This window comes from Pteropus vampyrus, unplaced genomic scaffold, assembly GCF_000151845.1.
Source record: "Pteropus vampyrus isolate Shadow unplaced genomic scaffold, Pvam_2.0 Scaffold353, whole genome shotgun sequence".
Classification (NCBI taxonomy): Eukaryota; Metazoa; Chordata; class Mammalia; order Chiroptera; family Pteropodidae; genus Pteropus; species Pteropus vampyrus.
Genome location: NW_011889134.1, coordinates 1,093,230 through 1,165,318, shown reverse-complemented (window position 1 = coordinate 1,165,318; position 72,089 = coordinate 1,093,230). Strand labels below are relative to the sequence as shown.

General features: G+C 38.4%; 1 protein-coding gene across 1 annotated transcript; it reads left to right on the top strand.

The window, feature by feature from the left end:
• The first annotated feature begins 25,566 nt into the window (after window positions 1-25,566).
• On the top strand, window positions 25,567-68,830 carry GCLC (glutamate-cysteine ligase catalytic subunit). Its single transcript, XM_011379090.2, has 16 exons — window positions 25,567-26,200; window positions 47,731-47,843; window positions 48,435-48,617; window positions 52,419-52,532; window positions 53,999-54,057; window positions 54,172-54,305; window positions 58,835-58,909; window positions 59,356-59,472; window positions 60,126-60,264; window positions 60,711-60,823; window positions 61,314-61,406; window positions 61,719-61,823; window positions 65,693-65,774; window positions 65,854-65,957; window positions 66,033-66,153; window positions 67,218-68,830. Exons 1-16 carry the CDS (start codon window positions 26,051-26,053, stop codon window positions 67,427-67,429), a joined length of 1,914 nt encoding a protein of 637 aa, XP_011377392.1. The 5' UTR covers window positions 25,567-26,050; the 3' UTR covers window positions 67,430-68,830.
• The last annotated feature ends 3,259 nt before the right edge of the window (window positions 68,831-72,089 follow it).

Below are 72,089 nucleotides of genomic sequence, written 5' to 3'. Positions count from 1 at the left end.
TTAGTAAGTTTAATTTTCCGAGAGTTTTAATTTTAAAAGATTGTTTTCTTTAAGTCACTTTTAAAACCTAATAGTAAAAAAAAAAAACTAAACAAAATAATAAAACTTATTATCACAATTTTATAATTATAGGCACACAGATGAAAATTAGCATTTATTGAGCATCCTCTATTTGACAGACCTGTACATACTTTATCTCATTTAATCCTCAGTACATTGGAAGGTATTTATTGTTAGGTAGGAATTTTCCCCTATACTTTACAGAGCAGGAGACTGAGGCTGAAAGTAGTCAAGTAATTAAAGTATATTTATTCACATTATATCTGGGCTCCCATCCCTCGTTGGTCAATGATTACCTCATGGAGTGCCATACTCCTGCACTTCCAGTTTATGTATGTGTCACAATGTCTCAGTGAGTTCCTGAAGATATCCCACACAGCAAGAACAAAGAAGTAACAAGCTAGCCATAGATATGCAGTACAGCTGAGGCAAGGTATTGCTAGGTTATATCTTCGCATCTGGTTGCTGATGCTAGATGGGGCACAAGAGGTATCCCATAGACTCACTAACTACAAACACATCCATATAGTCCCTATATCTTGATTCTATCCCTCATATAGCTCTCAAATTGCATCACCATCTTCTATGGAGCTATTGACTGGACACAGTACCTAATAAACGTTTAAAAACATAGGAAAATAAGAATCTTTGGAGAAGATATTCCCATAACTCATCTTTTTTTTCTGAGTTCAAAATGTTAGTGATAGCTACACATGGAGACTTCCAAAAGTGGTCCTCTTGATTTTAATGTGTTTTTTTTTTTTTTTGAGAAAAAAGAAGAAAAAAGAAGCAGTAAAAGTAAGCACTTTTCAAAATTAAAAAACAAAAAAAACAAAAAACTATGAGCAATGAAGAGTCGCCAAACAGCTGAAAATGTGATCTTTTATGTTACAAAACTATAATTTTGCCGTGTACGCTTGACAGTTTGGGAGCAAAATATGCTAAGTGAATGTGGGGGTGAAAAATTCCAGCAGACTAGAAAAATATCTCTCAAGAATATGCGAGTAGTTAGAAAACAAAAATATGAGTTTCAACATAAGCAATTCAAAGCTAAAATTAGGGAGAGAAAAAAGTAAACTATGCTATTTATATGATTATTATCAGCTATAAAGTAGATATGGAGCTCTCAAAACAAAATGGAGAAATTATTCAGCTGTAGAAATTACTATATATGCAATTGGATAATATTTTTAAATAAAAGAGGTTCACGTACACACACTCACATTTCCATGCTCTCTGACCTTTTCAGATTAAGTCATTCAGAATAGGGGTCCCCAATCCTTAGGCCACGGACCTGTTAGGAACTTGATCACGCAGCCCGAGGTGAGCAGCAGGCTAGCAAATGAAGCTTCATTTGTATTTGCAGCCACTCCCCAGTGTTAGCATCACTGCCTCAGCTCCACCTCAGGGCATCAGGCATTAGATTCTCACAGGAGCACCAGTCTCTGGTGCCAAAAAGGTTGAGGACTTTTTTTTTTTTTTTTTTTACAGCTTCAGGACAGATACTATTTGGCAAAATGAAAATAATAATGGAGTCAACTGTTCGGCATTTAGGTTTCAAAAGGCAGGGCCTTGGCTCGTTTAGAGACACAGATTATTTAGAAACTAGTGATGTCTGAGGTTATCCTAGACTTACATCTCCAGCTGAACCACTAACTATTTGTAGCTGTCTGAACCAGGACACATTTCTGAGCAGACCCAGACCAGAACTACCCTTTGGAAAGTGTGCATTAGAGTTTTTTCCAACCCACAGAACTGTGGAAAATAATAAATGTTTATTGTTTTAAGTCATTATGTTTTGGCGTGTTGTTCTGTATAAAAGCTAACTGATATAATAGTATTTTTTCATGTCTTAAAACTGCAGCCCAGTGGATGCAGCAGTTATCTCTATGCTGTCTTTCTTGCCTACTACCCAACCTACTTTAATCAGGTTCCTGCTCTACCATGCCAATGAAATGCTTCTCATCAAGGTCACAGAGAACTCTACTGCTAAATCCAATGGACGTTTTTCAATTTCTATTTTAATCTCTTAGCAGCATCTGACACTGTTTTAACCAATCCTTTAAGCCCTTTTTGAAGTATGTTCCTCTCAAAGCTTCCACTACTCTACCTTATTCTAGTTTTCTCGTTAATGTACTATTGGCCAAGCAAGTCACATGACCAGCTTCACATTTATAGGGTAGAGAAATAGAATTTACCTCTTCATCGGAAGATCATAAGTCCACATTGCAAAAGGGCATGCATACAAGGATGAAATAATTTGTGGCTATTTTTGCCATCTATCACAACTGTCTTTTGCTTAATCTACAAAATATTTACTCTAAGAACTTCCTCCTAATTTAAGTTTAAAAGAATCATAAATATAATGAGTCATACATATACCATATATTCAAAACGAAGGTATTTTGCTGCTTCTTTTCTTTAGAGATGGTACTAAAGCACAATGGAGGAAGGGTATTCTGGGGCCTTTGAGCTCCTAACGGGTGGGGTCTTTGCCTGCCTCTTTTCTGTGTCTTCTGTGGTGTGGAAACCTTATTTAAATGAATGAATGGTTTGTTACCTAAATTTACTAACATCAAAACAGCAAGGAAAAATGCATAATGAGGGATGCCAATTCTCATCATTCTTGAATTTCCTGACATTCTAAGAATAAAAAGGAAAGAATTACATCAAATTAGAATAGACAATAATACACTGAGGCATATGTTTCTGTTTAATTTCATTGGTTTCTAGACTTTGAACTTCTTCAGAAATGTTGTTTATAAATGTTATTTTTTAAAAGGATTTTTTTTAAAAAAACAAGCTAGTGCATATTCTTTCAAAGTTCTACATATCAGAAAGGTATTTACTTGCAAAACACATTCATTATATGCTGATACTTGTCAGCCTTTCACTTAAAGAGCTAAAGGAAATGGAACTTGGGGAGGGCAGAAACCTGACCTTCAGAGAATGCATTCCATGTAGGGTTATTCAGATTCTGGGCTTGGTCAGAATCTTCTTTCACAATGGCAATTCTTCCTTCGTATCACCTGTGGGGTATCAAGTAACAGAATGCTTGTAAACAATCCTTATTCATCACATATGCATCTTTGGTATCAGTTGGTTTAGTACAATAATAAATTTAACTTTGTCGAAATATTGATTTGTTTCTGGTGATCTTTGGCTAGTGGGTTTTATAAGAAACAGTTCCTCAAACAAAAACAAACAAACAAAAAACATTGAAAATGGACTCTCTCCAAAGAGAAAGAAAATGTACCCTACCAAAATGATATAGGAGGAAGTATGCCAACAAGCCTTAAAATCATTCTTCTCTGGTCAAAATCATCATGGGCCTCAGCAGAAATCACTGGACCAAAGAAATTCAAGCTCATAGACAGTGGCTTTTACAGATGAATTTTGCTCTGACTCTTTTTCTTGTTCTCTTGTGTTGGTTCTCTATGGTGTGAAAAGAAAATTGGAAAGGAAGAGAAAAAATTCTCAGTGAACTTATAAAGGAGTTGATTCAGTCTGCAGTAGCAGTTTATTTTACTGTATTCAGATTGTCTCTCCATCATTTCTGTATCACATTCTCTTTCAAGTTCCTGAATCCCCAGATTTCCCTTCAACACTAATAAGAAGTGAGCTCCATTCTTAACCTCTGGCTTCCTTTACCTCCTTCCCATAACCTCCTGGACCATATCAGTTTTTCCCTCTCATACTGCTCAACTTGTTCCAGTCCAGTAAAGGGGCATCCATTAGCAGTCTCCTGAGAAGGACAGGCTGGCATTGGAAGCCTAGGCACAGCCTTCCAACCCACAACTCTTAGATGGTATTTAATTGCCATCACACACCCTCCCTGCCCCTCTTCTTCCCTTCGTGAACTGAAATGAAGATAGCAGAAGAAGAAGAAACGGCAATTACGGTCTTCCAATAGGACAAGGATGAGCTACAGAAGGCAGTGAGAATATGGTCTCTAGGTGGAACCTGAATGTTGGTGAAGACTTTAGTCTTACAGGAGGCACGAAAAAGAGGAGAAAGGCCAATACTGTGCTGCTGATGAACCCTCTGACTACCTCATGACCTTTTTCCTCAGAAGGTGGCTGCTGGGTCTTCTTCCATTTGTATCTCAAGTATGTAGGACTCTCAGAACAGGAATGCTCATGGCCATTCAATCCGGAACCAACTATCCATTTTAGAGGATCCAGTAAAAATTACCTGAATTTCTGGCATGTGGACAGTGCTAACTTAGATTTTTCCTATTTGTGTATTTATTTGATCCTTTTGATAGGAATTTGGGAATTTGGGAGATGGGGAACCAACAATGATGTCTTGCCAACAAGATTTGCAAAATACAAATTCACTGTTTTCACTTCATCGATCACCCATAATTCTAACATTTGCCATTACATTCGTGTGACTTCCTTTTAGCTCTGAGCTTTTTCAAATTCCTTGACACATTTGACACTGATCATTGTTCTTTATTTATTTATTTATTTATTTATTTATTTACTTACTTACTTACTTACTTACTTACTTGCTAACAAATGCTTATTGAGTATCTTTTACATGCCAGCACTAGTCTGGGTTGTTGGGATAGATACAGCCATGAACAATATAGATAAAAATATCCCTGCCCTCATAAAGTTTACATTCTTGCAAAATCCATTTGAATTCTTTTACATTTCAGTTCTCCCATTCTTTCTCCAACCTTGCTGACTGTCACTTTTTCCTTTTGAAAATGACCCCTTTATCTCTGAATCATATATCCTCCTTTGGCCAAATTCATCACCTTCTATAGTTTCGAATGTCACCTCTAAACACTCCAAACTCCTACTTCTCTTCTGGGATCCCAGATAGTCTTTCCAATTACCAAGAGAAAGAACCTAGAGTGTTCCCCTACTTCCTGGGGTGAAGGAAGTGGCTATGCTTTCACCATCCCACATTATTTTTCTTAAGTCTCACCAAGGAGGTTTGTTTTCCAGGATTCAGATGGAAAACTCTAAATTCATGTTTTATATAAACAGGGCATATACATTTATGTTTGTTCATATAGCATTCTGTTTATGCCTAAAGCCTGATAAAAATAATTATCTAACTGGATTCAACAAACATGTACTGAAAACCTACAATGAGCAAAACACCGTGTTTGATCTGGGGAGGCAAACGGTGGATTTAGCCTAAAGAGAGGGCAGACGAGTAGAAAGTAGTAAAGAATGAATGGATAATTTGACACCACTTTGAAACAAGGCCAAAGTGTGAACATAGAACATCATACTGATGCCATGATATCTAAGGTTCAAGAAGTATCCAAGCAAAAGACAAACAAGCACAGATTAAGAAGATGACTTTGGAGATGATGAAAGAGGGCCAAATTTGAGAATGGTTTGCAGACAAAAAGGAATGGGGTTTTTGGATTGTGGCTGTGAGGATTAACAGACTATCAGAAGTTAGTGTTCAGGAGATATGTTCCTTAAGAGGAACATTCATATCCTTTGTCAAAAAAAATGAGATAATGGTTGAGAATTTTTGATTTGAAGGGTTAAAGAGACCATAAACTTGATATATGGTGAGACTCTGTGACCAGTGAGATTTCTAGAAATTGAGATGCACCAAACAATTGTCATTGTCACATGCACCATGTTGCTGGTCTTTTTTTTTTTTTTCATGTAAAATATAAAAGATTATTCTTGGTTGGTAGAGTAGACTACCTAAGCCATTTCTTCATCTAACTTTTTAATATTTTAAAAAGCAGGGAATCATTATTATAAAAGAAATAGGGCTTATGAAAGGGTTAAGTATTTTTATTTAGATAGTAACATATTTGATATTTTTATGTAACATTTTCAAAATCTGAAGTACTTCATACTTGAATAAATTTCTGATATTTTTATTCATTTTCACTCAATTATTTTATAAGTCCAAAAACTACAATTTATCCCAATCTTTTAAAAAATTTACATTGTACCATTCCTAACATGTCAACCTTAGAGATTTCTTAAGTCAATTTAGCTTGATATTCCCCTTGAAGCTCAGGAGAGCACCACGCCCCATCCTACAAGAACAACTTATCTTTGTTCTCTGGCACTTTACTATTGTCAAAGCACTTTCACACACATTAAATAATTTCATCCTCACAATGGTCCTGTGAAGAAAGTAAAATGGCCATTCTGATCCCAATTTTACAAGTAAGGAAACTGAGGCTCTGACAAGCTAAGTAAATTGCCCTAAATCATGAGGCGAGTAAGTTGGAAAAGTCTTACTCTGAGTTTTCTGACTTCTAGTCTTTTGCTCTTTCCACTATCCTACTGTATCTTCTATCTTTCTGTGTCCCCACTTTCTGTACAGAGAGCCAGAATATGCCTGTTTCTATCAAAAAATAATTATTAGCTGTGGCTTAAACGTACCCTTCATGCTACTTTCATTTTCCATAAATGCCAGCCAAACTGTTCCCAAACCTTATGCATGCACGAACAGTATGAAAACAAAACCTTATGAGCCAGTGACACAGAGATACTAAAAAAAAAAAAAAAAGTCCAAAGTATATTCGTAGATAAATATGTCAACATTTCTCCTCTCTACATTCCTAGACTTTTTTCCTAATGGGAACTACAGTTCTGGGGAGAATAGAATTTCAGGATCATTGTTCATTGTTCTGTGCCTCATGAAAAGATGGAAAGACATTTCTCTTTCTACACATCTCTTAATGAAGGAGTGCAATAGATGGAAGCCATGTGTCCCTGCCTCCACATTCTCTGTTCTCTTTGCCCATCAAAACGTCAAAGGGTGTAAATATTTTTAAGATTCTTGACACATGTTACGGAATCATGTTGTCAATCATGCTTTGATAGGAAGCTGATTTCTCCAGTAAGGCACGTAACCTATTCTGAAGGCATCTGAAACTTTTTCACAGTAAAATGTGAATATCTGGGAGCCAAATGCTCAAACTTTAGTGAATGAATCGAGAGATGAGGAGATTAGTGGACAACAAAAATATAAGGGGAAAGAGGTGGCATAATCAGATAGCATTAACCTCAAAGGCATAGGAAATTTACACGAGGGTGGCCGAGTAAGCTGCAATGAGTTGGGAAGAAGACTGCAAACTGTCTTCGGGATTCCAACACCCAGGGAATATGGGGAAACTAGCAGCCTGCATTTGGGAAGCACTGTCCTCAGAAACAAGCCAAGCTTCAGGAAGGCAAGGAGATGAAGGGGAAAATGGTAAAAAGGCTGAAAGTATAGAAGAGATTGTTAATAATCACTTTGTGAAGAATTCTAGAGGAAGAACAGGAAGATGATAAAGGAAAGAGGGAGAGGGGTAGAGAGATTGGGTCAGAGGAGAGAAATCATGGGGAACTACTAGGAGTAAGGGAGGAGATAAATAGTTAGCGACTTACATTTTAGTGGTGACCAAGACCAATGGGCGTATCAACTTAAATAAAAATATCTTGATGAGACATCAATGTTGACAACTTGAACAGAAGTGGAACAGCAACTATATGAGTTCCTCTGGATGAAAGGTGGGAAATGAGTATATGGCAGTGGTTTTCAGCCTTAAGTGCACCTTCGAATGTCCTGAAGCATTTTATAAAATGCAGATATCAAGACCCCATTCCTAACCAATTAAATTAGAATCATTGGGAGTAGACCTGAACACTGGTAGTTTTTGACAACAGTGTTCTTCTTAAGATCCCCAGAAGCAGCCAGCATTGAGAACCTTTCATAAACTACAGGGGTTCTTAAAGTTAGCCAGAACTACCAGCTTCATTGTAACCTGGGAACTGGTTAGAAATGCAAATTCTCAGGCATTGCCCCAAACTTACTGGATCATAAATCTGGGATGGGGCCCCCGCAATCCATGTTTTAACATGCCCTCTGGGTGATTCTGATGCTTGCTAAAGCTTAAGAATCACTGGTATATGGAGTTGTGCTGGGAGTGGGGCTTCCTGCTATACAAAGGCTATGTCTATAAATATTGCTATGTCTATAAATACCCTTCATGGTCCACAGAAGTGTTGTTTCCATCAGCACTGTATGAGAATTCTCACTGCCAAAATCTTTTTACATGTGATTTTTGGCAACCTGATAGAGAAGGAAAAAAAATTGCCTTAAGAATGAACATTTTTCATATGCTTACAGTTAACATAAAATTTGCATATTACAGTTCAAACTCATTTCTTTGATTTTAGTCTAAAATAAAAATAGATACCAGCCAGTTGTTAGTGAGTGGAGGGGTAAACACAGCAAAGAATTGCAAGGGAGAGTTACAAAGGCTCCATCTAGCCTGCTTTATGAAGAATCATAGGGTAAAGATAGCATTTTAGTTAATAACTAAATATATGAATATATACAATAACATTTGTCCGTGGTCTCTATTTTTATAAAAAGAGAAAGGGAACCACTCTCAAAAAAAAAAAAAAAAACTGAGGGAAAGAAAACTAAGAAGAGTAAATTTCTCAAACTAAACAAGTTTAAATATTGGCTGTATATGAATAAAACACACACAGAAATGTGGTATATATTTCCTGAAAATGTTAGCTGTTAAGTGGAAGGGATTGTGTTTCTGTATTCTTTTAACTAGAACTTGGCATATTCGGGGTGGTCCATAAGTTTTAAATAATAACAATTTGCTTTCCAATCTGGCCTCATTTAGCTTCCTTTTTCCCTGTAACATCTCAACTTTCTCCCAGTGCTTAGTTGGCAATTCACTCCAAAAAGAAAGAAAGAGGGAGGGAGGAAGGGAGAGAGAGAGAAAGAAAGAGTAAACATAAGGAAGCTAAGAGTAATTGTATTTAGAAAAAAAGCAAAATAAAACAGCTTCTTCAAGGTTGGACTCACCTAACAAATAAGTCCTTTATACAGAAAAAAAAAATCTTCTCACTTCAACATACAGACCATTAATACGTATCTTTATTTCTGCTTACCTAGACTAGTAACTGTTTCCTTCCTCCTTTTAGAGCATTCTGCTGCAAGATTAACTTTCTTATAGCATAATTCAAAAGCTCTCAGTAGCCTATATCCCACTGCTACCCCATAAAGTACAAACAAGATGTTTACCAGGCACAGGTCACAGAGAATCAGCTCTGGGGAAACTGCAGAAGAGGGAAGAATGCGTTTATCTTAAAAACTGAGAAATCCTTGGAGAGACTGAAAGCCATCATAAACTTTGGGTGGAGAGGCATGCAAAGATGGAATAACAGGTAAGAGAGTGCTGTTAGGTTCTTCTCTGAGTCTCTTTCCGATTTCCTTTGGATCATCTGCCTGCTCCATAACCACTCTGAGTCAGAAGACAGCAACAATAGCCCACAAATGTGGGGGAGACTGACAAGCTGCCCTAAGCACTCGCTCCTCTGGTCCTCCTCACCAAGGCCATTTAAGGGATGATGGATCATGTATGAAATAATTGTCTTTTCCCTTTTAAAACTTGAGAGGAGGGAGCAGGAGAGAGGTAGATAGGGTAAAAGGGGTCAAACACGTGGTGATAGAAAGAAATCTAACTATGGGAAGTGACATTTAAAAAAATAAATAAAAATTTAAAAAAATAAAACTTTAGAGAGGAACCCCAATCAGAGGAATGCCTAGTGGAGGGGCAACAGCTGGGAGGTTGACTGCAATTCTGGTGTCTAGAACTCTCTGTCCTGGGGCTTATCTTCTAACCTCTTCTTAAAATCTCAGGAAGCAATAGACTAGGGCCTGAGGCTTGGTGCTCATCCTGGTACCTGAAAACTCAAGGGGAACATCAGCTCACAGCCTATAGTACCTGAGGTTAGAACCACTATAGTAGGAAAACCACAAACTAAACAACATATAGCATACTAAGCCAAAATATTGGAACAAATAGGTTAAGAGTTTGAAATAAACACAACCAATGTTGTCAAAAGACATTGGTAATATGAAGCAGGAAAAAGATTTTTAAAAAGAGTCAAATGGGAAGATTAAGTATTAAAAGAAAAACTTGAAAAAAAGTAAATTGGAGATTTAGGAAGCTCAATATAGCCAAAGGATAAATTGTAAAACTAAAAGAGCAGACTGAGGAAATCTCCCAGGAGGAAGAAAAAAGGATAAATAGATAAATATGGAAATAAAAAGTTAAGCAGCGTGGAGGATAAAAGTAGACATACTGATGACAAAATACCAAAAATAGGAATCCAAAAAGAGAAAAAAATAAAAAGAGGGAAAAATATTTAAGGAAATTATAAAAATAAATATTTCCAAATTAAAGGAAGATGAAAGAACTCAGATGGAAATAATTGGGTGCCAAATAAGAGGGATTAAGAACCCAGATACAGTATTGGGAAATTTAAGTGCATCAAAAAGAAAAAGAAAATTCTAAGAGCTTCCAGAGAAAAAGAGCATATCTCCTAGAGAAGTACAATAAGTAGATTGGGATCAGATTTCTTAACAGCAAAACTTGATCCAAATAGGATTTTCCAGATATCATTCTGTTATTGATTTCTAATTTTATTTCACTGTGGAATTTGTATGACTTGAATCCTTTTAAATTTATTGAGACATCTTATTCAGCAGACACTTCACCAAAGAAAATATATAGATGGCAAATAAGCACACAGAAAAGATGCTCAGCATGATTGGTCATTAGGGGAATGCATATTAAGCTAGAATGAAATACTTCCACACAGCAACCATACCAAGTGTTGCCAAGGAAGTAGAGGAACTGGAACTCTCATTTCTGCTAGTTGGAATGTGAAATCCTTTAACAACTTTGAAAAATAGTTTGGCAGTTTCTTAAAAAGTTAAACATACACTACCATATGACCCAGCCATTCCACTCCATCGTATTATTCAAGGAAAAAGAAAATGTATGTTCATACAAAGGCTTATACAGAAATGTTCATAGCAAATTTACTTGTAATAGCCCAAACTGGAAACAATCCAAACGTCCATTAATAGGTGAGTAGATAAACTGCAGTATATTCCTAAAAAGGAATACTACTCAACAATTAAAAAGAATGAACTACTAATACACTCAATAACATAAATGATCTTCAAAATAATTATGTAAAACAAGGCAAACAACAAAAGAGTACATACTATTTGATATATTCATATAAACTTCAGGAAAATGCATACTGTGATAAAAAGCAAATCAGTGGTTGCATGAAAATAGAGACAGGAAAAAATGGGCAGGAAGGGGTAGGAGAACAGGATAAAACTTTTTGTGGTGATGAATATGGTGATGTTTCACAAATGTTTACAACATATGCTAAAACATTAAAATGTACACTTTAAATAGGTGCAGTTTATTGTATGTCAGTCATATCTCCAAAAAAAGCTGCTAAGAATGAAAAAGGATACGGAAAATAAAATTTTTGTTTGAAAAAGATATATGACATATGAACCCAATTTTTTTAAATTAAATTTATTGAGATAACATTGGTTAATAACATTATGTAAGTCTCAGGGATACAACTTTTATAATATATCATCTGTATATTCCATTAAAAAAGAAATAAAGATAGAGAAAATAAATATATATATATATATATTTATAATAATCTGGAACAAAACTTCTAGATAGTATCAACAGAGTGGTAGAGAGGAGAAGCTAAAGGGATGGGAGATGGGGGATGTCAGTTGGAGTCCAGTCAAGAGGCGGAATCACAAAGCTATTGTTAACAGAGAGAATTTAACATAATTAAGGAACTATCAGCCAGGTTTTAAAGAACTGAAAAATCAAAAAGGGAAACATTGTCACCACGACTGCCCCTCTTTTCTCCAGTATGGCAGTTTGTTCTAGTAGCAATAGTTGATTCCAGTTTTCAGTGTTCACAGTGTTCCCACAGCCAGCCTCAACCCACCCTTTAGAGAGAGATGCCCACTCTTCAGAGGTCCCAGTCCAGCTCTACAGGGCTCCTCTTCCAAATGTATAGATTTTAATAATTTCAATCTCTTCTAATATTCTGCAGAAATATTGGGGGAAATAAGAACACCACTTATTTAAGAAATAATTAAGAAATTTTCACTACTTTTTAAGCAAGATAATAGCATTACAATTGTTTCTTTAAAAAAAAAAGTCCTTATCTTTTAAGGATTCATACTGAAATATTTACAGATGAAATGATATGATGTCTGTCATTTGCTTCAAAATGACTTGAGGGGAGGGACTGTTAAAATAGGCTGGGCTATAGATAAAACAAGATTAGACATGAATTGACAATTATTACAAATGGATAATACATAGTTAATTATAATATTCTACTTTTTTAATGCTTGAAATTGTCCACATAAAGAATATTTCAAAAGCATACACACAATTGTATTTATATAATAAAAACACATACAAAAGAGTACAAATATCAAGTGCATTGGTGGGAGTGGGAAGGGATCAGAAGTGGGAATAAAAGAAAATTAAAATGAATGAATGAGTAAATGAATGAAATCGAAGAGTCTTGCACAGATCAATGGCAAAACTATGCTATAACCCCTACGAAGTACTCGCTGACTAATGGAACTAGGAGAATGGAACATGACTGAGAAGCAGGAGATGACCAGATGTAACTAGACAAAGAGTTGCCATCTGTGGCGATGCCACCAGCACCAGAGGTGAGGAAGAGTACCAACACTCTCTGGAAATGCTACAGGTAATAGGGAAGGGATGGGGAAAAGAAAGATCACTGACCCCAATGTCCTCAGAACCAACAGCTGACTTTGGAGGAGAACTCTGGGCCCAGTGCCTTTGTTCCCTTATGGAGCTGGGAAAAAGCAGGTGTCAGAGGGATGTCTGGAGAGCCGGAAGTGGAGAGGCAGGGTGATGAACACCTGCATTTGAACTGGGATTCTGCCATTTCCTAGTTATGACTTTGAAAAATTCACTTAAATTTTCAAAAGTTTGCTTTTTTTCAACTGCTGAATGGAGATATTATTGCTCACCTCATATGGTTGTTGTGAGAATTGAATGAGAGGATGCTTAAGAGTTTGAACACAGAGACAGACACACGCTATGGCTTCAAGTAATGGAACTCAGCCTCCGTCATTATTCGATCCTGGCCTTGAATTAGATGAATCAGCCTCCTTGATCTTTTCCTGTCTTGTAGTAGGATCATCTACCCAATTTCTTCCCAAACAATGAGATAGCATATCTTAAATATGCAAAACTATAGTGTTTTTAAATTTTACCATAAGCCCTAATCAAAGAAATATTGTTCTGCTCCTGCTGTACCCTCATAGATTCAATTTGTGTATTGAGACACTCTGCAAGCTTTCTCATAAGATAAAGGATGCTCCTCTTACTCTCTGTGCTACCAGGACCTAAGCCCCAGTTGGAGACTACTTGAAATACCTCAGATATGGTTTTAGAAATAAGATGGTAAATGGGCCCTATTAATAATATCTATAAAGAATTTTCTTCTATAGAGAATTTTTTCAAGGCACTTTCATATATGTTATGTTGTTTAACCCTCACAAGAACTGTGAGATGGGGCCAGAATTATAATTATTTCCAGTTTTTTTCTTACTTTTTTCTTTAATTTTTTTCCCCCCAGAGCCCAGGCTAAGGTTAATTTATTGGCTCAAAGTCATATCAATGACACACTAATATTCGAAGGAATAAATGAGTGAGTTAATTAATGAGCTAGTAAGTAATCCAAGGGACTAATCCATGCTGTGTCTATTTTCTTCCTTTCCTTTCCCTTTCTCCCCTTCTTTCATTTTTTTTCTCTATTCTTTTTTTCCTCTCTCCCTCTTTCTGGTAACTTCTCATAATCTACACCAGTTTTTATGTCCTTCCTCTGAGACTCTGGAATGCAATACTAACGCAATTACTAAACGCAATTACTAAACTACGAGCCTCAGAGAAAACAAAACAGAATAGCCATTGTTTTTTTATTATTTCAACAGTGTTCTTTCTAAGTACAGTTAAATGAAATGCAGATTTCATTAATCATGCAACAACGTGTTACCTGAATTGAGTTGTTAACTGACTTTAAATGTTTTCAGGCTTACTTTGGCATTTCTTGTGCCTTTTAAATAAACTACCATATATAATTATCTGACTATAAAACAGCCCTAAAACTGTATAAACTAGACATAACTTGAAAACTATAACTTGGAAACCTCTACACATATCGTTTTACTTAAAATGTGATGACTCTGAATCTCCTTTTCACATCTAGAAAATACAAAAATGGATAAAAGAGAGAAAACTGTTGTTGAGGATTTCATCTTCAAGCAGAACTTATGTTGTTTTCTTATGAGGGGAAATAAAACAGGAATTATAAGCAACTCTGGATGTAATATAATTAATGTGGGTTAAATTAATTACTTCTTACAAATTTGACATCATAAATTGAACAAAATTTCTGGAAAACAAGACTATTTGTACTTTTTCTCTCTTGCTTTACATTCTAGCACACTGCCCTGTGCTAGGAACTTTATATCAATATGGTCTACTGCAGAATATTATAGTGTAATATTAGCAAAAGCATGCCATTGATTATTGTTTTCATCTCAAGTAAATTGTGAAAAAAAAATCTTAACCATATAATGAGTCAATTTAATCAACAGACTTAAAATATCAAATCAAATATTCTTTGACATTTTGACACATTTTGTCTTTCTAAATAAATCCTATCATAAATTTCTCAAAAACCCTTTAGGCTTTAGAAATTGTTTAAATATTATGTTTCTAAGGATCTGTAGACTTTTAACAGACACTAGGAATTATCAAAGTTACCTGAAGCAGCATTCCTCAACCTTTTGGCACCGAGAACCGGTACTCCTATGAGAATCTAATGCCTTCAATGACCTGAGGTGGAGCTGAGGGAGTGATGCTAGCATGGGGTAGCCACTGTAAATACAGATGAAGTTTCCTTCTGATCTCCCACTGCTCACCTCCTCCTGTGCTGCCCAGTTCCTAACAGGCCACGGACCTGTACCGATCCATGGCCCAGGGTTTGGGGACCCCTGACCTAAAGCATCTGTCTTTCAATAACCTTTCACACTGATTATCTCATTTTTAAGGAATTGAAGAAGGAAGCTATATGCCCAACCCGAAGGAAAAGGTGGAACGAATTCTCTCTCTACTTGAACAGACAGATTTTATCCCCAGCTGGAGCAAAGGAAAATTCTCTAGAGCTGGCAGATTTTTCAGCCTGTGAAATCACAGCATTGGTAACTAAATCATTAGCAAAACTAACCAGAAAGACAGTCTGGCACATGTAAATCATCATGATAACAATAGGCGCCCTCTATTACTTTCAAATTGGCATCTAAAATGATGGAGTTTATTTTCTTGTTTATTATCCATCTTCTCCCTCTAGCAGAAAAACTCCATGAGAACAGAAATGTTGTCCTTCCTATTCACCCAGTATCCCCAGCACCAAGAACAAGACCAGCACTCGTAAATACTTGTTAAATAATCAAGCCCAATTTTAATACAATTGGCAGAGAATTGCCTTAGTTATATAATCATGGAATGTTATACATTGTCCAAACTTCTAAAAGTTCTTTTTAGCCCAGATCAACATTGGTACTAATTTCACAGTCAGTTTATGGATATATTTAATCCATGTTATTAAACATTAAAAAACATCTGTACAAGAGTTTTTAGCCACTTGTCTTGCATAGTAGAAACAAGATAGTACCTAAATCTAACTCCAAGAATAATCTTACCTTCAAGGACACATTCTCACATTCAAGGTTTTAGCTTTTGGAAGCACCATTGCAATCTAATGACTCAGAAATCCTACTGAATTTTCCCACCACACTGAGCAGAAGTCCAGGATTGTCTGTGCCCCTGACCTTGCTGAGGGCAGTGCAAGCAACGATTAGTTCCTTCTATGTGAAAATGGTTCACAGTCTCTCACAATAGCTGTATTTGGTTCTCCCGCACAGAAAAAAAGGGCTTTGCTGTGTACTTTAGAGACAATTCTGGACAGAGAATTTTCATTTTCAATACCATGAATTTTAGTGAATGATATTACTAATATCATTCACTAAATCATTCACTAATATCATTTACTAAAAAGGAGTGGCCTGTTTTACACCCGTGGATTTACTCTAGTGATCATACTTAGTGAGGATTTTCCTTTAAAAAGAAATAATCTCTTGAGGGTCTTCTAGCTATAGTAAGTCCTACGCCTATTCTTCAGGTAATTGGTGTTCAACCTCTGCCTTTTGGTCTTTTTCGATTTCTTCCTCCATCAGCACATGACATAAGTATTATTCTAAAACCTCAAAATTATGGACAAAGAAATCAAAGGGTATAAAGAAAGAAATAGAAATGTATAAAAAACTTTAAAATGTCATCAAGTTCAAGAGTTTCTCTTTTAAAGACTTGAACCAGTAAAGATAACTATCTTATTTTGAAAGTCTCTACTAAATAGAAATTGCACCATCGTTCTTGGGGCAAGAAGATCCAGATATGCAGTCAAAAGACCTGGGTTTAAGTGCAGTTTTTATCATTCAACTTGTCTTTAGCTCAGTTTTCTCATCTCTAAAATGAGTTGGATTAAAATTCTACAAGAGTACATAATCCAGTTGTGAAAATGGGGCATATATATTAAGATATTATATTATATTACATTACATTACCTATAATATTAAGGTAGCTTACTTATTAAGACCTGCAGGTAGAAGGTCAGATACGGATACTGTCAGGAAAGACCTTGTGAGGAGGAGACGGGGCGAACTTGGGCAATTGAGCCTTCACCCCCATGAGAAGGAACACTGACTGCACCGCACACCACAAGTCAGCTCCTCTACCCAGAGAAGAAAGTCACTTCCTGGGCCAGGTTTCCTTTTTAATTTACTCTTAAAAGACAGTTGACTGAGAATATTTTTTAAAAGAGAATCAGGGGACAACTATCTACTAAACTTCAGCTCTCGAAGAACTGTGTTTGTGATGAAATACTCACTAATCAATATCCATTGCCAAGTGCTGGCAGGGTTGGAGCAATAATGATATGTTCTAACCCCAACTTGGGCTTGTACTAGTGGTGTGACTTTTGGGCAAAACAAGTAACCTCTCAGTCTCAGTTTGCTCCCCTGTAAAATCGCCCCACTGCACAGGTGTGTTATAAGAATAAAATGGGATCAAATATGTGGAAGCTACACCATCATATGCAAATACGAGTTATTAGTGTGCTCATTCTTTGAGTCCAGTTCTTAGAAAGCTTGGAGCATAGAGAGAAAATTGTGAAAGGGCAAATAACATTTATAAAACATATCGAGGCTATCTACTATAATTTTACACATAAGAAATAAAAATTGTTAAGAAAATTAAATAAAATTGTTGATGTGAAGCACAAGATGTGGTATTGGTATATGAGACATGTACATTCCCTCACCCCTTAATTCCACCTTTATTGTCAAAGCAGTCATAAGCCATAAAGGTGTGTTCAAAATTTAGGTATTACTGTTTATGTGGTTTTGTTTTGTTTTTAGTAATATGAGGGAAGTGAAATGAACTTGGACTTTGAAGGCAAACAGACTTGGAATCAAATTCTGGTTCTGCTGTTTACTTGCTGTTTATAAGTATGACCTCTGAGTATGCTTCCTAATCTGTGAACTTCAGCTTCCTCCTCTGTAAAATTGGGTCAGTCCTCATAGTAGTCTTCCCCAACCTTTTTCATTACATTGCACACCTTGAAAATGAGAATATTTCTACTGAAAAAAATGTTTCTGCTTACAGTGAGATGTACCTAGGGGGCTCCAATCACCCAAATCGGGTTCTGCTTCGCCATCACAGGGGCTGAGGGTATGAGCATTTTGGCACTCCATTACTATTCAGAGCACGTTTGCATTCTGGGCGTACATTTTGGGAAGCTCTGCATTATTTGGTTTGTGGAGAGGAATAAATATGAGCCTTCCTGATCATAATAGATGTTGAATGATTTCTTAGTTCCCCTTCTTTCCCTAAATCAAGGACAAACAGAGCAATTTGCTTAGCTGGTGCCCAACACTGTGGCTGGACACTTCTCTGAAGGGTGACAGTTGGACTGTGCCAGAGCAGAGCTGCCACCCCAAGTGATACGTCACAGCAACACTCTCTTTGGTGAACTCACTGACCGTCCTGCCATATGAGCTATGTATAGCTTGCCTACCTTGAAGCTTAGTTCTACAATGCCCTTACCTGAGGCCATGGAGACAGCTGCTGACTAGTAATTTGTTCTTCTCTGCTTTGTTCAGGTTGCTACTTGGGGAAGAAGAAGGTAGAAGAGCTGGTGAAGTTTTGCCTGAATGACACTTGCTTAAGAAACAGGCAGTTGTCTCAAAACTTCAAAAATTAAAGTGCCAAAGAGGCAACTTTTAGTGGACAGGAGAAAGCTTTTAACCCTGGCATTTCCAGGTGCTGGACTTTTGAGTAGCAGGGGAATATCTTTCCAGAAAAGTCTAAAATGTTTTACCATTGCAGCAGCAGCAGCAGCCATGGCTGGAAGGTATTTTCTAAGCTTACAGATACTTGAACATAGTAGTGTCGCTCCTCCTGAAGTCCTACTTTGCCTTGATTGGTGCAAGAACGGTACCATTTAATGAGCTCCCAATATGTGTCAGATGCTCTACATGTTATTTTCAATCTTTACAACCACTCAGCAAAGTATTACTTTCTCCTCATTATGCACATGATAAAACTGAAGCACAGTAGCTTGCCTGAGGTTACAGAGCTAGAAGGGGCCGAGCTGGATTCCAACTCAGTTCTAACACTCAAATCGAAGCTTCTTCCAGTATCCATATTCCCTGTTCAGTAGTGACAAAGCTTCTAGGAGATCTAATGTGTTTTTTGTTCTTTAAAACTGAATTTTTAAGAAATCTAGACAAACGACTAAGAACTCTGAAGTTTAGTAATAATATTGGTACAAATATATAACTAGTCTCACATGGCCAGGAAATAAGACACAACAGAGAGTCAACCAAAGCTGGACCAGTAAGTGGCCATCAGAAAAAGAGAAAAAGAATAAAGAAGAGTTCCTAACCTCTCCTTATCATAGGTTCCATCAGCGCACAAAAGACTAGAAGTATATTTGATGGCTGTGTATATTTGTGCTCATCATAACTACACATAAAGTGATATTAACCATTGTATATATTCAGTTCTTCTCAACTAATCATTTTGATGACTTTAGAAACCCTTGCAAATATTTAAGGAAAGGCGCTCATATAATACTTAGAGCTAATCCTGATGCACGTAGAGCAAGGTTTCTCAACCCGGCACTGCTGACATTTTGAAATGGATGATTCTTTGTGTGGGCTGTCTTGTTCATTGTAGGATAAGTTTTAGATGAGTTGATTTCCGCCCCCAAAGGTATCTAAAACATTTTGGCCTAAGTACTAAAATAGGTTGCAGGAGGGTATTGGGTGTGGAAAAATAAATACAATACCTTTGGGAAGTACAATTATGTTATTCTCCCCTCCCCTCTTTTTTTTTGCCTTAGGAAATAGCCTTATTAAAGAAAAATTGCTCAATATCCAGTACAATTGCCTTTCTGAATAGATGTAATTATGGTTACCACTTTTTCACATCTCATCATCCACAAATAATGGGTTGCTGTGTGCTAAAGATCAATTAATTGGCATTATCTAACCTAGAAAGAAGTTTACATATATTTACGTGAACCAAGCTGAGTGAAATGAGAGGAAAAGTGTGGTGACTAAGATTAAAAAGCTTTAAAAGGATAAATACTGCCTTACAGAGCTTACCTTTTGACAGTGGGCCTAATTTGACCATAATAATTATCCATGCCAGCCATTGTGAAATAGTTTATGCTACATGTGACAAGCATTGTTTTTTAGTTTTGTTTCATTTTTAAATACAATATCCCATAATTTTGAACAACAATAGCTAGAAAATTTGGAATTAAAACAACTGGTTAATGTTAACAGTCTCCAATTTCAGGATGAAGGAAATTAATTTCCAGTAAGAGATTAGCATATTGCTTATTCCTTTCCCTCTTCCTAGATCGCCCCTCATACCAGTTCCCCAAACCATCCTTTATGTTCCTCTTTCTTTCTTTAGCCCTCACTTGAGATCGCACTCCAGTGAGATTTGCTTTAAACTAATGAAAGGGAGTGAATACCCAAAACAGGATTAGCCATATGGTGATTCTGAAGATGGGTAATAGATACATTATACTATGTTCTCTCTCTTTTTTTGTTCATTTGGAAATGTCCATAATAAAAAGTTGGGTTTCTTTAGCCATACTTCAGTGAAAAGATAGAGTCTATTGGACTCAGCTATCACCTATCACATTGATCTTGGCATCCTTACCTTCTCTCTAGCATCTCATAGGAAAATATTGATACCATTATGAAAAAAAAAAAAAAATCTCACCACTTCACAAATGTCTGGATCCCATTAAGTTAAATCTCCTGAGACACCTTGCTTCTAAAGGCAAATTTTCTCGCTCCCACATCTTTAATCTTACCCCTTGTTGACTCCTACCCATCTTCTTTACACACTCAGGCTTCCTCATCTTAATAAAGGCCTTCGTTTGATGAGCAGAGTTAGTTTCTAACTCTGCATGAAAAGGATGATTTTCGTATTTTTTTAAAAATCCATGTAAACTAAAAATTAGCTTTAAAAACCAAATTAAAAGAGGTTCTGTTTTGTTTTCTTACTTAAAAGGACAAGAGTGCATCTTAGCAACATATGTCAGAAATATCACATGATACAAAAAAATTTGCACAGTTTTTCACTGATTTAGTGGTACTGACATCAGAGAGTGTTTAGCTTGGAAGGAAAACCTCAGTTCCTTCCAGACTCTCATTTGAAGAGGTGAAGAGGGTGGGGTCCCTGATGAGAAACACAACTTTGCTTAAATTGACTAAGTAGACTAGCCTCTGAGCTAGAGTGAAGATCTCCAAAAGACAAATATGAGTTATTAGTGTGCTCGTTCTTTGAGTCTGGTTCTTAGGAGTGAGGTATAGAGAGAAAATTATGAAAGGGCAAATTTGATTTGTAAAACATACCAAGGCTATCTACTACAAGTTTATGTATGTTGAAACTATTAAGAAAATCAAACAAAACTGTTGATATAAAGCACAAGATATAGTGTAGGTATATGTCTACTCCTTTTGATGACTGCTCTTCTGTCATAAGGCCCTAGGGGCCTTGTTCAGTATAAGGAAATCAAATTCCAAGTATAATGCAATCGTAGGGAGAAAATCCTACATCTTTTGTATTTGTATTATGCACACTGAAGTTAAGAAATAACTGTGCATTTGTTTTTACCAATTAATTAAAACAAAAGGAAGGTCTTAAGCAGCTCACTGGCAGACCAGAGGTCTTTTAGGGAAAAGGTGTATCAGAGGAGAAGGGCTTTGTGGAGGCAGTATCCACACCCAAGAAGGGTCCCACCGAAGGAGGCCCTGAACTTTACTCCGGCCTGAGGTGGAGTAGAAAGGGCACAGACTTTGAAATCACACTGGAGTTCAAATCCCTGTGTAGTCACTACCTATTATTTACTATTTCAGCAGCCTCCTGCCACCCTCTCCAACTCCCTCCCCCCATTATTCAGGGTTTTGTTTTTCACTTTCTGGTTTCAGTTCCCTGCATCAACTTCAGTCTGAAAATATTAAATGAAAAATTCTGGAAATAATTCATTTTTAAATTGTGGGCACTGTTCTGAGTAGCATCATGAAATCTTCTACCGTCCTCCTCTCTACCGGACAGTCACTTAGTAGCCATCTCAGTTATCAGATCAACTATCTCACAGTGCTTATCTTATATTCAAGTAACCTTTATTTAACTTAATGGCCCCAAAGTACAAGAGTAATATAAACTTTATTATATGTATGCATAAGAAAAACAGTACATATAGCGTTATGTACTATCTGTGGTTTCAAGCACCCACGGTGGGGGAGGGGAGGGGCGGGTCTTGGAATGTATCCCCTACGAATAAGTGGAGACTACAGTACAGGAACTCAGCTGCCTCATCTATAAAACATGGCAGCAACCATGACTATTCTATAGATTCCAAGTCAAAGTACTTGGCATAAAGCAGGTGCACTAAGAGGAGCGTTATTGGGGCCACCCAAAAGACCACCTAGGGGGATGCTCGGGGTAACTCGAGAGCAGTAAGGTTTGGGGCAGGAGACAGCAAAGGGCTTGAACCTACAGGGTCCTCCCTCAGAGACTCCTAGGCACACCCACTCTGCTTTCCTCATTTGATCTCTGCTCAGCCAGCTGAGAGCTCTCTGAGGAGCTGCTGACTCAGGGAAACTGCGCACTGCATGACTACAGGGAAATGATATATATATTTTTTCTTCTTGCCAGGCCAGACAAGCCTGAAACGGCTGCTGCAATACCAGTAGCAGCAACAGCCCAGCGGTCAGGAGTGGCCAGCAGAGACTTTACAGTGCAGCTCTCTCTAGATTGACTTCTAGCACGAAGCCGGCACAAAGTGCTGAGTCACAGAGAGGCGGTGCCGGGAGGCGGGCCGCTGCAGTCACGTGGCGGGGGTTGTATCACAACAACCGCGCAGCGTGCAGCGCCCCAGCCCCACGCCGCTTCCTCTAGCGGCTGATCCGCTCTCCGAGCATGCTCAGCTCGGCCGCGCGATTGCGCGGAGTCCGCAGTCTCCTGGCTCCACGGTCCGGGTTTTCCAGACGGCCCTAGAGGCGGAGCTTACAATTGTCCCGGGCGCTAGGAGCATAGGATGCGACGGCTGAACCGCCACTGTCAGGGCTTGATTCCGGCCGTGGACGTCTTGCATTTTTCTGCAGAAGAAATGAACAAGATTCTGCCTTTCTTTGAGGCCTGGGAAAAACCTGATTCTGCAAAATATGAAAGCCTTCTTTTCTCTTTAACGATAATTAAAGCCCTGAACGTTCTACCCGAGGCTGTCTGCTGAATATCCACTCCCAGAACTGGAAACCCAATCCTAGTTGCAGTCTACAGAATGAAATTGAGAAGTAAACCTAAAAATACAAAACAGTCAAAGAAAGGGAAATGACTTGTTGAATATGACTTTCGTTGATCTGTGGTGGGTATCCCCCCCCCTATCCCCAACAGTAATTGGCAGAGGCACTGTGGCGGTCATAGTTTAAATTTGACAAAACTGCCAGGTGATGCCACCACGCTGCACCTAATTTAGGATTGGCCGGGGCCCAGAGACTTTCTCTTGGGATGCTGGTTTGGAATTCGGGGGCAGGGTGGGAGAGGTGCCCTTCTTTGAGTGTCAACCGGAATCTGGGGCTGAGTAACTCGATTTATAGTATTAACCCTCACTACATTCAGTATCACGTAGAGCTTTGTTTCACTAGACTAGAATTTTGTCTCTTATTGAACCGCCCCTATCTCTGTTTCCTCATTAAAAACTGGCGCTCTCCCAAGAGACCAGCTTCACTGTATTGTGAGGAAATGCAGCAGGTGTACGAGAAAAGTGTGTGCTTTGCAAAGTGTAAATGATGTCTACACCTGCGCTGTTTTAATTAAGTGGAATGTGAGCCATATGTAATCTTAACTTCCATTAGCCACCTTTAAAAACTAAAAAGAAACAGGTGGATTAATTTAAGTAATATACTCTAAACATCTAAAATATTATAGCAACATATAATCCATATAAAATTATTAATGAGATATTTACATTCTTTTTTTTTTTTTGTGCCCCAAGCCTTTGGATTGGCTGTGTGTATTACACTCACAGCACATCTCCCCAGGCCACTAAATTTTCACTGGAAATACTTGATCTGTATTTAGGTTTCATAAAATTAACATGAAAAACTGGATTCACATTCTCAATCTATTTCAAATTTACTTAAAAGTTTCCCAGTAACCAAATGGAATATCAATTTTGAAATTTACATTTAACCGGATTTAAATAAAACTAAAATTCAGTTTCTCAGTCAAATTAGCCACGTTTCAAACATTCTGTAGCTACATACGGCAGATGGCTATTGTTCTGAACAGTGCAGGTCAGTGCAAATGTAAGATGAGATTATAAGAATAACAAAATGATCCTTTTGATGCCTCACCTGTGCGTGAAACCATAACCAATGCTGCCCTCCCATCCCCCACATTACCGGCCTTCCACAGGAAGCTAACATTTATACAAAGCAGTTTTCTAGAATTAAAGATACAAAAGGCATAAATCATCCTTATCCTAGAGGAAGTCACTAGATAGTGTGGAGATGTTGTTTAAATGATTCTATCATAATGTAGTAAAAGGGGCATGTATAAATGCAACAGAGAGGAATAACTGGAATTTAAAGGATAAACAAGAATGTGTCAGGTTCTCACAGGTCTGGAGAGGTTGGCGGGGAGAGTACAAGGAAGAGTAGGGGCAGTGGCTCAGACTGTTGAGTCAGCTGTGAACAAATTAGAATGAAGCTTGGTTTTTATCCTGGCTGTGCACTGGGGATTGAAACTTCATCTCACTGAGCTTCAAATGAGAAGTGAGAGGTGGACCCCTCACTGCCGCCCCAACACCCCCATACTCACACACATCCACTGGGGAAATTACAGCCAGATCTTGAATATCTGTGTCACCAAGGCCTGAGATGGGCATATCCAATATGAAGGGTGTGGGAGAAGAGACTCCTACTATCAAATAGCCATCTCGCAGTTAATAAGTGCTTACTAAATGTTAACTTCATAGTATGAAGGAAGTGGGCACAATAAGAATACACACTTTCTAGCCTCAGTACATGTATGATCTAGTTGCCGACACTTTTCCCTTGACCTGTCATATCATTGCTGTCAACACATATCTATTGAACAATTAGTTTGGGGTGAAATACCTTGTTTCTTTTTCGCAAGGATAGTGCCAACAGAAGCTGTTTCTAATATCTTCTAATCCCATGGTAAGCTCACATGAACATCATTTTAATCACTTAATAGATGAATCTTAGGCTTGGATGGGGGATATACTTTTGGAAGTGATTCCTTCAAATGATCCATCTGGAGATAGTAACAAAGCCCCTTTTGTTGCAATGAATGGTGTCTGTGCCATCCAAAAAAAAATGTATGTCATCAGTTAATTTAAAGACTGCACAAATACTTGTAATATATACACATGTCTAAAAACTTGTAGACAAGTTGATTCCTCTTAATAACCGGGTCATTTATTGACCATTAACTATGTGCACATCTGCACTATGCACATTCTTACAACACCCATAAAAGAATTAATATAATTTTTTACAGGTTTGGAAATAACTTGTCTAAGGTCTCATAGAATTAAATGTGTTTCATTTGACTCCCAAGGTAACATTTTTCTTTCCATACCCTGCTGTTCTCACGCTGCTTTTATAAATGTGAGGCCCCTCTCACCTAAAAAATAATCTGGAGGGTTCTTCATTAATTCAAATAATCAAATTTCTTCTCCAACCCAGAGTTTATCTCTTTGGGTTAGAAAAAACGAATTCATACATATCGCGTCTGCTAAAGCGAGGCCGACCTCCCTCCCGACTCCTGGCGAGCTCCTTCCCTTTGACTCCGCCCTAATCCCGCCAGCGCACGCCTACTCTGCAGCCCCCTTTGCTCCTTCGGGCGCTCAGCCACGCCTCCCTTCTTGCACCGCCTCCTTTTCCCCGCCCCCTCCCGTTCTTTATAAAACCCGGAGCGCAGGACCGTTCACAGGAACGGCGAGAGAGCGGATAAGAGGACTGGGCATGCTCCGCGGCGGCGTAGGTCTTGGTCACAAGTAGGAAGAAGCCAGTGTACGACACCGGCAAAGAGCAACGGGAGCCGCTGCCGCACCGCGGCTGTTGGGTCCGTCGCCGCCGCCTCGGAGGCAGAGCAGGGCGCAAGCCAGAGCAAACGAGGGACGAGGCTGCCAGGCCAGGGGCCGCCCAGCTTGCTCTCTCGTCCTCTGCCTCTAAGTCCTCTGGGTGCGCCGGATCCCTGGGTCGGTCACCTGGGCGGCAAGGACCTCGCGCGGGTGAGCCGGAGCGGACCCGACCCTCCCTCTGTCGGCTGCGGCCCGAGGGCGCCCCCCCGGGGCGGAACAGCTGCCGCCGCCTTCGTCTTCTGCGGACAGCCGAGTGTCCGGCTCGCGTCCCGCGCCCGAAGCGAGCAGCCGCCGTCAGCCCCAAGGAAAAGGAGGAGGGGGCGGCCATGGGGCTGCTGTCCCAAGGATCGCCGCTGAGCTGGGAGGAGACCAAGCGCCACGCCGACCACGTGCGGCGGCACGGGATCCTCCAGTTCCTGCACATCTACCACGCCGTCAAGGACCGGCACAAGGATGTGCTCAAGTGGGGCGACGAGGTGAGCTCCCACAGCCCCCGCCCCCTCTAGGCACCTGTGTCAGGCCACCCTGCGCCGCCTTTGTTCCGCAAGGCCTCACCTGCGACCCCGGCTCCAGGGCCCCACGGCTGTCCGCGTCCTACACTGCGCCCTGAGGATACTCGGGCGTCTCCCCGCCCCGGCGCGCGGTCCCTGTCCTCGTCCCGCGGGTGTCTAAGTCCGTCTGGGGTGTGGGGCCCTGCTCTGAGCCTTCTGCCCAGACTTCTCTCTCATTCATTCATTCGTAGGGGTTTTCTCTTCATTCTGCAAATGTGGATTGGACACGGGGAGGGCGCAAGCATGAAAAAGTGTGACATTTGGTGCTTCGGGGAGTTTACAGTCTTCTCCGCTTACCTGCCGTCCTCCTCTCGCGATCCACCGTCCGATCTCAAAATGTGCTTTTGCGATTAACATGGAACGAAAGTTGTCCTAGGAAGGCCCGTTGCTATTAGGAATCAGGTCCTCAGGATGTTTGCTTCGCCCCCCGCATCTAGTTATCTTTAAACCTCTGACTTCGCCTCATCACCCCCATCCCCCCACCCCGCCTCCCCCGCCAAACACACACACGCACGCACGCACACACACACGCACGTACTTTATAGATATAAATTGAAACAACTTACAGCTGGGTTTTCCTAAAGAGGAGAAACCTTCCTGGTTCTGTTTAATTCTAAATGGGAACTCTAGCGCTTAAAAATTAGGATTTGTTAGTGCCTTTCCATGGCCTCTATCCAGTATCTAAACTTTACAAATCAGTGCTTCAACATGTGTTCTGCCTGGAGGTGAAATGTCTCTGGATTCTCAATATGTTGAACCATTATTTGTTGTAATGCCCTGGAAAGCATTGCTCAGTGTTAAAGTTTTTGTCTGTCCTCCCTTCCCGTCTTTAAAAATCAAACGTATGTACAGTTTAGATAATTAAGTGACTTCTCGAAAAGACCATCAATATTTTTTGTTTTCACCATTTGCTTTCTTTCCATAGTTGGGTCAGGTGTAAGTAATTTATCTTCTAGTCCGTGTTATCACTCTTGACCTAAGTGTCAAGGTGCTGCTTCACCAATAAAGAATCTTTCTCTCCCTGCAAAAAGTTAGTTTTTCTGCTTCTAAGATTGGAAGATAATTCTGCCTCTTGCAGTTGAAGGAATTATGCTGTTTTAAGTTAGAAAAGTATAATGACTTAGTAATTTATGGTTTTACTATAAGTGACTTGTCATACTTAGAAAAGGGTTATAGTATGTATTTGGTGATAATTCTCCAGTTTTAGTGTAAAGTTCTTCGTTTACAGCAGCAGACATTTTATATATTCATTTGTGTATTATATGATCTATCCTCTATCCCCTTAGATTTTTTCCTCTCCCACACCTCCCTTTGCTCTCCCCCCGACCCCCAGATAAACTAGTGTCTATTGGAGTGGGGAGTTTACTTTTTAACGGAAACCACAAAGTGGAAAAGTTGTCTTAGATTTTTTAAAAACCCACTGCTCATTTACTATTTTCAATTCTGCTTCAGTCACATCTCCTGCTTGTAAGTGTTGATAGTCCAGTTGGAAATAGGCAGCCCGACACAAGAGGAAGATTGAGGTTGTGAAGACTGCCCAGGTGGTTAAGAAAAAAAGCCCTACTCTGCTTTCTACTCCTAAAATGACACTTCGGTGAAACTTAGTCTCCCTCCAAGTTGGTTCTCTCTCCCAATCCTTGACCTGTGGTATGCAGGTATTAATTCTCCATTGTGGTAGCTCTATATCTCTACATATTTTGGGGCACACAGAAGGTATGACATTTTCAGGAGGCAGGGGGAGAGGTGGATCTTACACCTGAGTATTTGCTGATGCTTCTATTTCTCTAGCATCATGTCAAAGTAATCACTCATATGTTACAGAGTATTATTTTACAAACTGCATCATGATCCATTAGCAGGTTGAAAAATAAATTTAGGTTTTAGAACTTAAAGTTCATTGTTTCTTTACAGCATCTGACATTTTATGTATTTGTATATTGTGTATATTTTATGATCTATGTTCTCTATCCCCCTAAATTTTTTTTCTAGGACTTTTTAAAAAATGGAGAACAATGAAGAATATCAATTTATCATACATAGTAAGAATATAACATCACACCTTTGAGTTATTTGAAGGGGTGTGTATTGGAAATGCATGTAAATTATTTTTTACCCTGGTTGCAGTTAGGAGTTTGAAAGCCAGTCTCATTTATCATGGAAGCCTTCCTTGATGAAATGAAGCTTTGAAAGAGCAGGAGAGAAGTTAACTACTCCAGTGCCAGCACTAATCCTTGCACATAGTAGGAATTCACTATCACATCTACTCAATAGAAGTTTTCAGGCAGGGGCAGACAGCAAGCAAGCTTGCTAGAATGCCCAAACCTTGAGCAATAACTGAGAAACAGACTGGGCAGATAAGAGTAGAGAAGGGTGTGGTGGGGTAGTATGGCCCCAGAGATGAAGGATGGCCTTGGCAGACAAAGTGGTGTTTGGGATGTGATACGTTGGACAGTGTTAGTTTGATACCAAAATACTGCTCTTCGTGGGAAGTTTTGGTGTCACACTTACAGGGCTACAGACTAGGATTAAAAAAGGAAAAAAAAAATGCCTTAAAACCGTGGTCTTGGATATGGTTGGAAGGAGCGCCTGCCACTGTAGAAATGCTCAGCCCTAGTTAGTAGGACAGTATTTACCTCTGATAGTATTTGTCAGAACCATGGATCTGGAGTTCCACTTGTGTTGTATTCTAAGGCCTGCCAAACAGCCCATGTGATTCTGAGCCTCAGCTTCCTCATACGGCAAGTGAGAGGGTTGGACTCTTTCCATTCCAGCATTTACAGTTTGAGTAAGTACAGTTCGAATAAGTCTTCTTAATGTACATCTTTCAAACCAGAATATAAGTCTTTGAAATTCACCTGAAGATAGATAAATTCACCTGAAGATAGATCATCTTTAGACTACTGAGCAAAGAGAAAGCTATCACCAATTGCCATGGTAAAAATGGGTCGTATAATACAGGTGTGTATATGCTGGCTTCTTGGAATTCAGAAAGTGAGAACCTTATAAATAGGTAGATTCGCAGATCAACTTAAAGATGTGTTTCACCTTTAGTGTGACAAGTCTGGCTACCACTTATACTGTTTCTGTGGGAAATACAAGTTCCAACTCCTACTTACCAGAACTCTTAGGTTCATTTTGCCCCAGGATGGTGGGGAGTGGGGTGAGGGAAAGAAGTGAGATGGATATTCGTGGCTCTACTGTTGCCTGCTAAGCATCGTATATATGCAAAAAGTAAGCACTTCTCTCTTCACGGCTCACACAACTTTTCAGGTATGGGTTTTGTTTATAACTTGGAGTATACACATTAAAAGACATACCTAGGAAATCTATGCTGCAAATGTGGCAATAAATACGACTTGAATTTTTCTAATAATCACTCTAGTGTTAGCTACCTGCCAGGCCTTTTCAGCTACTTAGTGGCAGAGACATTATCAATTGAAATCTGTCTGACTCCAGGTCCATTTCTTAACCACATTGTACCAGGTTTTGGATTATTTACAGTGTATGAGATTTCATCAAATATCCATTTACAGAGCTCAAACTCTACAGGTTATAGAAGTGCCAGAAAACAACACTTAAAAGCAAACATAATTTTTCTAATTTTTTTTAACCCACTGTAGTGAGGCTTTCAAAGGCAGGAAGGTAAATTGTCCTCTAGTTAGCAGGAAAGTCTAAGTGAACTTTGAATGGAAAATATGTCTTTAATATCTGTGAGTTTTCATGCTTAAAACCAAAAAACTGAGGTGAGATTTAAGGGCAATATATCATCTATTGATTTTGATTGAACTAAACATTTGCTTGGGTAGGTTAAGTGTGCTTAAGTGACAATTTAGAAAATACATAGCTTGTTAATGACTAAGGTATGATACCATAACAAAAATAACATAATCCTGAGCTAAAAATCTAGAATGGACAAAAGTATAATTATTTAGTCTAATTGAATGTTTTTTGTACTTTGGACCAATTGCTTAATCTCTTAACCTCTTGTCATCTATAAAATGGGGACAATAATACTTATAGCTTTGTTAAGATTAAATGTGATAATGTTAATTAAATATAGTACCTAGCCTTTTAAAGTACTAAACAGTAGCTTAAAATATCTAGTATATATCATTTAAATAGCATGGTCATTGGGAATGAGGCATTCCATGTATGTGGGGTTTTTTTAGAACCAATTAACTGAAATTTGCCTATTTAGATATAATTATATTCCATTAGCTTAGTGATTTTCAATGGAATTTTTAAATTGCATTTCAAAATCTAAATTGTATTTTTATTATTTTTGTTTATTTTTATGGTGACATTGGTTAACAAAATCTGGTAAGTTTCAGTTGTACATTTTAACAGTAAGGCATATGTGTATATATTTACATTGTGCGTTCACCTCCCATAGTTAGATTTTTTTCTGTCACCACATATTTGACCGCATTTACCCCATCTACCTCTCCCCTCCCCTCTAGTTAAATTGTATTTTTAAAATGCATTATTTGACACTGTCTTCTTAGAATAAGATGTTGAGCTCAAATTATTTCTTGATAGTCATAATGAAGATTCAGGTTTCTTACATAAGTCATTGTGTATTCAGTGGCACATAAAACAAAGTTGTTGCTTCTTTCTCAGCTGTCACTGTGGACTTTAGTTTGACAGAATTTATTGACATGTTAAAGCACAGTTGTGAAATCAAAGAAAAGAGTGAAACATGGTTGGAGCCTTCTGGTATTTTTATTTTTTTCATAATTACCTCTTTTACATTTTTGAAGTTAAAGGGAAACCAGATTAACTGACCCTAAGTTTATATTAGGAATTGAGAATTTAAGCTTGGCTTAAATGTGAGCTTGACTACTACTTCTGGGCTAAATCTGTTTTTTTGTTGTTTTCCTGTTTATTTGTGTTATATATTTTTGTGTGGGCTTTCTTTGTAAACCAATTTCATTGAATTGTAAATTATATGCAATAACACGTACCCATTTTAAATGTATAGTTCAGCGATGTGTAACAAGTATGTATTAACCAGATATCTGCCATCACAGTGAAAATTAAAAATATAAAACATTTGTATGTGTAACACTTCCATTCCCCTCCAGAAGTTCCTATGTTCCCTTTGCAGATGTACACGTGTGTATGTATGTGAGCGAGAAACACAGCACATCAGGCACCACCTTTGGGAAGGCTGCCCTAAGGAGAGTGTGGCTGTTAGAGGAGGAGAAGAGAAGGCATGCTAGGCAAAAGAACAATGTAATAAAGACAGAAGGGTGAGAAATAGCATTGGTATGTGAGGATTATGTGCACTTAGGTGTTGTAAGTGCAGTGAATAGAATAGGTATAATCAGTTTGTAGAGGTCTTTGTATAGTTCTGGATAAATAGAGGTTTTGCTGTACTCTAAAGGCATGAAGAAAATAGAATGGAAGAAAAACGTTTATTATTTATTCTGTACACCCAGCTCCTTTAGAAAAATGTTTCTGGATTTTTTACTAACCAATTACTATGACCCCACTGTATCACTGTCTAGAATACCACTTCTAATAATACTGCTTGTAGTTAACATCTAGAAGTGCTGTTAGAAAATATCCTTGCTAATATTCTGTGTGTAGCTTCATTTTGAGGTATAAATCTAGGTAAAGTTCAAAAAGACCCCGTACCTTGAGAAAATATGTCAGAATACTCATTGAACCTTTAATGTCAGCTTCTGTGTTGCTGAACATTTTTATAAACTCAAGTCAACTGAATGTATTGTTAGAAAACTACACATGGGGCATTACTGATGTTGTTGGTATTATTGGATGGACCATATTCTAATGAGCTTGCTAATTAACATTCTCTGTTTAAATGTTCATGATTTAACTAGGTTGTTTTTTTTAAGCACTTTAATAGCTTAATGTAGATGTAACTGACATACAGTAAACAGCACATATTTAAAATGTACAGTGTGGTAGTGATATATGTATACATCTGTGAAATAATCACCACAATTCAAATAATGAACATATACATCATCTCCAAAAATGTCCTTGTTCCCCTTTATAATTCCCCACTTTCATCCCTGCTCCCCTCCCCAGGGAACAACTAACTGATCTACTTTCTTTGACCATAGCTTAGTTTGAATTTCGTATGAGTTTTACATCTAGGAAATCATACAACATGTACTGTTTTAGTCTGGCTTTTCAACTCTTCATATATATTTTGAGATTCATTCATGCTGTTGCATGTATCAGTTTATTCCTTTTAATTGCTGAGTAGTAGTCTATTGTGTGGATATACTACAATTTGCTTATTCACTATTTGGATTGTATCCAATTTTAGCTATTACGAACAAAACTGTCTTGAACATTAACATGCAAGTATTTATATGGACTTATGCTTTCAATCTTGATTAATGCCTAGGAGTGATGTGTTTTAACTTTTTGAGGAAACTACCGAACTTTTCCAGGGTGGTTGTACTACATTTTACATTTCCACTAGGAGTGTATGCTGGTTCCAGTTCATCTACATCCTTGCTAACACTTAGTATGGTCAGTCTTCATTAATTTTCGCCATTCTAATAGATGTGTGGTGGTATTTCATTATGATTTTAATTGTATTTCCTTAAAGACCAGTGATGTTGAATATCTTTTCATGTGCTTATTTGCCATCTCTTTTTTTGTGAAGTGTGTTAAAATCATTTTTCTATTTGAGTTTTCTTATTACTGAGTTTTGAGAGTTCTTTATGTATTCTGGATATAAGTTGTATCAGATGCATGCTTTGCATATTTGTTCTCCCAGTCTATTTCATTCTCTTAACTGTATCTTTTGAAGAAAAGTTCATTTTGATAAAGTCCAATTTGTCTATTTGTTCTTCTATGGGTCATGCTTTTGGTGTGGTATCTAAGAAATCTTTCTTTAATCCCAGGTTACAAAAGTTTCGACTGTTTTCTTTTAGAAGTTTTATAATCTTAGGTTTTACATTTAGGTCTATGATCCATTTTGAGTTAATTTTTGTATATGGTAGAAGGTATGGATTTTTGGTTTGGGTTGTGTTTTGCATGTTACCTCATTACCATTTGTTGAAAAGACTTATTTCTTCAAAGGTGCACAACCTTTGCACCTTTGTCTGATATCAGTTGTCATTGTATATGTGGTTTTATTTCTGGACTCTTTGTACTGTTCCATTGATCTATTTGTCTATCTTTAGGCCAATACACTCTTTATTACTACAGCTTTATAGTAAATCATGAGATCAGGTAATGTTAGCTCTACAACTTTGTTCTTTTTGAACTTGTTTTGACTCTTCTGAGTTCTTTGAATATACACATGGATTTTTTTTAGAATCAGCTTGGCAATTTCTACCAAAACAAACAAAACAAACCCTGCTGGGATTTCAACTGGGTTTGCATTGAATCTATAGGTCAATTTGAGGAGAATTGACATCATAACAATAATGAGTCTTCCAACCTGTGAACAAGTATATCTCTCCATTAGTTATGGTTTCTTTAACTTCTCTCATCAGTGTTTTGTAGTTTTCAGTATACAAGTCTTTCACATCTTTGTCAGTTTTATCATTGAGTGTTTCATATTTTTAAATTCTATTGTAAATGGTACTATTTTTAAGTTTTAATTTCTGATTATTCATTACTAATATACTGAAAATTTATCTTGTATCCTGCAGCTTTACTAAGCTCACTTTTGAACATGTGGAATACAGTTCTGATAACTTTTTTTAATATCTTTGATAAATTCTATTGTCTTTGTCATTTAAGTTCAGGTTCAATAGAATTTTTCCTCCTTCATTTTGAATATGTTTCCCTGCTTCTTTGCATGACTGGTAATCTTTGATTGGATGCCAGACACAAAATTTACCTTGTTGGGTACTTGATATTTGTGTATTTCTAAAAGTATTCTTAAGCTTTGTTCTGGAATATAGTTATTTGGAGATAGTTTGATCCTTTCAGATCTCAACTTTTACAGTTTATTAGGCAGATTTGGATAAGTCTCAATTTAGGGCTAATTATTCCCTCCTACTGGAGGAAGACCTTCATAAGTACTTTCTCTATGGCCCTAAATTAGGAGTTATTCCCTTCTAACTTGTGGGAACACACCCTGTCCCAGCTTTGAGTCCTTGCCTCCCATGCACAGGTTGATGTACTACTGAATCCTTAAGCGTAGGACCCTGTGCAGATCTCTAGGGTTTTCTGTGCAGCTCTCTTCTCTTCGTACTTGATTCTGTGATCTCGAATTGACTTGGTTTCCTCAGGCCTTCAGCTTCATCTCTCCAATTCAGGGAGTCCTCTGGGCTCTGCTTCACTTCCCTGCCTATTATCTGGAGCCTCTCCAGGCAGTAAGCTGGGGCAGTTGCAGGGCTCACTTAATTTTTGACCCGTATCTCAGGGATCCCTGCCCTTTGTTATCTGATGTCCAGTGTCTTGAAAAAAACTATTCTTTTAAATTTCTTCTCTCTTTCTGTTTATTTCAGGTGGGAGCGTAAAATTGGTTGCTGTTACTCCATCTTGATCAGAAGTGGAAGTCTTTCCACTTTTCCTATTATTCTTTCAGCTCTGCTCTCCTTTGTCTGTAAACTTTGTCCAAAGGCTGGCTGTCCTCATGGTTATATCTCCAACAACCAAGATTTAGCCAAGTTTTTAAAGTCAGAATTTTCTTTGCCCTTATGCTGTAACATTCATTACTTGTTATCACTGTTATCACCCTTTGACCAGGTATGTGGTGAAAACACAATTATTTTAAAAGTTTACATATATTTTCTGAATGGATTTTAATTTGAAGATAGCAGAGTCCAAGTCCTGAGTCTTCCCCCAGATGGTTGTGTGGTCTTAGATACGAAACATAAATATTTGGACCACAGTTTCCATATTTGTAAAATGAAAAATCCTATCACTTGGTTTTGAATTTTGTGCATATATATTTCTAATTGTATCTTTTACCAATTTAACTGTTTCAGAATGCTTTAAACTTCATGAAAATCATCAAATCCATACTAGAAATGGTAGAATCCATTTCTTTGCCCTGTCATCTTTTGGGTTTTAGCATTTTTCTAAGATAACATATTGGCTATTGAAAAAAAAACTAATCATAAAGCTATAGATACTAGATTTCTAGAACTTTTTTCTTTAACTTCCTCAGTAAACCTATTTGAGCCTCACAAGTTTTTGGTGTTCTATCTGTCTATTTATTTATTTATTTATTGATTGATTGATTGATTGATCGATCTATCTATCTTTCTATTTATTTATTTATTTTTATAAAAAGCAAGGTGGTATTGCAAAATGTCTCCCTCAGAAAAACTGAGACTTAACCTTTATTTATGTGTGGCAAAACACTAAGGGCTTCATTTCCATGATGGATGACGTTTTAAGTTAAGTGTTTATTGAGTACCTCCTACATATCAAGGACTTCCTGGGCTCGGTCTTGGCATTGAAAAGAGAAACCAGGAAAAGTGAGACGTTCTCTGTCTTTGAACGCCAGTGGTTGGTGAGGTGGATTCGCTCTATACCTAGAGATCCTGGGAGTTTTATTGATGGGGGAGACCTTGTGGTAGGAAGCAAGGAAAGGACATATGCAAATGTGAATTATAGAGGTTCCTGATGTCGAGGGAGTACTTCCGTAACAGGACCGAAGCAGGGAACCAGGGAATGGTTGGAGGTGGAGGTTAGAAAGGTAGGTTGGGTTCAGGCTGTTGAAGGGCCTTTGAAATAATAGGTATTCTAAGTCCAGGAATGGTACAAGGAGATTTTTTTCTAGATATCTTTGGTACCAGTATGAAAAATGGGTTGGGAGAGATTACTAGAGACAAGGAGCCCACACTGCAGAGTATACCTCTACAGAGGACAGAGAAGAGAGACTAGCCTGAGGCTCTAGAGTTGTTCATATTAAAAAGATACTTTGGAGGAGAAGTCTGAAGACCTGGCACCTGAGTGGTCATGTCTTTCACCCAGGTTCCTAGCTTAGATGACCAAGTGAATAAGGATCCCTGTGGGGATAGTTTCTGGAGTAACTGGTTTGGAACCTTTTAATTTAAGGAGCCCAGTGCTCATCCAGTGGACACCAGGTGGACAGTGAGGAGACAGAGCTGGAGCAACAGCTGAGCTGGCTGTATGTGTGCCTCGGCAGTCGCAGGCCTGACAATGCTTGAAACCAAGGTGTAGAGCAAGATATCCCAGAGGGGGAACACACTGATGGTGCCTTAGAGTCCTGATGAGTGCTCACTTCAGGGACAGGGATTTCCTGTGGGGCCCTGAGAAGGAGCAGTGCGGGGCAGTAGGGCCGCTGAGCGTGGGAGGAGGGTGGGAACTGAAATGAAGCCATTGGAATTTGCCGGTTACACAGAGACTAGAGGCTTGGCAACAACCTATTTCAAACATATTAACTTGGGAAAAGAGCATAAATTGGTTTCTGGCCAAAATAAATGGCACGAAGCCCATGCATGTTTTCACAGCTTGTAGAGTCCTTGAAATCTTGATTATAATTTTCAGAAAGAAACAGAATTCAACTAAGAAAGCATATGAGTTTGGGTCACTTTAGTTGGATCTCGGTGGCTGCTGAGTTCTCTCTGTTGCATATTGAAACTGCTTGTAATGGATTCAGTATGTTTAGATGATGACCCTGAATCTCCACTTATAAGTTGGGTTTCTCAGATATTAAGAAAGTGGGGAAATGTGAATAAGCCTCAGACTTCTAGCCAAAAGAGCTTATTTTGGTTACATCTTTATAGGTATCTGGAAAACTTGATTGTCTAGGTCACTGTATCCTTGAAGAGTTCTTACGGCAAAGGTTCTACTTGGTTGGACATACTATGGAGAGCTTTCTGTGTTCTTAGATTTTCATGTCCGTTGTGGTCAGGATTTGGTAGTTAAACTTATTTCCACAATAAGATTATAAAAGAACCCCAAAACCAGATGTTTCTGATTACATAAGTTGTCACACAGACCCACTGTCGTCTTTGTCTCTCTTCCCCCAGCTCCTTTTTCAGTCCTTTGGATTCAGTTAACTTCTGTCTTTTTGAACTGGGTGCTGACTTAGCAGCCTTAAAAAAAAAAAAAAAAAAAAAAAAAACTCTAAAGCGAAAGACACCATAACCCTTTTCCTGGAAATTAGTAAAACTCAGGGCTTTAACTCTGCCCCTTTTGGATCACCCACAAAAGTCATGGGCCAAGGTGCCCAGAGCTTCACATATTTTAATGCTCTGGAGGGATAGTAAAGATCTTGAAGTACCTGTGAAAGCTGGCCGGCACTTCTCGTAAGTTTTTTAAAGAGTTAGAGGTTGTAGCAGTTGACCTTAAACACTAGAAAGTTAACTTTAAAAAAAAAATCTTATTTGTAAAGTGCATACGCTGAGAACTGGAAGCCTTAGAAGAACCAAAAGAGGTTATTAAATGCTTCCTTCATTTCCCTCTCTAAATATTTACGTATTTACACAAATTGGGTACTTAGAAAGTATGTTGTTACCTAGCTACTTTCCAGCAGTCCTGCCTGCGGTAGGCACGGTAGTCTTCTCCTCTAGGCCCCCAGGACCACCTCGGCCATGTTGAGTTGTATCTAGGGATCATCATCTGCTGACTCTGCTGCTCAAAGAGTGACACCTAGGAAGTAAACCAAGTCCTCTTAAGTACAAAGTTCATGCACTTTACTCCAGGAAGTGTGTCTCAAGCCCTTACCCAGAGATCACTCACTTTGTACAAAGTTCCTGCAAACTTGGTCATCTAGTTTCTCAGTGCAGGATGAACTACAAAACATTTGAGGCAGAAATGAGAAACCAATTCAGAGAGCAACTGAAAAGCAGACATGGATGCAGCAGCCAGCATGCCTCCAAGAGTCTTGCTCTGTTCGGACTCTAGTTAAAGAAATGAAATTGCTAATGAAGTCTGTGAAGTTGTGTTTAGTGTCCTATTAATAGCAGAAGAGGATGTAATTTTTAAAAAGATTTCCATGGATATATACATGCAAAATTTTTAAATGATCATATGTTTAAGAGGGGTAAGCTTTGGGTAACAAGAAAATGCATTTAAATAAAATTACATTACTGGCTACAGAGTTATGTATTTGAGTTGAAATAAAAATGGATAGTTATATTCTAAGAAGATTCTGGAAGAGTTTAATTACAGAAATAGTAGGGCTGGAGGGGACATTGTATTTATTCCTTATTTTCCAGATGATGAAACTAAGGCCCAGAGATAAAACACATTCCAAATGTCTATAATTGTAATATTTGTGAGAAGAGAGGAAAAATTAAGACTGCTCTGTGCAGGTTAAGCACCTTGCACAAGTCCAGGAGTGTGGTTGGTGCCCCTTGGGAGTGTGGACAAGAAGGAAGTCATAGTGTTGGGGCTAGAGGGTCAGCAAAGATTTCTCTGAAGAGGTGGCCTTGAGACCTGCAGTAGCCAGCCATTTGAATGGCTGAGGCGAAATCTTTGCAAGCATAAAGAAGTGCATCAAGGCCCTGAAGCGGTTGTTGGAGAAACAGAAAGGTGGCCAGTGTGGCTGTAGCATGGTGGTCGTGGGTCAGGGAGGTGGGTGAATGCAGGAGGCAGAGGCTGGAAGATGAGATTAATGCTCTTGCTGAAGGGGGTGCATTTTTGCTAAATGGAGCCATTTGAAAGTTTCAAGAAGGGGAGTGACTTAATCTGCTTAATGAAGAAACCCAGGTCTGCCTAACTGCAGAGTTAGGCAGTGTTCTGCACTAGTAGCATACACCTTTGGTGAGACTTATAATACCTGAAACAAATGCAATTTGAAACAGTATTTTGATGAAATAGTACTTTCCTGCCCATAAGTGACATATTTTGATATTTTATTCTCTATTTAAATTTTTTTTGTGTGTGACGTTGATTACAACCCACCATGGCCCACCAAGGGGTTGTAACCATCTTTTGAAAAGCACTTATTTCAAAGACACTATTCTGCCTCAATAAATATATTACTGCCTTAGAGCTAGAAAATAATAACCACTGTCATTTGAGCGGTACTATGTACTTACTACTGTTTTAGGCACTTCACATACATTATTTTATGTAATCCTCTCCAGTGGCTCTATGAGGCAGGTATTATCCCCATTTTACAAAAAGAAAAACAAATACAGAGAAGTTACTAAGATTCCAAGCGATTGACTCCAAAGCCTACACTCCTAGCTGCTCTCCTACATACCACCTCTCAAATAAACAGGAGGAAAAGAGCTCTGTGACAGTTTTTGTTGGCTCCAACCCGAGTTGAGATTGGAAGTGAAAAGGGAAAGAAGAAAGAATAGAGGAAGGATGGTGACAACAAATAAAAGAGGCTTTTTTGTTTTTGTTTCTGTTTTGTTGTGGTTGTTGTTAGTTTCAAGTATGTAGTACATTGGTTAGACATTTATGTAGTTGATGAAACAGTCTCCCTGATAACTCTGTCATCCTTCTGGCTCTACGCATAGCCGTTATCTTAATGCTGTCTGCATTCCCTATCTCCGGGACCCCTCTATCAACTACTAATTTGGACTTCTAACCCTTCACTGCTTTCTCTCCCCCCACCTCCCTCTCTTCTGGCCATGACCCGATTGTCTTCTATGTCTGTGGGTCTATATCAGTGAAATCATATGGTATTTATCTTTCTCTGACTTATTTTGTCTTAGAGCCATAAATGCAGGCTTAAGTATTTTTAGCTACCAGATGGCCAGTGAGTGATTCCCTCCTAGTGAAATGCCAATATTCTTTCCAAACTATAATGTTGAATATGCTTGGTAAATTTCTCGGTCCACAGGACAAATGCTAACAGGTTTAGTAATGTGATTGCAGCCTTCCCAGATAATCTTCTGCTGGCAATCGAGCCCTGTGAAAAGGCAGATTCAGATGAGCCCTTTATATGAAAATCAGGCTGACCTCATTTGATAGTTATGCAGCCTGTGCCAGCCTCATCCCAGGGCAGCAGGTAGTGGGCTAGAAAGAGAGCCCCAGGTCAAGAGCTTCGACTCACCTCTTTGAGATTTTGCTCCTTTAACGTGAATTTCAAATATGGCAGGGAAGGAATTTATATTAACAGGAGTCTCCATCTTCCAAATCCTGTCTGAAGCAGGTGTGTTGGTAGGATCCACCCTGTCATCCACGTGCAGTTTCTGAGGGGGAGCCCTGCTGTTGCCTTTATGAGACGAGATCATGAAAGAGTATCTCTGCTGAGATTCTTGTGATGGTGAAATAGCATGAAGTTTGGAGGTCTTGAATCACTGTCAGTCACCTTGTCTTGGAGGAATAGGTGGGCCCCCTCCTGAGTATAGCAGTCATTTTGGAGTTAGAATTCCTCTGTTTTAACATTGGCTCTCAGTCTCTTTAGAAAGCACCCTTCCCCAACCACCTCCTTCTTTGTTAGGTGTGTTAGTCTACCACCAGTTCTTGAGAACTAAGACTTGAATTTTTCATATATCTCATAGGCAGTCCTTGAATTTAGGCCATCCTAATTTATAAACATACCTCCAAGGGAACGTGCTTGCTTTCTTGCTTGCTCAGCTCTAGGAGTGCGTCAGGCACTGAGCTGGGTTCCACCATGGAGGGTGGGTATTCTCTATAGCAATGCCCTGCTAAAGCCCTAAGCTCTTCTGCACCTGGTAGGAGCCATGTCAGTTTCTTGATGGTCCTTACCCCCTGTGGATTTTCGATGTTGCCTCACTCCCTCATACTCCCCCTACCCCACCTGCAGCTGAGCGCCACAGAGCAGTTGATCCAAAGCAGCCTCAATCTGAGGACCAGGATACTTTCTTTCTTGTCAGCCATGTGGTAACTGTGACTGTGGCAGGCAAATATGTTCTCAGGGAAGAGCCAAGGAATTCATTTGTCGTTAGAACCCAGAAATTATAAGTACTAAAGTACAGGTGTTTTGAGGTAAATAAAAACTTATGTGTACAATATTGTTTCTTTAGGACGAAATGTCTTCTGGTTTAGGTTTAGGTTTCTCAATTACAGAGTGTCTGCATAAAGTTGGTGGCCATAGTAAACATCACCATTGATAACTTTACCTGATGTGATGCTTTTTCTGGGGTTCATTTGTGTAAGAAGACTAGTTGGGTTCTGTTAGATCTGGTTCAGAAAAAAGGTAGGAGTGCCTTAATATGGTGTTTATAACCATCAGAAAATTAAAACTGACATGCCTAAAGTGTAGTGGTGTGGTTAAAAAAAAATTCAGCCAATGTAAATTCAGAGGCCCAGAAATTAAATGTCTTGTGCCATCTGTAGGGCATGAAGGAGCAGATCTTCATGCAGGGATTTCCCATGTGGTGAATTCATATGTCCAGGTACAGTTCCAGGGTGCAGTTTCTCTTGGGTTTAGTCCAGTGCTGTCCAGTACAACTTTCCACAGTAATAAAAATGCTTGCACTAGCCAGCAGGGTAGCCATTAGCCATAGGTCTTGGGAACTGAATTTTTAATTTTAATTTTAAAAATAAATAGTCATACATGCCTAGTGTCTACCATAATGGACACGTGATTTCTTTTTCTTTAATGAAAGGCGTCATTGTCCCTTGTATGAGATACACCATAATTTTCCTAGCAGCTCTCATTTCCTTTTTTAAAGTCTTAAAATTTTTCACTCAGGTTTCATATCATTAATCTTGAAGAATTAGTTTTCTATGTGTGGGCCGAGATAATAATTCAAGGAAGTTACTTCACATTATCATATAGGATATTCATTGATGTTATGAAAGGTTAAAATCGAGATTAACATAAAAAGCAGCCTGCTCTGTGAGCTGAAGTCCTAGTCTAGGATGCCAACAAAGACCAGGTTAGAGTGAGGCCATATCGATTTTGGTTTTTAAAAATGTAACCTTCACTAGAGTGTACCCTGTGTAATTCTGTGGTATGAAATGACATTTCATGGTAAGTAAGAAAAAGTCAAACTATATCAGATATTAGAAGAATTTGTTATAACTTTAAACTACTAAAACATTTGTTTTGAGGACGTAGGACAATTTAAAATAACATATCAACAATTACCAGTTTAAAATATCACCATATATATGGCTGTACAAAAATATGTGTGTTGCAGTTTCTGCTTCACACATGTCCCCCCAGGTGCTCAAACATTACTTCATAAAACAGTGGTTTTGATACTTCTAATGGCATCATCATTAGACATGTCTAACTAGGGAGTCCATCTGAGACCTATCAAAATTTTATTACATCTCTATTAGAATTTCCTACTTGAGTTTATGTACTATTATAAGAACAGCTACTTTTTTGTCATTCAGGTCTTTCCTATTTAAGTGTAGGTGCTTTAAAAAAAGTGTCATTGTGGCTGGCACATTTTTATGTGCTTCATGTTTGGGTATCATGTTTAGATATGGACATGGATGCCATCCAACTTGATGGTTTGAGAGTACTCAAAAATATCCATTAATATTTCGCCATGTGAGGAAATAGTCTTCTGGGCAGAAGACATGATTGCTGGCTTTAAAACACTTTGTAATCTAGAAGACTAATTGTGGCACAATCTCTGTGGGGTGGGACCAGTTTATCTGCATCTCCAACCATCCAGACACGTGATTATGCTGCAGTCAAAATGGGAGCCAGAGAAAGCTCAGGAATCCTGTGGGAAATTGTGTTCGTGTTGAGGCGTCACTAGAGACCTTCTCCTGAGCCTGGGCAGACTCTTTCCTTTGGGATGCCTTCTGATCTCCCAGACTGGCTCAGACCCTCCTACTACATGTGTACATCTCCAGCACTCACCCAGTTCATTTAGCTGTTTTGTGTTATTGGCTATTGTTGAGAATAGGAACCACACCTGTCTGGCTCTTCATAGTATTCCTAGCACAGGGCTTTATTGAGTGGGTGAAAGGACAAAGTGGGAGTAGGGGAGAGACAGCAGAGAGATGCAGCAAAATGCACTTTTGGCACTGATTTGGTCATCAGCTCTGACTAGAGCCTTAACCCTCAAAATGGCTGTGGGCTTGTTTTGGAGTTAGTATAAGGAGAAAACTGGGTTTCTGGGAAGCAACAGGCGGTTCTAGTAGGAGTGAGGACTACAGGCTTGGGCCAGTGGAAGGGAGGAGCTGCCCTGAACTCTGAATTTTGAACTTCAGTAGAGTGGCTAGCTAGAGCCAAAGGAATTTTTTCAAAGTGCAACCTCCTTAAATAGGGAACTGCCTGTAGCTGCTTCTGAATCTTAAAGCACTAGATTTTCCTAATTAAGCATTGTTTTCACCTTCAAAGAGTAGAAGTTTTAAAATTTGTATTTTATAAATTGTTTAGCCTTTCCTTAAAGTCTAAGCTCCCTGAAACTCTTACCTTAATGGTAGATTATGAAAATATTTTTCTTGTTTTAAAAAGAAAAACTCTGATTTTAAACTTTGGTAAATGCCATTTAAAGACAATATAAATCTTAAAAATTTTTAACATTAACAGTTAATATTATCTTGAACTTTAATGCCATGAGTATTTCACTGCCTGCTGTATGTTCAGCATTGTGCTGGGTAATTACATCACCCTCAGTTAAGATTCCTTATATCGATTGGCCTCTTTACAGATGAACGTATAATACACCTTGTGCCTGTGCAAACCTGCATTAAATGACTAGAGGGCTATTGCATCCAGGTTGTTCCTAGCAACACTTTGTAACACATAAACTACATAACAGTCTTTTGAATGTGCCTTTGTCTTTGATGCAACAGCTCAGATATTAGTGACTGTTATTTTAGTGGGATAAAATTTAGCCATTTAGCCTTTTAGCAACAGAATCTAAAAGGATTTAAATTTTCATTTGTAGAAAAAATAGTACACATTTAAAAAAATGAGTATCTCATAAAGTTGTCCGTTGTTGTTATTGGGCCTATCCTGCCCCGCCCCATTTAAAAAGATAACTGCTGGCACCAAATAGCAGTGTCTCCAAGTTACATCTAGGGCATTATAATCTGTATACTGAGAATTGGTACTTCTAGATGATATGTTAATTACACAAATTCGAACTAGTCACTATACAACCCATTTATAATGCTCTTTGGGCATATGCTTTCAGAATTGTGTATGTGTACAGTGCACACAGATGTTGCTATAACTGGATATATAGGCTCTATGCTATTCAAAGTTAGGAAGCTGGTACAATTTAATATTTGGATTCTGTGTTGTGTACAGAAGGGCCTCTGTATCCTGTTTTGTTATTTTCTCTTTGATTTTGTCTTTTCCTCTCATCCTTTGGATGGAGAAAGTTAGTTTAGGATGGGGACAAAATCCAGAAATAGTAAAATAAATCACAGTGGCTTTAGATATTTTATACTGGGAAAGCATTTTCTTAATATACCACTTTTTATTATCATTCAACCTCGGTTACTGAACCAAACGCCATTTCAGCTCTAGTTTGGCTCTTAGAGAGTTAATTATTTGAGTGTGCTCAGGTGGGTGGACTAGAATTGAAGATAAACATTAAATGTATTAAAGTAGGGGAAGGATTAAATAAGTAACTATAAAAGCTAAGAGGTTGAAGAACCATTTTAAGCACTGACATAGAAAGATCAAGGTGACTAGGGGACGATTCAGAATGCCTTAAATTTGAGTTTGAAAAATGTTTAGGGAATTCTCAAGGCTTCTAACTGAGCTTAGATTTTATCCAAAAGTAAGTTTGTAGTTCTTTCTCATTTGATAAATTTTCTAATGTTTTTCTCTTTCATTTGCTTAATGAGATCATGGATGATTTTATAAGGAGAGTTTGATTTATTAGCATTTTAAATGTCATCCATTTTGGCTGATATTTAAAACTCAAAACTAAGTTTGAGCTTTTTGTTCTTTTGCTCTTCCCATGCTTTAAACTTGTGGGCCAAGTGATTTCAAAAGCTAAGGATTTCAATTATTTAAAAACTAGAAAACTAACAAAGTTATTGCAATTTAGATTATACAATTGGTACAAAAGTTCTTGCTCATTTTGGTAATAGATATATGATGGAAACCCAGTAAGCTAGGAAGTTTCTTTTTATCTTTCTTTCAGGAAGCATGCTAATCTGGTTAAGAAGATAACCAGATAACAGATACCAGGCACATGTATGGAACCAGTGATAGAAGGAGGATGTACTGAAGGAGGAAGATTCCTTCTAGCTGAGAGAGTTAGGCAAGCTACAGAGATGGGCCTAAGAGATGGGCAGACCCATCTGTTTTTTAAAATATGTAACAAATAACTGTTACATTTCAGTTACTATGATATGTCAAGCCCTCTTCATAGAATTGAGGCGTACTCAATTTGAGAGATTTTTCATCCAGTATTATAACCTTTTCCTTCCTTATATAGCTTACAACCATTTTTTAAAAAACTTACCATCACTTACCAAGATTCGTATCCTCTGCAGTCCTAGCAGCAAGGTGTGCTGGGCCTTGAGGCTAGACAGGGCTGGGTTCAAATCCCTGCTCTGCCGCCTGTGGCTTTGGGCAGCTTACCTAGCCTCTCTGAGCCTCTTTGCCCATCTGTAAAAAGTGATCGTGATCATGCCCACATTGCATGATGGGTTTAAAGATTAGGGTCTATAAATGAAAAGTACATAACATACCCTTTCTCATCATGCTCATTTAGGAGTAAATTTTTTCTCATACCTATGATATTTCCATATATCCATCCAGAGACAACAAAGTTTCCTGTTCCTTCATGTTTTAGCTATTCAGGAATCATGGATGCTATCTGAAAACCTGTACTTAAAATTGGGAGCAGTTCCAGATCGTGCAGTCTACAGATTTCAAGCATTTGACATTGAGTGATTGTATAGACGCAAATCTCATATTTCTGGTCTGTGTATCTAAATCAAATAGTCTTACCCATTTTTCGAACTAAAATATTCTAATGGAGAAGCACAAATGGGAACTTAAACTCATCGGTAAAGCAACTCTTGTCATTTCAGGCTGCTATAACAAAGACCATAGACTGGATGGTTTAAGCAGACATTCATTTCTCACAGTTCAAGAGGTTGGGAAGTCCAAGATCAAAGGTGCTGGGCAGAATCAGTTTCAGATAAGGGCCCTCTTCCTGGCTTGCAAGTGGCTGCCTTCTTGCCTAGTCTTCACATGATGAGCAGAAGAGAACTCATCTCTTCTCGTAAGGGCACTAATCCCATCATGTGGGCTCTACTTTCATGGCCTAATTTTCTCCCAAAGGCCTCACCTCAAATACTATCACACTGGAGGTTAAGGGCTTCAACATAAGAATTTGGGGGGCAGGGATGAAGGGGCAATGATTCAGTCCATAGCAACAACTAATATAAGTTAATTGATATTTTTTGTTGTTGTTGTTTAAACCTGCCAGGTTATTTCCTATGGTTACTAACATTTTTTCCTCTTTATATTTCTTAGCTGAAGGGCAAAACAGTCCCTTGAACGGTACCATTTCTGTAATAGGGATAGCTGACTCAAACGCCTTCCAGGACTGGGCAGGTACATGTAAACAAGGGAACCGGCCACTGCAAAGCACAGTGCACCCCCTCAAAGGACAACAGCCCAGCCCCAGCCCTCCAGGACTCGGGTCTAGTGCTGGGCTTCTGGAGAGTTGTTTTTAAGGTTGGGAATCTATATTTACATGTGAAATGTCAGGCAGGTAGTGGATGTATTGTTGCTTGCCCTTTTTTTTTTTAAATTGTAATACGATAAGCTAAGCAAAATACATCTGTGTACTGGTCTGCCTTGTGAGGCACCAGTTTGCACCCTCTTCTCCATCTTGGTGTCTTATGCAAAGGGGTACTGCCAAGCATTTACCTGAATGATCCAGGTAAACTTACATATATATGATTCACTTACATATATATGGGTAATGTTTTATTTCAATCGTAGTTGTTCATAATCTTCACTATTTTTACTCTGCCCAGAAAAGTCTTACTTTGGTACTGAACTGTTGATTTTTATCAGAATTCCACCAGGTATTGTTATAAATGCACTAGTATACCTTGCATTGTAAATTTTATCAGGTTTCAGAGTGGGGAAGTCATCTTAAATTATTACTGAAAAACCAAAACTAAATGGTTGAAACTCTTAAAATAACTGCTCCATTTTGGTGTGTTTCTGATTGAACTCTCCAATAGTGTGACTCACAGTAGGATTATTAACCTGCCAGTAAGTAAGAATGATCTACTTTGATTAAAATGCCCCAATAACCACTTCCATAAACTTATAGTAAGCCAATTGAGAAAATAAATTTTAAAATGCAGCCTTCTTGCAAACTGTGGTTTACAGAATCCTAGCTCTGAAATACTTCTCTCAAAGTACAACTCGTCAAAATGGGCATCTTAACCTTTCTGATAAGTAGAACGGGAAAGGAGGACTGAGGTATAAGGGTTCTTGTCCTTAAACAGCGCTGCTACTGACTGATGGTTTCCTCCAGGTTTCCATATTATGCAAATGAAGTTATTATGTGCTGTGGTGTAAGCAAAAGTGCCGGTCTCGGGTTGCAGTGGATCCTTTCCAATGATCACATTGCCCTGCCTTCTTCTAAAGGTCACACTGAGCACTAGTCTGAAGTAATGTTCATCTTTCTCTGCTTTATTTTCAATAGGTGGAATACATGTTGGTGTCTTTTGATCATGAAAATAAAAAAGTCCAATTGGTCCTATCTGGAGAAGAAGTTCTTGAAACTCTACAAGAAAAAGGGGAAAGGACAAACCCAAAGTAAGCTAATGTACTGAAGTCTTTTGTGTGTGTGTGTGTGTGTTTTTGAAACTTAGAACTACTAAACTAGAATCTTTCCTTAGATGTATAGGAGACAGGATAGCATAGTAGTTTAGAACCCAGGCCCTGGTTCCAGGTTGTCTGGGTTCAAATGCCAGTTCTTCTACTTGCTAGCTCGCTAACCTTAGTCAAGTTACCTAACTTCTCTGTGCCTCAGTTTCCTTATCTGTAAGGTAGGGATAATAATAATGCCTTACAAAATGTTGACATTTTAAACCCATTAATATATTAAAGTATTTAGAATAATAAACTCAATATGAAGCCTCTTTACTGTTATTAAACATTTTTAAAAGTTGCCAAAGTGTTACTGAGGTGACAAACTCTGGTGCCACGTAAAACTTGCAGATAAATTTTGTTTGGGTTGGCTGGCGGGATGTTTTTATATATATACATATATATATACATTATATATATACATATATATATATATATTATATATATATGTATATATATAAACTTTTTAAAAACTTCTGAAAATTGAGTAGACTGCAGCACAAGAATAAGATGGAGCGACATTTTTTTCCTCTGTAGCCATCCTACCCTTTGGAGACCAGAGTATGGGAGTTACATGATTGAAGGGACACCGGGACAGCCCTACGGAGGAACAATGTCTGAGTTCAACACAGTTGAAGACAACATGAGAAAACGCCGGAAGGAGGCAACTTCTTTATTAGAAGAAAATCAGGCTCTTTGCACAATAACTTCATTTCCCAGGTTAGTTCCTACATTAACGTGCCCCAGCAGACATTTTATAACTTTAGATTATAAAGAGAGCAAATCACGATCAAACATTTGACCCTATAATTCTCATTCTTTACAGACAGGTCATTCTTTACATAATGCCTTTGATAGAATCTGTAACATTAGAGCTGCAGGCAGTAACTGCATGCCAGCTTCATTGGGTGGATCGGGGCCCGGAGTTCTGGGGTGAGAGCGTTCATCTGAACTTGGTCGGAAAGACTGTGAGAACCACCGTGACTGATTAGCAATGTGGAGTGTCCACCCAAGGGTGGGGTGGAATGAGCAGAACGTCTGCCACGCGACTCTGACCCTGTAAGGAGCAGCCAAGTCTCCTGATGATTATTAAGTGCTCTTCTCACTCGACTGTAACAGTAGCACCTTCACATGTGTTTGTCTGCCAGCAAGTGATGATATTGGTGGCCGAAGTCACTGTTAGAGGGATGACATCAGTGCTCCCAATGCAAATATTGATGCATATTAACTGTGAACAAGGGGGGTCCTTAAGTCATGTTTAGACATTGTACTGCAAAGAAAATTTGAGATTTGTCATCAAATCTAGATAGGGCTAAAAGTTCATAAAAGTAAATAAATGCAATAAGTGAGATTATGGTCTTAGAATGAGGTACATAAATGTGCTATAATTATACATAGGACCTGTACGTAAGAATGCAGTTCTACCAAATCATCAATCTGACTTATCTTTGCTAGACGTCTTTAGATTGTGACAAAGTGTACTTACGTCCTCAACGTTCAGAAAAGCTTTGGGGATTGGCATCTACGTCCTGGAGCAGTTCGAAGTATTTTCATACTTTTTTTTTTTCTGGTAAATGTCTGCAATGAACATAGGCATTTCGAGTCATACTGTTGGTCTGAGACGAACACTTAAGTGGAATTTTCTTTTTTTAAATTTTCATTGTCACATCAATGAAAGCAACTCATCAACCATTTCGAAAACATCTTATTTTCTGTGATGCCTTCATTTCATTTGTGTAGGCCACTCCCGCTCCCTGCCAGAAGAAAGAAAACCCAGCTGGGTGAGGGGGGACAGGTTTGCTTAGAAGAGAATTGGCACGTTCCTTTGCCCTAATGTTTGAAGGAGGAGGTAAAGAAATCATGACTGCCATTCACTCAGATGCTTGAGTGCCTGCTCCACACCAGAGCCACACAGTGATGAGATTCAAACACGAGTGAAAATAGGCACAGTCTTTCCCTCCATGGAGCTAGTGGAAGAGACAAAGAGTAATGAGGTACCCACAAGTCCAGTGACTGTAAACTTGGGCAGCAGTGTGAGGAAGAGATGTGGCGCTGAGAGAGTGTGACATGGTTGTCTGATGGACTGTGCACGGAGGAGGGAAGCTTCTCTGAGTGAGGATGATTGGAGTGATGTCCAAAGCTCTAGCAGGAGTTTAATAGGTGTGGAAGAGGTAAGGAGTGTCCTAGGGAGAGAGAGCAGCTGGGTACAAGTCCTAGGATGAGCCTGGAGAGCATGGAGCCTTCTGAGAGCTAGAAGAAAGCTGACTGGTGTGACTAGGAGGCTGAGAATGAAGTGGAAGTGTGGGGTAAGGTGACGCTGGGCAGGTAGCTGGTGGGCCAGATCCTGTTAACTCAGAATTCTGGTTGCTATCCTAAAAGCAGTAAAAGGCCTTGCAAAGTTTGGGTTGGGTGGATAGTATCACGTTTTTGTTTTGCAGCCCCTCACTTGCGCTGTAGTGTCAGTGTGGCTGCAGGATGGATGCCAGGGCTTACTGGGAGTTGAGTAAGGGGGCTCACTCAGGGGAGATGGCAGTCTGGATGAGAGTGGGTGGTGGGGATGGATCAAGAGGTAGCAAAATCAGCAAACCTGGGGATGGAGAACAGATGTCAAGGCTGTTGGTTTGGTAATTATTATGAAACTTTAGAATAATAAAGGCCACGAAGTAGATTACAGATGTTATTTGACAACTTTTAGTGAACTGAAAAATTCAGTATCTTAAATTTTCTTTATTTTTCCCCCTTAACATTAAGAGGGTTGTACCTTTTACTTAGCAAACTAAAAAAAAAAAAAAAATCTTAACACAAACCAGAAATATTTTATCTTATACTTTAAAATTCAGGAATATATTTTATTGTGGCACAAAGGGAAATTTCTGATAAACCTAATGGCTTTTATTTTAAGTGAGAATGCTCCCCGCATATGGGACAGCTGCCCTTTAAAATTTTTTTATAGATTTAGCTTTCTTATTATGATGGATAGTTGAGACAGAAATGTTTTATTCTAAAAATCTTTTAAAAAAGAAAAAAAAAAGAAAAAAGCCTAGCCATATGTTTTATGATGGGAGAGTATTTTTGGAATTGAAACAAAAAAAGAATGATTATTGTTTAGTCATAGAAGTCTCACCTTACATCCATAGTAAATGATAAGGAAAGTTTTATTTTAGGATCAAGAGGGAAAACAGTACTTGGTTTCTTAAGTATAAACAGTGTGATTTTTCTCTCCGTAAAGAGGCAAAAACTGTAGTGTGGAATTGTAGTCCAAAACAATGGTCATAGGACTATTTAAATTTAATCAAACTCACATAAAATGAAGAGCTCAGTTCCTAATTCCCACTAGCCTCATTTCAAGTGCTCAATAGCTAGAGGTGGCTGGCTACTACCATACTGGTAATGGACAGTGCATGTATTAAACATTTCCATCATTGCAGAAAGTTCTTTTGGATGATACTGGAGTCTGAAGAGCTGAGTCTGACTTGCCAAGTACATTCTGGTTAGCTAAGAATTCCCAGGTTTAGTTTGTCACTCTCCTAGACTTTTCTGAAGGTTGCAGGCTCGTAGCAAGTAATGCGGAACCCTGGGAACTCTTTTCTAGATAAGATCAGTAAATTCAATTGTTCACAAGACCATTGTGGGCAACCAACAGGTACTTCATTTTATAAAAGGTAGGGAGGGGTTGAAGAGAGGGCATGGGCTAGTCTTGGCTCTCAACTAAAAGTTTCCTACCACTGATCTAAAACCCTGATAAGAGCCCCCTTGTTTTGCTTTCGCTAATTTTGTTTTTGTTAGCCTTTGTCCACCCTCACAACACACTTAACAATGACCTTAAAATTCTCAACTCGAAACACTTGGTGGTGTCACTGTAAGTGATGTGGAATTTGAACTTTACATTTAAAGATAAATACAGAGCCTCATTTTTCTGTGTTAGAATTAAAAATCGCCTTTAGGTCAAACAGATAATAGAGTTGGGTTTCAGACTTGAGAAAGAGATCTCAGGGGTGAGTGGGGACACCCGTAGAGACACAACTTGAGGTATTCGTGAGGTGACCTGCAGAGGCCAAAAAACAGGAGGCCACTTCGAGATTCCAACAAAGCTTATCAGTAGGTTGGGGACGGTAGCAGTATACAGGGGTCAAAAATAAGTCGAGAATTTAGAGCTAGTAAAAGAGGAAGCCTGAGAAGCTGCATAGAGGAAAACCTGTAATCCCTGCCAATTGATGTGACCAGGGGAAGGAACTGTGCTGTAGGTCATAGCTATTGAATGGGGAGACGGGTGGGACGTAAGTCAATGCTCTGTAAATAGTGGGTGAAGCTCTCTGATGAGGTCAGTAAAGAGCTGGAATCACAAAAGAAGATGTTGATGAACAATACAGAGTGCAAGGGATGGTCGTAAAGGGGCACAGTATTTACAGAACATTTGTGGAATAATAGACATGCGGTATTTCTTAACAGGTGCAGTAATGGTGAGGCATAATTAACTCGTGAAAACAAATCCTACCTATTTAGTTCTTCAATTTGTTGTAGATTAGGCTGTCCTGGGTTCACGCTGCCTGAGTTCAAACCCAACCCAGTTGAAGAAGGTGCTTCCAAGTCCCTCTTCTTTCCCGATGAAGCAATAAACAAGCATCCCCGCTTTGGGTGAGTATGGCTAAACACAGGCGCCCCTCAGATCCCTGCCTTCTGAGAGGATGGTTTTTCTGCCCGGAAATCCTTACTGAGCATTTACTGAATCTTGACTCCTTTTGTAATTAACCAGGAAAGGCAACACGCACAGACACACACACACCTGTTGACACGCTCACTATCCCCAAGACTGCTTGATTGTTGCTTCTGGTATCCAGGCTTGACTTATCTCAAAGTCATTAACTTAGCCACTGTCCTCTCCTTTAGTGAGCAGATTTCTTTTCAGTTGTATTTCTATAAACTCTTATTTTGGGAAACTTTCCTTTCCTTTAATTATTCCTACCTTTTTCTCCTATACATTACCACCAGTATGTGTGATCTACTCATCCCATTCTATATACTTTGATAATAAGGTAAAATATTTACATCTGCATTTAATAGGCACTCTCTGCCTTCTAGTTCTATTAGTTTATAGTTTAATTCTTGGGTTTTAAGTTGCTTCAGGGTCCACCCCAGTCTGATCTTGACTTTGTACTTTGAGTCTCACCTGTCATCCTGAATCCAGTGTCCTGATCTAGAGTTGGGGATGTTGGGACTTCTCAGTATTCATTTTTTTTTTTTTTTAAAGCAGCTCTGCACACCTGCTATATGCAAAGTCTTTGGGAGGAGACAAAGATTTATAGGCATAGTTCCCAACTTCAAATGTTATAGTGTGCTAAGTGGAAAATAGAGAAACTCACCTGCAAGAAAAGATAGATTATGAGGATATCAAAAAATGGTAGTACCAGAGATCCTTCTTGGAGAAAGGAGGGTGCTTCTGACTGAGGGGAACAAACAGGCTTCATGAAAGCAGTGGCTTTTATATTTTATTTAACTCTATATATTTAAATTATTTCAGTTTATAATCTCAATATTTTTAAAGTATTAATAAGAAACTTTTTGTACTAAGCTTTCAAAATCTGATGTGTTTCACAGCATCTTGTAATCAGGACTAGCCACATTTCAATGCTTAGTAGCCACAGTTTGGTAGCTTCTTCATTAGACATTGCAAGTCTACAGGATACGTATTAATGCTGCAGGTTGGGGGAGGGAGTGATGAGGTATTTGGGCTCCAGAGACACCTGGGGAAAGCAAGTATTAAAGTTTGGTTAAAGTCTTTGGACTTAATATGGGAAGTGTTAGAAATGTAGGGTGAGACTAAATCATGGCAGACTCCAAACTCTTGAGCTCGATCTGGTGAGTTACAGGATGCTGGGGAAGCAGTGATTAAGCATTCTTAAGAGCCCAAGGAAGTGGTATTAATGCAAAGCCTTCTTTCAGAGTATCCCTCAGAGCATTTTGATCCATATAAATTTTCTATAGGGTGGCCTCAGAATTAGTTTGAGGTAGGATTTCATTCATTTACTTATATGTGATCAAATTCTTCTTTTACATGATGGGTCTTAGGTGACTCATTTATGACATTTGGTTGTCTGTTTCAGCACCCTAACAAGAAATATCCGACATAGGAGAGGAGAAAAGGTTGTCATCAATGTACCAAGTAAGTCCACAGAGAGGTGGCGAGTGGGAGAGATCCCTGTTACATTGTTTAATTCTTGGCTCTCACTCATTTCTTTCTCTTTCTTTCTTTTCTTTTCTTTTTTTTTTAAATCAGTTTTTAAGGACAAGAATACACCATCTCCATTTATAGAAACATTTCCTGAGGATGATGAGGCAGCAAAGGCTTCTAAGCCTGATCATATTTACATGGATGCCATGGGATTTGGAATGGGCAATTGCTGTCTTCAGGTATTGTTTCAAATGTACAGAGAGGCAGAGTGTCCTCATCCATTTCTGTTTACTAACTTTCTATAGCAAGTTTCCTTTATATAGCATGTTTCCCCATTGGATCCGGTTGCAATGGTAGCCGGTAGGCCTTTCTGAAAACCGGTGAAGTTATTTTAGTAACTTCATTAGAAGCTCTCTCTTCACAGAGAATTTACAGAATCTACAGTTTATTGCAAAGATAACTTAAAATGTGAAATATTTTGAAGTCACTGTCTCTAATCTTTTTGTATGCCTAATTTTGCTGCCATCTAGTGACAATCTAGCTTTGAGCTTGTAAACATTGCTCAAATCTCTTAACTGTTTCTGAAAATGAACTCTGATGCATTCCAGCGATTTTGTGATCCAAGGGAAGGACTTAAGATTCTTATATTCATGCAAGGCCATATAATGGTATAAAAAAAAAAATATTTATCAGCCCATGTTTGCCTTGCCCCTGACTAAGTTACACAGAAGATAGAATAGCCTTTCTCTGTTTACTGTTAAAACTTTCCCTGGATCTAATGCGATCACTGGTGCTTCTGGCAGTGATCGTGCCCAAGCTCACTTACGACCTGGATGGGAGAACACAGAACTCAGCAGGTAGCACATGGGCCTGCATTTGGGTTTTGTCTGTTTCTGGTATTTGGGTAACTCTCTTCACTTTTTTTTGGCCTTGGTTTTCTCATCAGTCTAAAAAAGGGTTTATATTAAAGCCCCTGTATTTGGGTAACTCCCTTCACTTTTTTTGGCCTTGGTTTTCTCATCATTCTAAAAAAAGGTTTATATTAAAGCCCCTTCTAGGTCCGACTCCAAGCTAATATTTATTTCATTGTTTTTATTAACAGAAGTATTTGTTTTAACCTTTAATTTATTTCAAATCATTTCAGAACAGGAGTAGGAGTTGCACAAAATATACATTTTCAAGTTGAAAAATTCAAATAAAAGAGAGGCCTCTTGTTAGATTTTATCTGGTTCTAATTACTTTGGCTCATCCGTGTCCTTAGAGGCCGGGTGCAGTGCACAGCCCGGCCCCCATGCGAGGCGCCCTGGGCCTCCAGCCGGAGCATGCTTGGTACAGAGGCCAAGAAACCCAGCGTCCCCATCATCTCAAACAGCTGAAGTGTAGACATGTACCTTCTTGCACATATATCTCTGATGTGTTTATTTTTACAACTATATATAACCAAAATAGAATGCCAGAGTCATGTGTTTTAAAAAAACCATAGCCAAAGGTAAAATTTTTTTCCTGCTTTTCCTGCTGTATATGTTTGGTATAAAATATGTAGCTTCCAAACAAACACAGGCCAGAAAGTTTTCTTACAAATGGTCATGCCTCATTAAAAAAAGAGACTTTTTGACTTTTAACGGCATATCTGCTTTCCTATCTTAATTATAAATATTTCCAAAGAGAACTATTAAGCTCTAGAACTTATAGTGCCTGGCTTTAAAATTATATCAGTTCTATTGGAATACCGATTGCCTTTCTTGGTTTAATATTAAACCCCAGGGTGTTTTGCCAGGAACAGCACAATTGGCTTTATTCCAAAGGGCTGTTCTTTCCCTTGAAACAATGTATTTATACAAATAAATGTGTCCTAATGGTAGGTAGTTAACATGTTTGTTGCCTGTAGATATAATTTTACATCCAATTTAAGATTCGTCATGGATTTAGGATTCAATTTTTTTTTCTCAATGGCACGTCCAGCACTCCAGTTTCAGTACTCACAAAAATCACAGGTCATGTGAAGTGTGTGGTAAATGAGACAGATTCCACAAATCCCCACAGAAATCCCTGCTTTGTCTCTTAAGTAGAACACTAGAAAGTGTTTTACAGTAAAACAAAAAATAGCTTTAATTTTTTAAGATTAATGGAAACCTTACTGTATAAAACAAAAAGCATTTTAACCACATTTAAATTCTTCTCTTGGGGAGCTTTTCAAGAATCATTTAATAAGTTCATGTCAGTAAGTTCGTGCATGTTGTAAGAGGTCTCCCCACCCCCAAGAAAATCATGTGGCTTAAAACTGCATTCTAGATAAATTTTAGAGTAGATGTTTAGGTTTCTAACATCTGTTTTTCATACTTCTCTTTTTTTCCCCACCCTCATCAGTTTCTAGTGACATTGCTTCTCTTCTCTATGTACTTTAAAAGGATACCAGGAGCCAAAACTGTTTACATATTTATACCTTTTTAAGGTATTAGAATTTTTTTCTTCCTCCTCCTCCCCCCAACCGTAGGCATTATCTGCAGCAATGTTCCATTTAGTTTGACAGTGGCTGTATCAGCTCTAGAGTAATGAAGCCAGTTACTAAATATATTTAGGATAAGTCTCTTCACTGCTGTAACAACTGTTGGATCCCAGGTACTGTTTTTAAGCATACTTTTCTAGGGTTGGCTTTTCCAGGGTTGTCTAGTATGTACTAGGCCATCTAAGAGAAGCCAGGCAAAAAACTGAGAAAAGAAATCTCATCGTAAGACCTTTTTAAAGACAAAAATAACAGACACACAACTAAAATACCTAAGAGTGAAGAAAAGGAACCTAAATAAACTAAGAGCTTCATGTTCAAAAGAATTCAGCAGTCAGAGCACTCGGAGAACATTTAGGTATTTTTAATCTCAATCCATGTATAAATCTGGCCTATAAGGTCACAGTTTTTCAAGTATCTCCCCATCTTATAAAAATAAAACTTACCTTTGCTCCTGTGTTCTCTTTAGTACCCTTTTTCCTTCAAGATACTCTCATTTAATAAATATTTATTAAGTACTTAGTGTAGGTGGCAGATACTGTTCTACACACTTGGGATAAAGAACAAGGCAGTAGATCTCCTACCTTCCTGAAGCTTTTAGTAATGGGGTCACAGCACATAAGTATGTAAATACTTTGCTTACTATCTCCCATATCCTCACTTCTCATTTAATCTTTACCCATGCACAAACTGACTTCTGAGTTTCTACCTTTTTGCAGAAACTACCCTTCCTGATTATCAGTGACCTAACTGCCAATTCATCTCAATCTTTATTTTAACCTTTGATACTCTTATTCCTTGATATCGGGGACTCAGCTCTTCTCCATGTTGAATTAATTTGTAGTGGCTGGTTATTTTAATGAAAATATAGCACTGACTTATAGGAATTATAGGAAGAATGGAAATTATAGGAAGAATGGGTAAGACTGGAGGAAAGCAGAGCAGTTAAAACACTGCAACCATCAAAGGAAAAGTTGAGGAGGACATGGGAAGAGGATATAATCACTTTTGTAAATGATTTTCTATAGTTAGTCACCACACTGACATGAAATGCCGTTGTAATTCAGCATGTGGACTGTGACTCTTCCAGTAGAAGTTCTCTGCTTGTAAAAAATGCAAAGTTGAGATCTGGCTAAAACTATTGGAACTAAAATGTTGGGATTATGACAATAAACATATTCAGTCAGCTGCTATTTCAAGCATTAAGCACCTAAATCATTTCCTGTACCAACACTAAATTTAGACTGTCATTATTAAATAACAGTAACAGGAAATTTGAACTGTTCCCAAATTGCAGTTAATACAAAAGCTAACAACCATGACTTGTATTCCTTGCCTCTCTTCCACTCAACCCCCATGCCAAAGGAGGCAGCACTTTTTTTTGTTTGTTTTGGGTAATTGTTTATGGAGGATTTGTACTAATTATGTAATATTTTTCTCTAGCTAACTTCTAAATATCCTATTTACCACTCTTCTGCAGATTTTCTTGATGATCTACCCATCTTCAGTACATCATCTGAGCCTGTTCCCCCAATATTTCTCCAGTTTATTCTTCTGGGCACCAACCCTGGAGACCCAGCCCCTTACAGGGCTTCTTTGTCTGTTCCTTGGCCTCAGAAGCCCACCATGTCATGGGGCCTCTTCTTTCTGTCTGTCCTACGAACACCCAAGCCAAATTCTAAGTGACACACTCACTTTCTATATTCCTGGTTAGCAGAGCCTGCTGCCTTGATTCTGATGTGCCTCTTCCCATCAGCCCTCCTCAGCTTTTCCTTTGATGGTTGCAGTGTTTTTAACCGCTCTGTTTTCCTCCAGTCTTACCTATTCCAAGCTATTTCTCATACTGCCACCAGTGAATTCTGAAATCCATCATTAGCATCTCCAAATCCCTTTTTACCAAAAGTTATATAACCCCTCAGCTAACTGAAGTAAATGGGAAGCTATCGAATGAAATAAGCTAGAAGAAATGCCTTACTGAACTTCATTACTTATCTTAGTGTCTTATTTTTTCTTGACTTTTAAAATCTTATTTAGCTTAGCAACATGTTATTTATATTAGTTGTGAGCATGGTTAAATACCATTTTCTAGCAAAATTCATCCGAGACAGCTTTTAAATAAAACTCCTGTATTAAGTGTTGTCATCGATGGAATAACTATTACATACCATGCCCCCTTCCTTCTCCAATCTTTCTTAGATTTTACTCCTTGGGGAGGATGTGGGTGATTTTTTTTGTTGTTGTTAATAACTTGCAATTCTTAAATAGGTAACATTCCAAGCTTGCAGCATATCTGAGGCTAGATACCTTTATGATCAGTTGGCTACTATCTGCCCAATTGTGGTAAGTAGAAATTACATCTTATTTTAAGTACTTTTTTGTATAAAATAAAGACTACATGTGCAAAATTTGCTTACTATGTGCTGTTTAAGTCCAGTTAAGATTTCATTCAGAAATGAACTAACACAAATATGCAGATTAAGAGCCAACAGACTGAGTCTGAGCTGTAGAAGTTTACTGTTACTAATAAGACGTTTATGTATTAAAGTGTCAAGTTCAAGTGTAGCCAGCTTCCTTCTCCCATTCTTCATGTCCTTACGTTACAGTGAGGATGATTTAAATGGATCAGATCCAGGGATCTGAGTCTCCTTCTGGTGTATTTCACCATAAGAAAGCAGGCACAGGTAGTCGGGCTCTGTATGAGTTGCATAACTGATTCTTCTTGACCAGAGGTAAACTGCCTGGAGTTATTTTTCAACACGTGACATTTTGAACCTGTTTGTTTTCAGATGGCTTTGAGTGCTGCGTCTCCTTTTTACCGAGGCTATGTGTCAGACATTGATTGTCGCTGGGGAGTGATTTCTGCATCTGTAGATGATAGAACTCGGGAGGAAAGAGGACTGGAGGTGGGAACGATTTTCCTTCGCAGCCTTTTTATGTCAAGCTGATAAAATGCAGTTGTAAATACTTGAGATTTTGAAGTTTCCCTTAAATTTTTATCTTGAGTTAATCTCATGTGGGAAGAAATTTATGGGTTATAAACCTGTCTTTGGCTTCGTAGTGTTTGTTTTAAGGTTTTCGTTTTTGCATTTTTTTTACAAGCAGAGAACTTTATGTGGGAAATGCTGTTTTGTTTGGGTGGGAAGATAATTTTCATCATTTGTTAAAATCTGTATTTGTTTTATCTTCTAAAATTAGTGCAATTTTTAAAAAAATATTTCGAAAGTCATTACAGGCTTTTTTACTGCAAACTTAGTCTTTCTCTTCCTAGCTTAATAAGAATGAATGTGATCTGCTTTTTAAGAAAATGTAAAAGTATATTTAAATTATATCAGAAAAAGGCTACTTAAATTGCCTCCAGGCTTTTTAAATAAAATTTTCCCTAATAAAACATTTTAGGGTTAACTTCTTTTTCAGAGTCTTATGTTTAGGTTGCACATTTTAATGTAATTATATTATTTAAAAAAAAAAAAAGAGAACATTTTAACATAATTATTTTGGGTATTAATTTATTTCCAGATCATTTTATTTGGCATTCATTCACTTTTTTCAATTGTAGCCACTGAAGAACAATAACTACAGAATTAGTAAATCCCGATATGATTCAATAGACAGTTATTTATCTGAGTGTGGTGAGAAATATAATGACATCGAGTTGACAATAGATAAAGCAATCTACGAACAACTGTTGCAGGAAGGTGAGAATCCATGCCTTTTTTCTACATTTGATTGTACACCTTTAGTTCTTCAAAACTCTTAAACTTTTTTGCTGACTCCTGGTCTGATTTCTGTTTTTAGAGTGAAGTCTCTCACTTTTCTTATGAGGCTGCTTGTTCCTAAAGTTTTAAGTTCCAAATACTTGTGAGATCTTCTTAACTTTTAGCAAAAGGAACTTACTTTGGAGATCCATATATAGGTCCCCACCAGTGCAGGCACTATGTAAATAGCAAATAAAACTGACACTTCCCCAGGCCCCATAGGATAAAATCCTGGGCAACGTGAGAATACTGAACAAACCAGCCATTGCCTAGTCTTCTAGATACCCTCTCTTCAAACTTCCTGATCTGTCCTGTCGTCTTACTGGACTTAGAGAACAGTACAATCTTGAGCTTTGAAGTGATTCCAGTGTGACCTCTCTTTGCAGGCATTGATCATCTCCTGGCCCAGCATGTTGCTCACCTCTTTATTAGAGACCCACTGACTCTGTTTGAAGAGAAAATACACCTGGACGATGCCAATGAGTCTGACCATTTTGAGGTATCTCCTGTTTTAGATGCATTTTTACTTTACTAACCAAGGTTGAGGCAGTTTTCTATGCCTGTGAAGAATTAGTGACAGTAGAAATCTTATGCCTTTCATTACCCAGTACAGTAAAGAACTAAGAAAAATTTTAAATTGGTTTAAAGTACTTTTATTTTATGGTTCTTCTTGGTTATATCTCCAAATCTAAATTTCTTGGTCAGTATTTTCTCGTTTGCATAATGATGAAAAATTCAGGCATACTGCATAAAAATAACTTGATCAGTTATTTTAGCGCTGCTGACATATCACTCAACTTTTGTTAAACACTTGCTGTTTGTTTTCCTAGCAGGTCACACTCCAAGAAAGTCTAAATTATACCTTTTTGTATTTGTAAATTGAAGAGTACTAGGTATGGACAGTGAACAGTCTTCCCTTATTAAATATCAGATCATCTTAATACTTTCCTGGACACATGGCAAGTTGGTTTTATTCTTTTTTATTATAGAATATTCAGTCCACAAACTGGCAAACAATGAGATTTAAGCCTCCTCCTCCAAACTCAGATATCGGATGGAGAGTAGAATTCCGACCCATGGAGGTAAGACGTGCGTCGGCGGGAACCACCTCAAATGCACCTGTCCTCCCACAGCCCGTCACCTTTCTGGTGCTCTCATCAGAGGTGCTCACACTGATTGGAAGGCAGTGCAGAATCAAATGTGTGCATGTTAAAAGCAAGTCGGAAAGCTAAGGGAGACTGATATCTGAGAACAGATTGAGGGCGGAGGGCTTCTAGACCCAAATGGGGCATTTAGAGATGGCTGGGGAATGACATGATCCAAGGAGGGGCGTGTTGGGGAAAAGCACGTGTATGTGGTTAGTCCACAACTTCTCTGGTCTCCTGCTTGTCTAGGTTCAGTTAACGGACTTTGAGAACTCTGCATATGTGGTATTTGTCGTGCTGCTCACTAGAGTGATCCTTTCATACAAACTGGATTTTCTCATTCCGCTGTCAAAGGTAAGAATGAGTTTAAGTATGGTGATGGGTCTAGATATCTAGATTACTATCTGTTTTTCATTTATATATACTTATTTCAAATCTGACCTCATTTAGAATTGTTCACCCTTTAGAATAAAATGTTTCTCTACCTTATTCTTTTTAAGTCTAACCTTATGCTAAAGATTCTGGTGCTACATTGGTGGAGGTTCCTAAAAATGGGAAGGGGGGTGCTAATAGTAGTTCCTTAGCCCATTTGAAAGAGATCTAGGGTTGCATTTGAATAACCACTTTATTTCTAGAGGCTTTCGATTCAAGATGATGGTTGCAGTGAGTCCCACCAATTGATTTCATCCTCCAGTTCCCATTTTGGTTACAGTATTAAAATTAGGATGGGAAGAGTGTAACTGCGAAAATGCAAGGAAAGGTCACCTGAGTGGAACCGAACTGAAGATGTTTCCGGAGAACGTAGATGGCACCAAACTATCAGATACACAAATCAGAGTTAATCAGCCTCAACCCAATAAATACCAAAAAAGGAGCTTTCTGGAAGCAGTTTCCTGGCAGATCCTTGGAACATTTCCAGGTTGTGAGGCAGCAAATAAAAGCCTTTGGTTCCTGGCCCTGTGGGTCCTTTAGCACAATGAATGGTTTGGAAAGGCTGCTACACACAGCAAGGGGTCCAATGACATTTTAGGGCCAGAGAGAAGAGAAGTAGAGCAGCCCTGTCACAGCAAGCATGGAAGGAAGAAGAAAACTGCCTAGCCTAGCATCTGCTCCCATGATACTATGCTCCCTGCTCCCTCCACCAAGGGGTACTCCAGCCTTCATCTGTGTCACCCCCACACACTGCAGTAAGTGTGGCTGTCAGCTTGTCTCTGCCTGCTCTTCACATCAAGGCCAAAGATAACCCATAGAATTCTTTGGGCCCCCTTTGCCCATGTGAGTGTACCTGCTGGGGAGAGCAGCCCTTCTAAGGGAGAGTTCGTGTAAGCTACCAATCTCAGCCTTTGTTTAAAAATATAAATAGATATTTAAAGGTCGGTAGAAAACTAAGAACTTTTAATAGCCTTAAAAAGAAGGGCCCATCTGGGCCTGCAGAATATATAATCCTCAGTGCAACAGTTAATTTAAGAAACTGGAAAGAATTGTTAAAGAACTTCTAAGAGTGCCCTCGAAGAAATTCTAGGGAAAGGATCACATCAATAAAATAAACAAGCACTATGGACCAAAGAGCATTTGGAGAATAGGAGTTCTTAGAAACAAAGAAGATAACAATTTTAAAACCCAGTATATACACCAGGAGAGCAGATGTTGAAGAGCAAAGTCAGTGATTTAGGAAACCAAATTGAGATTTATCCCAGTAGGATGGCAAAGAAATGGAAACTGAAACATGGAAAATTGCTATGGAAAGTTCAGCATTTGTGTAATAACTTAGAAGAAAAGAATGATCTGTGTAAAAGAGATATGAGACACAATAATCCAAGAAATAGAATTTTCTTCAGTGAAAGAGTCCATTAAGGATGAGACATGTATTTAAAGAGGAACCCAAATCTACATATTTCTGAATCTCAAAAGATCAACTGTCTAGACAAGAAAGTTAGCTGCCAAGAGGGGAAAAAATGAATTAATATCACCTCTCATTTATAACATTACATACTAAAAGAGATTGAGACAAGTCTTTAGAATCCTGAGGGGTAAAGAATTACAGCCATAGAATTCTCTTCCCAGCCAAACCATTCTTTAAATTCCAGGTAATTCTAACAAAATATAATAGATTATTAGAGCTAAAAGTATGCCAAAATCTTATTTAGTGAAGGGATAATGGAAAGAGACAGATGGCTGATACTCTTTAATGCTTGCCATTTAGAGAGGTGATTTCAAAATTACATATTTAATAGTAAGAAAAACTACTAATAGTATAGAAATTGGATTTATTACTTCTAACGTGCTAGCTAACAGGAGTGGGAAAAGACAAAGAGACTTTGCCACAAAAGAGGTGTGGGCCAGGAAGTAGTTAACAGTATAGCCCAGAGAACATAAAATTGTTAAAAAGCAAAAACAAATTCGAATAGACTAAACTCTCCTATTAAAAAGTTAAAACAGATATAGCAACATAATGGCGTATGTTGTTTGCATAAGATGTACCTAACATAAGGTGGAAATGTGGAAAATAAAGATCTATGTGATGACTTTTTAAGAAAAGAGCAGGAATGATAATAGACAAAATATTATGTGAGATAGAAAGTATTAAATGAGATAGAGAAAGCAATTTTCTGTGCTCTTTTAAGATAATGTTAGAGCCATCATTTTTTAAAGACACTATAGTGGGTAAGGTATGACGTTGGTGTAAGCATTGAATTTATAAATCACTTGTACTACTTACTAGCTTCTTAACCTGGACAAGTTACTTATCCTTTCAGTGCCTCAGTTTACACATGTAGAATGGGGAAAAGTGTGGGCCGTTGTAAGGCCAAGTGAGATTCAGGGAGATAAGTCACTTAGTAGTGTACCTTGCATCTTAATAATTGACAGGTCATATAATCAAAGAATGAGAAAGGCCATAGGGATATTCAACGACATGGAGTAACAGGCTTGATTATGTAACCGCTATCACAAATCTCATACCACAGAACATCTTTTTTCAAATGCACTGAGGAAGATTTATAAAAATTAAGGAAGGTCTTCTGTTCTCAATAAGATACCATACAGGATGCATTCTCACCAAAATTCAAAAAGAAAGTCGAAGAGCATGTAACTGTTGGAAATTTAAAGTGTTTTTCCTAATAGGTTTTAGAATAAGGCAGAACTAGGATTATAGATTGTATAGGAAAGTGAAAGGCAGTGGGATGCTGGCAAAGTTCAGCTCTGAGGGAAAAATCATAGCATTAAATGCTTTAAAAGAAAGTTGGAAAATAAACCTAAGCAGTCCAATTGAGAATCTAAAGAGTAATAATAGTAAAATAATTTGTAAAGGGGAATTCATGAAAGCAGAAATTAAAAAGTGATCTTAAGTTTTGTCAAGATTAAGAAAAAAATTATTAGAAATGAAAGATGATCATAGCCATGGTAGAATTTTAGACTATTTGAATATGCTCCTAGAAGTATCTAGATTATTTAGGTCATATGTGTCTTTTTAAAAAACCACAATAACAACAAATGGAATTGAGTATGGTAAAGAGGCTTAATAATCAAAGGCTTTGTACCATCCACCTTATTTGAGTGTGACCCTCTAAATTGTGTCTTTTATATATTGAGGTTCCCCTGAGATTTCATTATAAGAAATAAGAGACAACTACTAAGATGTTTTAAAAACTCTACTTTGAGGGTCTTAAATAATTGGAGAAATGGAGAATTCACAAATGAAGAGGAATTTTTTGGCCTCATGAATAAGTTGACATGGCCAGGGCCACCAGGTAGGCAGACAGCATTGGTGACCCTCTGCCTGGAGGGCTAACCTTGTGCCAGATTTGACAACCTGCTGACTCTTTTTTCTTTTCACCACCAAAGAGGCAGCAAAACCCCAGTGATTTGGGAGGACAGAGCACTGAACTGGAAGTCAGGAGGACTGTGTCGTGTCAAGGAAATCAACCACTTGCCTCTGAGACTAGATTTCTTGCAGGGTTTGGTCATAAAGGTGCTTCGAAATGCAGACAGCATACGCGAATATGTTTTTTGTTTAAGATAAGCTTCTCTTAAAATTTTCCCGTTATTATTAAAAAGCACATACCAACTTGTGATTGAGTGACACAGGCCCCACATAAAGTAAAAAGTCTGTTATTCTGAGCAGAAAGCATTGGAGGAGACAGTTCTAATTGCAGAAGTGAGGAAGGCACTACAAACTCTGGTGAAGAGTGTTCTGACTGGCTGTGATGATTTTTCTCCCTTAGGTTGATGAAAACATGAAAGTAGCACAGAAACGAGATGCTGTTCTGCAGGGAATGTTCTATTTCAGGAAAGACATTTGCAAAGGTATTACATTCTCTTGGATTTCTAGGGTCACTTTAGCTATGACAAGCCACCAAAGCTCCTGTGCCCTCTCCTCCGGCAGGTGGCAGCGCCGTGGTGGACGGCTGTGGCAAGTCCCAGAACAGCGCGGAGCTGGCGGCGGAGGAGTACACCCTGATGAGCATCGACACCATCGTTAACGGGAAGGTAGGGGTCCTGTGCAGCGTGCCTCACCGCTCACACCTGGGGCAGGCAGCTGATGACGTGTTCTGTTCCTTGTAGGAAGGTGTGTTTCCCGGGCTGATCCCAGTTCTGAACTCCTACCTTGAAAACATGGAAGTGGATGTGGATACCAGATGTAGCATTCTGAACTACTTAAAGCTGATTAAGAAGAGAGCATCGGGTATAGTATTCTTAGTTTTCTTTCTTTGAAAGAATTTCATAATGTAGGCAGAACCTCACAATCCTACAATACTCGATTTCTTAAGGTAGTCTTTAAAAGTGTGTTTTATCAGTGCACACTTTTTCACGTTTTGACATTTCTGCAGTCGGATACGCCTTACAATCTGATAATCACTGTCTAATTAGCGGTGCATTTTTTTTCTTACTGGTTCGTAAAATAGTGATGCATCTTTAAGTCGATAGCATCTTAGTGCAATGCAGTATCTAGATCGCCTATTTGTCATTTATGTCCAGCTGTGTTTGTTTTGCATCATCATGGTCTCTTTTTGTAGGGTTTAGTAACTCTGTAGGTTAAATAAGTGACACAGCTAGGATGTCTGGCTCTTCAGCCTTCCTCCTTACAGTGAGCACCCCAAGGACCCCTTATTTGTTAGCTTTGAAGATATCATATCAATGGTGCTAACAGGTTCCCGGTACAGGGAGCCGTCAGCTGTGAATAAGAGCAACAGGAATGGTAAGGGCCTCTGTATTTCACTCAAGGCTTCTGTAAACTTTCTGGAGTCACAGAGGATACACCCCTCGAATGGTATATGTGCTAATTTCTCTTAATTCACTCTACTTACTATTCTTGATTCTTTCCACCTCTTTGAAGATTGCTCTGGCAAACTCAGGGTGTGCCGTCCTCAGACAGCTCAACAGCTCATGACACTGGCATATGTGGTCTTAACCCTCTAGCCAAAGGGGAGGACACGTGCTCTAGTACACGCGTGTTGGCTCCCGTTTTTACGAGATGGCAGTGTATTGTGTGGGTAGCATCTAACAGGTAGCAACAGGATGGATGTGTTCTAGCTGTCTGCCTGCAACCTAAAGTTCCTTCCCTGGAGAAATTCTTCTCAAACACTATGGAAGACGTGTTGTTCCCAACACCTGTCATATGGCTACACCAAAGGTCATGCTGAATTTTCTTCAGGGTTGTGTTTATCCTCGTCTCTAAATGTCAACTTAATTTTAAAAAGCATTACTAGTAACTTACGTTGTCTTTTAAATTTTTTTTTTTTTCTTCAGGAGAACTAATGACAGTTGCAAAATGGATGAGAGAGTTTATTGCAAACCATCCTGACTACAAGCAAGACAGTGTGATAACTGATGAAATGAACTATAGCCTTATTTTAAAGTGTAACCAAATTGCAGATGAATTATGTGAATGCCCAGAGTTACATGGACCAGCATTTAGGAAAGTAAAATATAGTGGAAGTAAAACCGACTCCTCCAACTAGACCTTCTGCAGAAGGAAAAATGCATTACTGTTTTATCGAAGAACTGACTGCAGTGCCCTCAGCCATGTGTGGTATGAAAACCAAATAAAAGAACCATAGTGTTTCCTGGGCCAGTAGGCCAGAAATGGATTTAGAGGCTTCCTTCAGTAGGTAAATCCAGAGTTTATACAGTGAACATGTACATAGTAAAGTATTTTTATGATTAACAGTGTATTTTAATAACATATCTAAAGTCATTGTGGACTAACTTGTACATTTTTCAATTCTTACTGTGGAGCAGCTAGCTACTGCCTAAGTAAGCATTTTGTAAATGTAATGCACTAGTAATTGTTCTATACCTGCATTCTGGAGTTCAAAATGTTTACTGTAAATTTTTTTTTTTTATATAAGATTACATGGGACCTGATTCACTGAAATTTATCACTTAAAAAGTTTGCCCTGTTTATTTTGAGTTATCTCCTTTTTTTGTGTACATAAAATCACCATTGACTCCATTGAAGGACTTCCAGGGTAACCTTGGATTTCTGGGCCTTACCTAGGATGTTTCTTTTGTGATCAGAATGGCTGACCATTGGGGCCACCTTGCTCCATGCTTTCCCCTCTCAATAAAACCCATTGAACTCTGATGGCTGTTAGAAAAGGTACTTTCCTTCTTTATTTAAATTTGATGTTTCAGGCATTAAGTTTAAAGACAACTTTGTAGGAAGGCAGATTTACCTTGCCATCGCATGTAGTGATTATTGGGGATGATTTATTTTTAAAAAGAGGAGAGTCGTTTTGCTTCCTGTGCATAATGTACAAAAGAGCTCTTCTGTTGTGGCCCTGTTTATTCTTATTGCTGCTGTGTTTAAATTTTCAAATCAAATGCAGTTGCTGCAGTTTTTGTTTTGTTACTTTTTCTCTAGTTTCCAGTACACATATTGACATACATTCTTCTAAAAGTGATTCATTCTAGATTCTACCTGGTGGATATTCCACATACTGCTTATTATCTTCTTTATGAAACTAATAAATCATGATATGCACTAAGTTTTGTGAATCAGGACCTTAAATGTTTAATTGTAAATAATTTTTCACATAATTAGAGCTTTTTGTTGAAGTTTTTCTTTCAATTAGTTAAGTTTTAACTGCTTTTGAAATAACGTTTGCATAATCTACAGTAGTTAACAGGCATCAATATTTAAACTGTAATGCTAATTTTAAGAGATTGCGATAAAGCTGCTTCAGCTAAGCCTGTTTATGTATAAATACTAGGGTTTATGTTATATTTCACACATGCATTTTGGAGGATTAAAGAATGCCTGGTTTTCATTTGCAATTTGCTTGTAAATCAGGTTGTAAAAGGCAGATAACATGTTTGTGGTATGAAGAAATAAAAGAATGGAATTAGCATTCTGAAAACTCTTGATTGTGTGAGTTGTGTAGCTAAAGGAATGTGGTGGGGTTTGTTTTTTAATTAGTACAGATAGTCTGTGAAATTAGTTTTTCATTGTGATCTTCAGGTGTTTTTTTAGAAAGAAGCATCGTGGTAAAAGCAGGCGCCTCATCTCTCTTAGTAGCTGTTATTCCTTGTGGGGAGAGGAATGATTTGGTGTTTGGAGTAAAACAAATTCACTAGCAGTGGTCATTTCAGCCAGGCTACTGCTGTGCTGAGCCACTGGTCACATGGTGAATGGCGAGGAACTTGGGTGCTGTGTGCACTCCAGTCTGAGCTGGAGTCGCTTAGACTGTGAATCAGCAAGTCCTGCAGAGAGCTGTTTTCAGTCCTTGTCTTTGGATAAATCTCCCTCTTTCACCGCACTCTCTTCCCCCTCAGGTGTTATAATATTCCTCATGGAGCCAATCTGCTTTTCTCAGCGCTCTATCCGAATGATCCTAGGGCAATGCTTGTCAAACTAATCTGCATACAAATCTCTTGGGGGGCTCTTAATAAAGGGCACACTATGGCTCTGTGGGCTGGGGTAGCACCCGCATTTATAACAAGCTCCCAGATAATGTGATGCTTCTGGTCTCTGGGCCACATTGAGTAACAAGGACTTAGATCACTTTCTGTACCTAAGTTACAGAAAAATCAATTTTAAGTCTCAAATGGGACTTGCTTTTCATTTAATGGGTTGTATCTAGATTTTTCTCTTGTTGAACACTGGGTAATGGTACTCTCTCCAAGATGAGAAAGTGAGTACTTCCTTTCATGAGCTTTACTACCTGAACACAGCTGAGGATTCAGAATTTTAAGAACAGAACTATAAACAGTGAGATAAGTAAAGAGTGTTTTCTCCTTGGTGTCTGAGTCCGCACTCAGACCCTCACTTAGAATACAACTTAACCCACTTCTAACCCAAAGTCTAGTTTCCTGCCCATCAATTTCCCTGGATTAGTACGATTTCCTCTTCATCCCAGAATGCCTCTTCTCCTACCACTTGGCTCATCCCTGAAGCTGTTTGTGAGCCTTTTCCACTCAGAAAGGGAGTATGCTTTGGCCACCTCCTTCTAAACTGCCACCTGACACAAAGAAATTAACCAAGTGACATGTGGAAATCCAGGATGTGGTTCGGGTTAGGACATGTCTCTGAGGAAGTGATGGAAGAGTGCTTGGGGACCTGACACCTTGCAGAGAAAAGGTAGACATACCCTTCAAGCAGCCGATAGTGCTCAATGCAGGGAGGGACCATGGCAGTGTGCCTGTGATGACAGGGTTTTCAAAGTTCTGGGTTAGCTAAGGGGCCCTTTTTGGAACTGCAAATAGCTGCTCAATTGCAAGGTCTTTAGAAGTGCTGCTAATCTTTTTATTTAGGTTGACTCCCCCACCCTTGTTTCTCTGAAAATGAGCAGCTGGTAGAACTCGGTGAGTTATCTTCTCCATTATGTTTTTGTGTAAATATTTTACAGTCTCTGTAAACACTCCTGAACATACATGCCGAGTGATAGTTAGAAAAGTAAACTAGAAGGAAACTTAAGGTCTGGACTAGAAGTGAGGAGACCTTGGCCGGGGAAGATATGCTCTTCAAACTATTCACATTTTCTTGGTAAGTGGAGCTGAAATAGGCTGGATAATCCAATCCCTAAAGCCCCTTTCACTCTTCATTCTATGAAATGAAACATTACAAAGCTTAAGTATGGAAGATGCATTAAAGAGCAATGGTGCTTCAACTTTGTTATTTCAAACTATATTACAAAGCTATAGTAATCAAAATGGAATGGTACTGGCATAAAAAATAGACATAGATCAATGGGACACAATAGAGAGTTCAGAAATAAACCCATCGTATATGGTCAATTAATTTACAACAAAGTAGCCAGGAATATATAATAGAGAAAGAACAGTTTGTTCAATAAACGATGTTAGGAAAACTGAACAGCCACATGCCAGAGGACAAAACTGGACCACTGTCTTATATCACACACAAAAATTAAAGTGAAAGACTTAAATATGAGACCTGAAACTGTACAGCTCCTTGAAGAAAACATAGCTCTTCGACATCAGTCTTGGTGATGATTTTTTTCATCTGACACCAAAAGCAAAAAACAAGTGGTCCTACATTAAAAAGTTTCTGCACAGCAAAAGAAACCAACAAAATCATATATCAGCAAATTATGTATCTGATAAGCAGTTAATATTCAGAAATATAAAGAACTCATACAACTCAATAGCAAAAGAGAAGTTTAAAAGTGGGCAGAAGATCTGAACAGACATTTTTCCAAAGACACATGGCCTACAGGAGCATAAAAAGATGCTTAACATCTCTAATCGACAGGGAAATGGAAATCGATCCACAATGAGGTATCACCTCACACCCATTAGAATGGGTATTAACAAAAAGACAAGAAATAAAAGTTGCTGAGGATGTGGAGAAAAGGGAACCCTTGTGCACCATTGGTGGGATTGTAAGTTGGTATAGCCATATGGAAAACATTATGAATGTTCTTCAAAAAATTAGAACTACCATATGATCCAGCAATTCTACTTGTAGGTAACTATCTGAAGAAAATAACACTAACTCAAAAAGATATAGGCACCCCTATGTTTATTGCAGTATTTATAATAACCGAGATAATGGAAACAACCTAAGTGCCCATTGATGGATGAACAGATAAATAAAATGTATATAGGTACAAGGGAATATTATTCAGTCGTAGAATACTATTCAGCCATAAAATAAGAATGAAATCTTGCCATTTGCAACAACACGGATGGCCCCTGAGGACATCATGCTAAGTGAAATAAGTCACACAGAGAAGACAAACACCATATGATCTCACTTATATGTGGAGTCAAAGACAACAGAAAAAAGCAAGCTCATAGATACGGAAAACAGATTGGTGGTTGCCAGAGGTGGGGCGAGGGGATCAAAAGGTACAAACATCCAGTTATACAGTAAATAAGTCATTGGCACTGTTAATTCCATTAACAGACTCACAAAGTTAAATAATGCAAGTGTTATATCAGTGTTACCACATGTTTCACATAGGAAATAAGTTACTTATAATAATGGTTTGACTTTTTTCGTCCAATTCATGGGACTAGAGTAAAGTTTTACAAGTTTATTCTCTTGAAAGCAAAATATATAACAGCAGTGTGAGCGAATGCTATTAAAATATTCAACGTTGGAGCTAAAATATTTACTTTTTTGCGGTGGTAAAAAACATCAGTGTCGTGGTA

Bases quoted from the DNA above. Each gene is read 5' to 3' on its own strand.
- GCLC (XM_011379090.2), top strand. From the start codon at position 26,051: ATGGGGCTGCTGTCCCAAGGATCGCCGCTGAGCTGGGAGGAGACCAAG. The intron at 26,201-47,730 runs GTGAGCTCCCAC...TATTTTCAATAG, and splicing joins TGCTCAAGTGGGGCGACGAG to GTGGAATACATGTTGGTGTC. The intron at 61,407-61,718 runs GTAAGACGTGCG...CTGCTTGTCTAG, and splicing joins TAGAATTCCGACCCATGGAG to GTTCAGTTAACGGACTTTGA.